General features: G+C 36.8%; 7 protein-coding genes and 2 long non-coding RNA genes across 9 annotated transcripts in view; 2 read left to right on the top strand and 7 right to left on the bottom strand.

Moving 5' to 3' along the window:
* The first annotated feature begins 141 nt into the window (after positions 1–141).
* LOC143616980 (phosphoinositide phospholipase C 4-like) lies at positions 142–652 on the top strand. The gene is made up of 2 exons (XM_077089663.1): positions 142–231; positions 304–652. Exons 1-2 carry the CDS (start codon positions 157–159, stop codon positions 598–600), a joined length of 372 nt encoding a protein of 123 aa, XP_076945778.1. The 5' UTR covers positions 142–156; the 3' UTR covers positions 601–652.
* Positions 653–27,278: 26,626 nt separating this feature from the next.
* LOC143616971 (uncharacterized) lies at positions 27,279–29,750 on the bottom strand. The gene is made up of 5 exons (XM_077089657.1): positions 29,687–29,750; positions 29,377–29,534; positions 28,992–29,275; positions 28,323–28,919; positions 27,279–27,423 (listed from the first exon to the last, which is right to left on the bottom strand). Exons 1-5 carry the CDS (start codon positions 29,748–29,750, stop codon positions 27,279–27,281), a joined length of 1,248 nt encoding a protein of 415 aa, XP_076945772.1.
* Positions 29,751–40,863: 11,113 nt separating this feature from the next.
* Positions 40,864–44,120, top strand: LOC143616976 (protein SMAX1-LIKE 7-like). The gene is made up of 2 exons (XM_077089660.1): positions 40,864–42,129; positions 42,281–44,120. The coding sequence occupies exons 1-2, from the start codon at positions 40,985–40,987 to the stop codon at positions 44,028–44,030; spliced, it is 2,895 nt and encodes a 964-aa protein (XP_076945775.1). The 5' UTR covers positions 40,864–40,984; the 3' UTR covers positions 44,031–44,120.
* A 2,131-nt stretch (positions 44,121–46,251) lies between these two features.
* Positions 46,252–47,157, bottom strand: LOC143616970 (F-box protein AUF2-like). Its single transcript, XM_077089656.1, has one exon. The coding sequence runs from the start codon at positions 47,155–47,157 to the stop codon at positions 46,252–46,254; it is 906 nt and encodes a 301-aa protein (XP_076945771.1).
* A 4,264-nt stretch (positions 47,158–51,421) lies between these two features.
* On the bottom strand, positions 51,422–52,163 carry LOC143616973 (uncharacterized). Its single transcript, XR_013150752.1, has 3 exons — positions 52,055–52,163; positions 51,654–51,791; positions 51,422–51,568 (listed from the first exon to the last, which is right to left on the bottom strand). It is a non-coding gene; the product is annotated as an uncharacterized LOC143616973 (long non-coding RNA).
* A 611-nt stretch (positions 52,164–52,774) lies between these two features.
* On the bottom strand, positions 52,775–53,583 carry LOC143616972 (omega-3 fatty acid desaturase, endoplasmic reticulum-like). Its single transcript, XM_077089658.1, has 4 exons — positions 53,499–53,583; positions 53,255–53,321; positions 53,063–53,155; positions 52,775–52,961 (listed from the first exon to the last, which is right to left on the bottom strand). The coding sequence occupies exons 1-4, from the start codon at positions 53,546–53,548 to the stop codon at positions 52,782–52,784; spliced, it is 390 nt and encodes a 129-aa protein (XP_076945773.1). The 5' UTR covers positions 53,549–53,583; the 3' UTR covers positions 52,775–52,781.
* An 11,090-nt stretch (positions 53,584–64,673) lies between these two features.
* LOC143616968 (uncharacterized) lies at positions 64,674–65,406 on the bottom strand. Its single transcript, XR_013150751.1, has 3 exons — positions 65,307–65,406; positions 64,906–65,043; positions 64,674–64,820 (listed from the first exon to the last, which is right to left on the bottom strand). It is a non-coding gene; the product is annotated as an uncharacterized LOC143616968 (long non-coding RNA).
* A 630-nt stretch (positions 65,407–66,036) lies between these two features.
* On the bottom strand, positions 66,037–67,661 carry LOC143616969 (omega-3 fatty acid desaturase, endoplasmic reticulum-like). Its single transcript, XM_077089655.1, has 5 exons — positions 67,291–67,661; positions 66,754–66,843; positions 66,510–66,576; positions 66,318–66,410; positions 66,037–66,216 (listed from the first exon to the last, which is right to left on the bottom strand). Exons 1-5 carry the CDS (start codon positions 67,587–67,589, stop codon positions 66,037–66,039), a joined length of 729 nt encoding a protein of 242 aa, XP_076945770.1. The 5' UTR covers positions 67,590–67,661.
* Positions 67,662–69,577: 1,916 nt separating this feature from the next.
* The window catches only part of LOC143616975 (internal alternative NAD(P)H-ubiquinone oxidoreductase A1, mitochondrial-like), a 4,470-nt gene continuing 1,958 nt past the window's right edge, over positions 69,578–72,089 (bottom strand). The window contains exons 2-8 of the mRNA XM_077089659.1: positions 72,032–72,089; positions 71,800–71,960; positions 71,630–71,695; positions 71,320–71,483; positions 70,620–70,734; positions 70,354–70,533; positions 69,578–69,812 (exon numbers count right to left, since the gene is read on the bottom strand). The exon at positions 72,032–72,089 is cut by the window's right edge and continues 156 nt beyond it. Of these exons, the coding sequence (XP_076945774.1) occupies positions 69,660–69,812; positions 70,354–70,533; positions 70,620–70,734; positions 71,320–71,483; positions 71,630–71,695; positions 71,800–71,960; positions 72,032–72,089 (897 nt within the window). The 3' untranslated portion in view covers positions 69,578–69,659. The remainder of the gene's footprint in view (positions 69,813–70,353; positions 70,534–70,619; positions 70,735–71,319; positions 71,484–71,629; positions 71,696–71,799; positions 71,961–72,031) is intronic.

Here is a 72,089-nt window from a genome sequence, read left to right as displayed (position 1 = left end):
CTATACGAGCCGTATAGGACAAAAAATGGTGTATGAAGATCCAGGGTGGTGTGGGAGGATCCATTGCCTAAATAAAACCTAGTCTAATATTTTACCGTTTGACCCGTTAAAAAATATAGCTGACCCGACTCTGTGACTTAACAGGTGAAAGTTTATATGGGGGATGGATGGCATCTAGATTTCAAACAAACTCACTTTGATGCATACTCTCCACCAGATTTCTACACAAGGGTAACTAACACGTTAAAAATCTTTAATCTCATTCTTTATTTAACAATAATAATAAAACATTGTAAAACACAGGTTGGTATAGCAGGAGCACCAGCTGATGAAATAATGAGAAAAACAAAACCGATAGAGGACACATGGACACCAGTTTGGAATGAAGAGTTCACATTTGAATTAACTGTTCCTGAAATTGCTTTACTTAGAATTGAAGTACATGAATATGACATGTCTGAGAAAGATGACTTTGCTGGTCAAACATGCCTTCCGGTTTCTGAGTTGAGGCCCGGAATCCGGGCAGTTCCTTTGTGTGACCGAAAAGGGTACCCGTACACTGCGGCAAGACTGCTCATGAAGTTCGAGTCTTTGTCTTAAATTATGAGTTTATTTGGATGTTGTCTTAATCTTTTGAATTTTTGTAATAAAATCGGTGTATATATATTATCGCTATTAATCACTAGTTATCAATATTTTATGTTCGTTTAGTTGGATGAATAAATATTGTTGGTTACTGAGTGTTTCATGACCTTTTATGTTTTTTTGATTTTTATTTCATGTATACTGTTAAATATTCTAGTGTAATTGATTTTATTGGTTGATCAATGTAATTATAATAAACATTAAGCAAGTTAAGAATGTTTGGAGGGTGCACTTGTTTTAGTTTGCTATGATGTTAGGAGCGAAACAGTGTCTAAGGGGTGCTAGCTCATGGCTGCCTCCAAGTTAATATTTCGTTAATAAGTGCTTCATTAGAAAATGAATTTCATGATTATGTTATACATAGTCATAAGTATTTACTTTAGAGGCAATATTAATAAAATCCAGTTTTCAAAATATAGTTGCATAAGGCAGCCTTTCAAACCCCAACTGCTCAATTAATGATAGGGCGTGGGTTTCTTTTGGGCGCACTTTTGGTTCATCTTTTCTCACAAAATCATACTAAGTTCTTAATCTCATTTAGAGTTTTATTTGATTACAGTATTTGTGGAACCGTCGGATAACTTTGAATCTAAAATTCAATACAATCAATCAATCATACCCAGTGAAGTCCCACTAACAGCAAAGCTATAAGTAGGGTTTGGGGAGGGTGAGATGTAGGCACACCGTATCTCTATCCAACGGGATAAAGAGGTGGCTTTTAGAGAGACCCTCAGCTCTGAAATACAAATGTATGAGGCAATATAAAAGAAAATAATAATAATAATAATAATAATAATAATAATTTGTAATAAAAACAATAATAATACTATATGGTGTGTGACCAAAATAAGGTAAAATGAAGCCTTAAAATACTTCTTTCTCTCTAAAAAGCTTTAACTTTAATTCAAGTCAAAATACCCGAAATTCTCAACATATATTCATTTGTATATACATACTCGGTTAGAATCTCATGTATTGTATAAGTTACATAAAGTGAATATAAAATAGTTAATAACAGAATTTTAGGATTTATAAAGTGTTATTATGAGATAAGTAGATATGATTGAAACTCATGCATTGGTAACTGACAGGTTAATATATTTGAAGTCAAATGTCGCAAATAAGCTATTATAAAAACAAATAAATGAAATAAGAGGATCGGGTAAAAAAAAGTTTAGGATCACAATATTGTGATATGTAACAATGGCACAGCTAGTTACTTATTTATTACATGTATATTGGCCTTAAAACAGTTATAAACATGACACGATCAACGACATTTATTCGTTGAAAACACATCTTTAAGCCCAATACAGGTCCTAGTTGTTGGGCCATCCTTCTGTGTAATCTAACCAAACCCAGTTATATCACATTGGCCTGTTCAGGTTCGGTTATCGGCACAAATCTAGCCTAGCCCAACAACATACTCTGATTTTATTGAAAAGGAAAAAAAAAACATTGCAATAATTTATTGCCACAAACTCACAAAGTTAATAAATAAGACACTTGTTAAGGAAGAGTTTTGTTTGTTTTTGTTTTTTTTCGTGTACTCAAGATAACTCATATTGCTGAAAGACAGGAGTTCTTCCACAAATCTTAAGGTTTTAATTAATTTTTTTCATAACAAGACCGCTTATAAACTGCCTGACTTACCAGTTCACTGGTTGGAAGTGCTGGATCGAACTCAACAAGTTACGGTGTAAATGATATAAAATATTTTGATTTCATTTAAAATTTATGTGTTAAAAAACTTTGATATAATTGTGTAATTATGTTTATATCAAAAGCAAAAAAGAATTGTGTCGTTTTCTGTAAAAAAGAAAAAGAAAAGAAAGAAACAAAAACAAAACAATTAAGATATTTTTTAAGGAAAAAGAGATTAAAGCATTTGAAAAGTATTTAGTTTATATATACAAATATCTTTCTAGTAGAAGTGGTAAGGGCTCCAAGGGGTTAGGTTTTCGTTAAACCGGGACCGAACCAGGCATAATGATATAGATCAATTCGTGATGATCAATCTCCTAAAAATATTAGAGAAGACCAAGAACAACTTGGATCAATTTTCTGTTTTATTTTCATACGAGTACATCAAACTTAAATTACAAAGAAAATAACGGGAATTCCTAACACAGCATGAGCATGGAATAACTTGATAAAAGGTGAGCGGATGGTGAACGTGTGCATGGGATCGGTGTTGGTACGTATCACCCAAACACCGTTTTAGCTGATTCAATTGATTTTTGGTGTATTGATGGATCTTGTAAATTTAACGATAAGGGTTTTCAATATAAAGATTAATCTAAATCGAAATAGAAGGCATAAGCTACACCACTAGCTCCATTTTGGTTTTGGCTATAAAGAAAACGTGCACTTGGTAAGAATATGAGATTTTACCAAAAAGACAAGAATAAAGATAGTGTTTGGTGGAATAAAATTTAAAGATGGGATAGATTTGACAAAACTTTACAAATAAAGGGTAGCTTTTTGAAAGAAAAGGTTACAAAGTGGAAGGCTGAATTAGATTCATTTACTAAAAAAGATATAAAGGAAAGGACAACTATGCACTCAAAATAAAGATGGAAAACAACCTTTACATGGTTCACACTAAAGGGCATAAATGCCATTTTATCATCATGTTTGCCAAAAGACAAAAATAGTAGATTTCCCTATCATGCCCTGCTTCTTTTGCAAGACAAGACTAAAAAGCTTTGATTAAAAGGTCAAAAGTCTTAAATGTTATTATTATGTATACCACGTTTAGTTTTTTAGTTATTTGGATCAAAATTCAAATAATAATGCAAATTATAAACATATGAAAACTTAAAATATTTTTATTTAGTATTAAGTTTATATGATTAGAAGCTAGTCATTCTTTTAGAACTTATAATAATGAAAATTATAAACATATGAAAACTAATTATAATAAACTATTTTAGATTATTTATTAGTTACAAATGAGTTTACTAAACTGAATTATCATGTTTTTAAAGTCACTTTCATGAGATGATAAGATGATCAATCCCTATAAGTTTAACATTTAGTCAGTAAAAAAAAGTAAAAAAAACTTAACAATATTATATGATCAATACTTTTGCTTTAAATCAATTAAATTCAACCATATAAAAGCATTCACAATGGCTTCTTATCTTCATCCAAATATCTTGTTAAAAACATCCTTATCTATAAACTTTATTCACCTTTTTAAAAAAAAAAATTTCACATCTCTTTTCATATTTATCTCTAATTAACTAAATAATATCATTTATTGTCATCTTTTATATTTATCTCTATTTAGTTAGATAGTACTTATTTGGTTTCTTTCATTTACTCTTATAATTACACATAGAAATTATTGTTCTGCTATGAAAACAATTATGACTTGTGCAAAAATGAAATAAACTAATGGAAAAGAGATTGAAGACAGGATATGATTTATGAGGGCAAAAATGTGTCTTGTCCCTGTAGAATGATGACACGTGGACAGTTGGGACAAAAGGAAGGAGGCGTCGAAAAGAAATAAAGACTGAGATGAGGATCCGAAGACCCTTTTCAATTAATATACGCATACAAATTATTAAATTAAATTAAATATAACTAATAATAATATTATACTCAACTTATGATGAGACAGGAATACTATAAATATGTTTGAAATTGAATAAACTAAAATTAAGGCGTATTTTTCTTTTCCTGCCTTTTTATTTCAGATATAGTTTTCCAAATTTAATAACAAATATAAAAATACACACATATACATCTAGGTTAAGACACAATAAAATAATGTTAATATCATATCATTTAAAATAAATCTTAAATATATTAAAATCTACATGTATTATAGTTACCTTGTATAATAAATAGTATACATATTTTTTCTTTATTTTTTTTTTCTTAACTTCTTTCATTATATAGAAACATAGATATTACATCAACATAGCAGGTAGGCGGGCAACAAGCTGCGCCGCCACCCCTTTCTGAATTGCAAACCCTAACCTGCTAAAGACATACCCCTGTCCCTTTGGAGTCGACACATTGCTATGCACAACCCGTTGGACCCTGGTTAGGAAACAGATAGCTTCCGGTGCCAAGGAGCCAAAGGTATCAAAAGCCAAAGGGACAAAAACATGTTGGTTCTCTTCGCAGGCTTTATCATGCTTCTCCACCTTCTTCGTTTCAGCCCTTTTCATTGCTTGCCCAGCTACAAACCCATTATCCCTCAAACCAGCTAATGGAGATACCCCTGTGAGGTCAACACAAGCGTGTTTTCTCCCGGCCCAACCAAAGACGAGCAAATCTGCCGGTCGTAGAGTGGATCTCCCTTCCGTGGGGTCTGTAAGGAAGTTTACGGGGGCTTCCTTTTTAGCTGATATCCCAGCTCGCCTTAAGATGTCCCAAAGAACGTCCCGCACCCAATCATGTCGGTATTTGAACCCAGGCATCTCCTTGCAATGAACCGCATGCTCTCCGAATTTATCCAGGCAAGCCTTACGGCAGATCGGACATGTTTCGTCTTCTGGGTACATTGGGACCATCAAACGGTACTTAATAATGGCCCTATACTCGACCGCAGACATGCTTTGGCCCAAGCCATCAATCGGGATAACGGTCAGAAAATCTTGGGCATGAGGACCTTGTAAGCATTCAATAACCGCCTTCTGTCGGGGGGACAATCCAAAAACTTCTCCCAGGCTTTGAGCGATTTTGCCAAAAATGGCATTCGCCAAAGTTTTTTGAGGCTTTGGTGGGGCGTTGTCCATATTAGAAAAACCGCCAATGTCAAAGTCTGGGAGAGTGCCATTTAGGCGTTCCAGGGCCTGCACGTAGTCTGAGTCCAGGTCGACAACTCCGCTATTCCTTAAGATGTGATTCTGTAGCTTCCAGGACTGAGCCCTCGATGCTACAAAAGCGTAAACCCCAACATCATGAGCCGAAAGAAGGCCTAAACCCCCTAAGCGCATCGGTAAAGATGCAAGTCGCCACTGAAGATCACCAAAGAACGGGCATCCACATACAACTATGTCTTCGATGGCTTCTCGAAGCCCCTTATCAAAACAGGATACCGCATCATCCATCATATGGGGGTGGCATGTTCGTAACCCAAAAAGCAACTTAGCAACCCCCATGCATGACCTAAGCAGGAGGAGTTCGCTCTGGGGATCCCTAAGGCAAGGTAAGAGTTTCATAAGATCAACCGCACGAGAATGGTGGTAATATTAACAGAGGTGACGATGAATTGTGGTAATATTAACAGAGGTGGTGAAGGTGGCACGAATGGAGTTCCTATGATTAAAAGAAGATGGAGTCCTTAGGCTATGTGTAGTGGAGGGGTTATAATTGGGGGCGAATTGTGACACGTAAGGCCCAGTCAGCATGAAGTGAAAATTTGTTTTTAGGGTGTAATGGTGTAGGGGCTACAAGTTGGGCCCACAGTGTCTTTTTTTATTATTTTCTTTTTATAATTAAACTAATTAAATAAAAACCAATTTATTTAAATAATTAAATAAAAATGTATTAAAATTAAAAAATAAATACAAAAAAAATACATAAACTAAAAAAAATACACGAATAATAAAAATAAATTATATTAAAAAACACACCAAAATAATAACACATAAAAATTTCTATAAAAAAACTAATATATTCGTCTTCATCTTCGTCTTCGTCCCCGTCCTCGTCCTCGTCCTCGTCATTGTGACATCTGCCCCGATCCGACCCGACCCAGGTACCCGTTTCTCTGACCCGATCTCTTTCTTTTATGATTTAGTATTTATTTTTACTTATATTTTACTTTTACTAATAATATAGTTCTTCTCGCGACGCGCTTAGAATTGAAGTTCTTTCCGCGGCGCGCTTAGAAATATAATTCTTCCCGCGACGCGTTAAGGTTGGTTCTGTCTGCCTTCGCGCTCGCGCACTTTTGCCTTCGCGCTCGATGCCTTCTCGCGTTTAACCCTTTGAGTTTTCTTCTGTTTAATCTAGCCGTTGCTTTTGAGTTGTCTTATCTTCTGTGCTGTTGACCTAATCTGCTTTATGTCTGAAAAGTTACTTTCGGCGCAGCATGCGCACCAACCCCATTGGTTGACAGATAAAGTGACTGACATAATCTTTTGAGATCTGCTTTTGCCATGCTTGACCTGTACCTTTATCTGATCCGCCCATGCTTTTTACTGTTCCCTGACAGCTTTATCTTGCCTCTGCAGCTGCCATATCTTTCCATATCTTTTGCTTTTGGATTCTTATGCTTTTTGATATCTTTTGCTTGATCCTGTTAAAGATCTTTTCCCCTTTTCTAGGGATTATGTCTCCTAGGGTTTTCCTATAAATAATAATAATATTTTCATAACACTACACACACAAAACACTTAATCTCTCCTGTTCTCTTGCTCCTTGCTCTCTCTGCCGCCTCCCTCTCTGCCTCCGTCTTCCTCCCTGTTCTGCCCTGCTTTTCCGGTAATATATATTATATATAATAATTTACTTATTAATTATGCTAACTTATAATCAAGACTTAAAACAAATCATTAAAACAATAATCTTAATTATAGGTTAACTTGTGCTTGTTTAAGTTGGTTCTTGCTTTATCTTACACCGCATCGTTTATCAAGTGAGTAATCTCGTACCTAATCCCTTTTTGCTTTTAATGTTTTGGGATGTTCATGTGTTCATACAAACTTAGAGTCTTAAACTGTTTATGAACTTTAGTCGCGCAGTATCCCATGTGTTGAGGACGTAGACTTGGCTGTTTATTTGTATGTGTGGATCATTAACCGTCTTGTCGGTCTATTCCGCAGTTTTCATGGTACCATTAGATGAACACGGGAGAACTATCGTTTATGATTTTCTCTTTTGTTTACACATGCACAGTTAGTCTTGTTTGTGAGCTCAATTGTGAGCACTGGCAGTCTTATGAATCTTAGAGTTGGTCCCGATCAGATTACACCCTTGTTGAAAACCAGACATACACATGTTGCGCGCAGATTTATTGTTATCTATGTATTGTATTAAACTTGATTCCTCACCAACACGCAAGTGTTTGACGTTTATTTTAACACATGTTCAGGTTTGCAGTAGCTGTTTTGGAGCTTGTGGACACATAGGACGTTTTTACTTTTGGACCTAGATTAAAATGTATCAAGACAAGTTATTGCTGTTCGAATATTATGATTTATAATATATTGATTTATGTTGGTTTATTTATATCTCTTGTTTACCCTGCGCGTGCGCGAATGAATGTATTTATTAAATATTGACACCCAATAGTGTCACGAGTAATGAAACAATATGTGGCGCCCCGATGTATAATCCGCCTTTGGTCGGGGTGTTACAGATTGGTATCAGAGCTCGTTGACTTTAGGTTAGGTGGTTAGACGTAACGGCCTAGAATACCTAAGAGTCCCTTCTCGCGCATGAGAGAAATCTCATGTTTGCGCGCTTATTGTTAATTACTCGTTATTTATGAATATGCTCGCGCTTGCGCAGTATATGATTTTATGTGTTATTTCGCGATATTTCGATTTTTGTTGAATTTCGATTTTTATTGATTTTTCTTACATATTCGTTTGTTGGGTTTGAAAATCCGAAAAGTCATGGTGATACATGAATAGTTGATTTTCAATTTCCATTTACGATTATGTTCTGAGGTTGGAGACTTGAAAAGTCATGGTGATACATGAATTGTCAACCTCCAATACTCATTTTCTTGTATATTTTATATTGAGGATTGAAAAGTCATGGTGATACATGAATCGTCAATCTCCAATACCCGTTTGCTCGTACATTTTAAATTGAGAATTTGGAAGGTCATGGTGATACATGAATTGTCGAGTCTCGATTCGGATTTGTTACCTTTATTAAGTCTGCATTAAAGTCATTTCTTTTACTTTAACTTTTGATAGTATCTAACTCCGTGAAACCAAGCTTTATAAGATTAAAACTTTGCGATAAAAACCAAGATATTAACTAAAATTAAAAACTTTTATAGAATGCCTCCGCTATCTCGCCGATTTCAGAGAAGAGAAGCCTCGCGCATGCGTAGACAGCAACGTTCCCAGGAAATGGCCGCCGCGATAGCCCAAGCCTTGAGCCAAAACAATACCTCCAGTTACAACATTAAATCCTTTAACGCGGGTAACCCTCCAAAGTTCACAGGTCTTGAAGGAGCCACCGTGATGCTCCAGTGGCTTGAGAAAATAGAAAACACTTTCCTCCACACCCAATGCCCCTCAGACAGACGAACCCTATATGCCTCCAGTGTCCTGGAATCCAGAGCGCTTACATGGTGGAATGGAGTAGCTCATGCGCGTGGCGCAGAGGCTGCTTCCAGCATGCTCTGGGAGGAATTTAAGGAAATTCTGACGCGAGAATTCTGCCATCCCAACGAAGTTAAGCGCCTGGAGGAAGAATTCTGGAACTTGAAGCAATACAGCGGTGAAGCGCGCGAGTACGCGACGCGCTTCCACGAGCTAAGCTTACTGGTCCCTCACCTTGTTACCCCTTCACGCCGAGCAATCGAGAAATTCCTTGGGGGTCTCCCCATGGAAATTCAAGATTCTGTATGGGCCAGAAACCCAGTTACCCTCTCTGACGCCATCGAGTTGGCCGCTGTGCTCAGCGACAACCATGTCAGAGCAGGAACCCTGTTCCTGCGGGGAACTGAGAAGACCAAACCCACCAAAACTGTCCATGAACCCGCAGAAACCAAACCTGAACCCTCAAACCATAACCAGAAACGTAGGCGCAGACAAGCCTATGCGCTTACCAACCCGCCCATTGTCCAGCAACCCATTTATCAACCTCCAGTTTACGCGCCTAACCCTCTGTCAGCTTACCCAACACCTCCTGTAGCCCACAACTATGCCTTAACCAATCCAGCACTCCCTGCCCCGCCAACTAAGAAACCTTACACAGGAAACCATCCCTTTTGCCCAACCTGTAGATTTCACCACCCAACCCAAACCCCGTGTCGACTTTGTAACCGATGTGGCCGTACTGGTCACACTGCTGAAAACTGTAGAGTCCTTCCCGCCAATCCAATTGCGCCAACACCACCAGTCTACCCGCAGAACCCACAATCAATCTACCAAAACCCACGACCCAGATCGTGCTTTAACTGCGGTGATCCCAGTCATTTCCGGAATGCGTGCCCAAGGCTACAAGTTCAGATTACGCAAGCGAATCCGGTGAACCAGATTTCAAACCAAGTAACGCGTGGACGAGCTTTTAATATAACCGCGCACCAAGCGCAAGCGAATAATGACGTAGTTAATGGTACATTTTTGCTTAACGGATTTTATGCTTCTATACTTTTTGATACTGGCGCCGATCGAAGTTTTATCTCTCGCGCCTTCGAGCAGAAGCTTGCGCGACCGCGCAACGATTTAAAAGAAGATTTTTCAGTTGAATTGGCTAATGGCGAAACTATTTTAATAAACTCAGTGATTAAAGATTGTACGCTTAACCTTAACGAAAACGATTTTCTAATCGACCTCATCCCCATGCCTCTTGGAAGCTTTGATGTTATTATTGGTATGGACTGGCTTACGCATAATCGCGCCGAAGTTATTTGCGCCAAGAAGATGATTCGCATACCTCGAGAAAATGGTGATCTTCATATTTACGGCGAGAAACCCTCCCGCGGTCTTAAGCTTATGTCTTGCGCCGAAGCCCGAAGGCTCATGCGGAAAAGGTGTATTGCATTTCTAGCCCATGTGGTTAAACCTGCTGAAGAAAGGAAGCTTCGCGATATCCCTGTTGTGCGTGATTTTCCTGAAGTTTTTCCTGATGATCTTCCTGGTATCCCTCCCGCTCGTGAAGTCGAGTTCCGTATTGATCTTGTCCCTGGTGCTTCCCCCGTAGCTAAATCTCCTTACCGTCTTGCACCCGCTGAGATGCAAGAATTGGCCAGCCAACTTCAAGAGTTGACTGCTAAAGGATTCATTCGCCCTAGCTCTTCGCCCTGGGGTGCTCCGGTGTTGTTCGTTAAAAAGAAAGATGGATCGTTTCGCATGTGTATTGATTACCGCGAGTTGAACAAACTCACCATTAAAAACCGGTATCCCTTACCGCGTATTGACGACCTCTTTGATCAACTCCAAGGTGCCTCTTGTTTTTCCAAGATCGATCTCCGCTCTGGCTATCACCAGTTGCGCATCCGCGATGAAGATGTTCCGAAGACTGCTTTTCGAACTCGTTATGGCCATTTTGAATTCTTGGTCATGTCCTTCGGTTTAACCAACGCACCCGCCGTTTTCATGGATCTAATGAATCGGGTGTGTAGGCCTTTCTTGGACCGTTTTGTGATCGTGTTTATCGATGATGTTCTGGTGTATTCTAAGACCAAGGCCGAGCATGAGCAACATCTCCGATTGGTATTGCAAAAGCTTAGAGCTGAGCAACTCTATGCTAAGCTTTCCAAGTGTGAATTTTGGTCGGATGAAGTACAGTTTCTTGGTCATGTTGTAAACAAGATGGGTATTCATGTCGACCCATCCAAGATTGAAGCAATCAAGAACTGGATTACGCCATCCTCTCCTACCGAAATCCGTTCCTTTCTGGGCTTAGCTGGTTATTACCGGCGCTTTATTTCGAACTTCTCAAAGATCGCTTTGCCTTTAACAGCTCTGACGCACAAAGGTAAACCGTATATTTGGGGCTCGAAGCAAGAAGAAGCCTTTCTAACGCTCAAGCGATTGTTGTGTGAAGCTCCTGTTCTTGCGTTACCTGAGGGTAATGATGATTTTGTCGTGTATTGCGATGCATCCAACCAAGGTCTCGGTTGTGTTCTTATGCAACGAGGCAAGGTTATCGCTTACGCATCAAGGCAACTTAAGGTTCATGAAAAGAATTATACAACTCACGATCTCGAACTTGGTGCAGTTGTTTTTGCCTTGAAGATCTGGAGACACTACCTTTATGGTACTAAGTGTATCCTCTACACTGACCATAAAAGCCTTCAGCATATCTTTGATCAAAAGGAACTCAACATGAGGCAACGCCGATGGAACGAACTCATCAGCGATTACGATTGTGAGATCCGGTATCATCCTGGTAAGGCTAATGTGGTAGCCGATGCGCTCAGCCGAAAACCCTGCCAACTTAACTGTATCTTGCCGCGCACCCAGCTTCACTTCGCGCCGATTCAAAGCAACCTTGAATCGCGCATTCGTGACGCGCAGCGCGCATCCATCAGTAATGGTAACCTTCTCGCCGAGTTAGCGTGTGGCGCGGAAGCGCATTTTGTGCCCAATCTGAGTGGAATTCTCTGTTATCTTAATCGCATCTGGATTCCCTTTGATGAGAATCTTCGCGCTGATATCCTGAGTGAAGCACATAAATCTCGGTATTCTATTCATCCTGGCGCTGATAAGATGTACAAGGATTTGCGCATTACTTATTGGTGGCCCGGTATGAAAAAGGATATTGCTGTGTTCGTAGCTAAATGTCTGACTTGTTCTAAAGTAAAAGCTGAACACCAACGCCCATCTGGTTTGCTCGAACAACCAGAAATTCCTACGTGGAAATGGGAATGTGTGGCGATGGACTTTATTACCAAGTTACCTTTGACAGCAAGCAAACATGATAGCATTTGGGTAATAGTGGATCGATTGACTAAGTCTGCTCACTTCCTACCCATTCGTGAAAACTACCGTGTTGAGCAACTCGCGCAGCTTTATGTCAAGGAAATTGTCTGCCGCCATGGTACTCCTTTGAGCATCATATCCGATCGCGATGGCCGTTTTATATCTCGCTTTTGGAAATCTCTCCAATCTGCGCTAGGAACTCGCTTGGACATGAGTACGGCATATCATCCTCAGACTGACGGTCAGTCTGAGCGAACTATTCAAACTCTTGAGGATATGCTCCGATCTTGTGTTCTTGATTTTGGAGGTAATTGGGATTCGCACCTGCCTTTGATCGAGTTCTCTTATAATAACAGCTATCATTCCAGTATTGGCATGGCCCCATTTGAAGCACTTTACGGTCGTAAGTGCCGCTCCCCGATTTGTTGGAGCGAAGTGGGAGAAGCTCAAATCACAGGACCCGAACTTGTTCAAGAGACAACCGATAAAATCGCCAAGATCCGTGATCATCTGCTGACTGCCAGAAGCAGACAGAAGAGTTACGCAGATCGCAGGCGAAAGCCTCTCGAATTTCAAGTTGGTGATCTTGTTCTCCTCAAAGTGTCGCCCTGGAAAGGTGTTGTCCGCTTTGGGAAGAAAGGTAAGCTTGCTCCTCGTTATGTTGGTCCATTCAAGATTCTCGCGCGTGTGGGAAAAGTTGCCTACAGACTTGACCTGCCGCCCGCGCTCAGTAATGTGCATCCAACGTTCCATGTATCCAATCTCAAGAAGTGTTTAGCGGACGAGAACCTTCACATTCCACTTGATGAAGTTCAAGTTGATGAAACTATGCATTTCGTTGAGAAGCCTGTTGAGATTATGGATCGCGAGGTTAAGCAAACCAAGCGCAGTCGTATCCCTATCGTGAAAGTTCGCTGGGAGTCCAAGCGCGGAGCCGAGTTTACATGGGAAAGGGAAGATCAAATGAAGATCAAGTACCCGCACCTGTTCTCTGCGCAACCTACTTTGAGATAAATTTCGGGACGATATTTCTTAAAGTAGGGGAGACTGTGACATCTGCCCCGATCCGACCCGACCCAGGTACCCGTTTCTCTGACCCGATCTCTTTCTTTTATGATTTAGTATTTATTTTTACTTATATTTTACTTTTACTAATAATAATGTTTTCCTTCCCGCCTCTTTCTCTCTTTTTCCTTCCGCCGTCCCTCCCTCTCCTTCTCTCTTTCCGCCTTCTTTTCCCTCTTGTCGCCGTCCCGCCCTTAAGCCTTGTTTCCCTCTTTTTCTTCTAACTCTTTGCTTGTCCTTTGTTCCTTCCCGCCTAAGGTTGTCTGCGCAGCTCCACGCGCCAGACCCCTTACAAGGAAGCCTGCGTGAAGACCACCTGTTACTGCGATACGCGAGACGAACTGTCCCCGCAGCGCGCTAAGGATTTTAGTTCTTCCCGCGGCGCGCTATGGATACTGTTCTTCCCGCGACGCGCTAAGGAATATAGTTCTTCTCGCGACGCGCTTAGAATTGAAGTTCTTCCCGCGGCGCGCTTAGAAATATAATTCTTCCCGCGACGCGTAAGGTTGGTTCTGTCTGCCTTCGCGCTCGCGCACTTTTGCCTTCGCGCTCGATGCCTTCTCGCGTTTAACCCTTTGAGTTTTCTTCTGTTTAATCTAGCCGTTGCTTTTGAGTTGTCTTATCTTCTGTGCTGTTGACCTAATCTGCTTTATGTCTGAAAAGTTACTTTCGGCGCAGCATGCGCACCAACCCCATTGGTTGACAGATAAAGTGACTGACATAATCTTTTGAGATCTGCTTTTGCCATGCTTGACCTGTACCTTTATCTGATCCGCCCATGCTTTTTACTGTTCCCTGACAGCTTTATCTTGCCTCTGCAGCTGCCATATCTTTCCATATCTTTTGTTTTTGGATTCTTATGCTTTTTAATATCTTTTGCTTGATCCTGTTAAAGATCTTTTCCCCTTTTCTAGGGATTATGTCTCCTAGGGTTTTCCTATAAATAATAATAATATTTTCATAACACTACACACACAAAACACTTAATCTCTCCTGTTCTCTTGCTCCTTGCTCTCTCTGCCGCCTCCCTCGCTGCCTCCGTCTTCCTCCCTGTTCTGCCCTGCTTTTCCGGTAATATATATTATATATAATAATTTACTTATTAATTATGCTAACTTATAATCAAGACTTAAAACAAATCATTAAAACAATAATCTTAATTATAGGTTAACTTGTGCTTGTTTAAGTTGGTTCTTGCTTTATCTTACACCGCATCGTTTATCAAGTGAGTAATCTCGTACCTAATCCTTTTTTGCTTTTAATGTTTTGGGATGTTCATGTGTTCATACAAACTTAGAGTCTTAAACTGTTTATGAACTTTAGTCGCGCAGTATCCCATGTGTTGAGGACGTAGACTTGGCTGTTTATTTGTATGTGTGGATCATTAACCGTCTTGTCGGTCTATTCCGCAGTTTTCATGGTACCATTAGATGAACACGGGAGAACTATCGTTTATGATTTTCTCTTTTGTTTACACATGCACAGTTAGTCTTGTTTGTGAGCTCAATTGTGAGCACTGGCAGTCTTATGAATCTTAGAGTTGGTCCCGATCAGATTACACCATTGTTGAAAACCAGACATACACATGTTGCGCGCAGATTTATTGTTATCTATGTATTGTATTAAACTTGATTCCTCACCAACACGCAAGTGTTTGACGTTTATTTTAACACATGTTCAGGTTTGCAGTAGCTGTTTTGGAGCTTGTGGACACATAGGACGTTTTTACTTTTGGACCTAGATTAAAATGTATCAAGACAAGTTATTGCTGTTCGAATATTATGATTTATAATATATTGATTTATGTTGGTTTATTTATATCTCTTGTTTACCCTGCGCGTGCGCGAATGAATGTATTTATTAAATATTGACACCCAATAGTGTCACGAGTAATGAAACAATATGTGGCGCCCTGATGTATAATCCGCCTTTGGTCGGGGTGTTACAGTCATCGTCCCCTTCTCGTATTCGTCCTCGTACTCGTCTTCGTCCTCCTCCTCAACGGGACGATTATCCCACACGTGTTGAACCAAATTCGCCTTCAATTGGTTATGTATATCACTTGATGTGAGCTGGTGAATGTTATACGTTCGTTGGTCTTGGGTTGGTTCAGGGAACTGTTCTGGAACGCTTCCTGGTATATAGTGTTGACATATTGCTTTTCCCTCGTCTTCTAAAATCATATTATGCAATATGATACACGTATACATGGCATCGCTCATTTTTGCCAAAGTCCATACACGACAAGGGTTTTTCACATAATGCCAATGTTTTTTTAGAACCCCGAAACACCTCTCGATATCCTTTCTCGCGGACTCTTGATTCTTCTTAAAATAATCTCTTTTTTCTTCGATAGGGTCTTGAAACGTCTTGACGATGATCGAGTACTCTGGATATATCCCATCTCCCAAATAGTATCCGTGACGATAGAAGGTATCGTTGGCATAAACCGGTAAGACCGGTATGCTACGGCTGGTGTAATACTCTAACACGGGTGACGCGTTGAGAACGTTTATGTCGTTGTTGGACCCGACTGAGCCGAAGAAGGCTGACCAAATCCAGAGGTCGTGTGAACAAATGGCTTGAAGACTAACCGTTGAAACTCCATGGTCACCACGAGTGTATTGACCTCGCCATGCGGTTGGACAATTGGCCCACTCCCAATGCATGCAATCTATACTCCCGATCATGCCTGGAAAAGAATGTTTGCTTTCGTGTATGTGAGTCAGGTCGTTTGAAGTAGGAATCCTCAAATAACGACGAGAGTATAATTGTATTATCCCTATACAAATAAATTATTAAACAGTATTTATATTAAAAACAATAGTTAATACAAACAATTTAAATATTAACGATGCAAAAATTCTCCAACGCATCTCTCGTTGTTTTCCCAGCCATCTTTAAATACTCGTCATTGATATCGGTCGTGTTGCCGTATGCGAGGATGCGTATAGCCGAAGTACATTTTTGGATGGCGGAGAATCCTAAATATCCTCTTGCATCGGGTTTCTGTTGAAAATACTCATACTCCCGCTCCATATCTCCAACGATGCGCAAAAATAAACGCTTGGACATCCGAAAACGACGTCGAAACATAGCGTCGTTAAATGTAGGTGTGTCGTCGAAGTAGTCCTTCATCAAATGAGCGTTCGCTTGCGTACGATCCCGAAGGATATATGACCGTCTACGTGGTGCCGTAGATGGAGCAGAGCCGGACACCATGTTATTGATGACGGCCCGAACCACGTTCGTGACCTCTAAATGCTCTTCCGCCACTTGTCGGTGAATCTGATGAATTCTTCGACTCTCGTTTATTAATTGATCCAAAATCTCGGCAGAGTTCGTGGAATCCGGGGAACTCATTGAGTTTGAAGAAGTATGAAAATAATAAAAATGATTGGTATTTTTATGTTTGTGTATGAGGTGAAAATGGTTAGATAAAGTTTGATATATATATTAAGTTTTTAAATTAATTTTTTTTATATATAGCCGTTACCCAACGTCATTATTATTATATTATTTTCTTTCCATCTTCGCAGGCGACAATAATTTGCCGCCCCCGCCCCTTTTCGCCCAATTATCGCCGGGGGAGGGGGGGGGCGGTGTTCCTTCAAAAAATCGCCCAATATCGCCCCATATTTCGTCCTGTACACACACCCTTATAGTCTAAGGCCTACAGTTTGCTTTTAACTAGGAGGGTTTCTAAATATTATCTTATCACATAAAATTGTGAAACATATTTATATGTATAAGCGTATATATATTTACCGATGCATATGCATGCGAAGGCCATTTGTGATACCAACAAATATTTTATTTTAAAATAACTCCATTTCAATAAAATTTATATAGAAAATTTTGACACAATATATTTAGAATTTTAGAAAGTTAACTAACAAAAAATATATATACTAAAAAACTGATAAATCATATTTTATTAAAAAGAAACGAGGAAATGGATTGAACAAAATATTGCAACATGCAGTATGTGTTATTTTTGGTAGCCCGTTATTGATTATATTAAGAGTCTACGTATGAATCGGTCAGATATAAAGTGTGTTTGGTTCATGAAAAATACACATTTTTTATATATGTAAAGTCTGGTAATAATTAAGTTCCAAAAATATGTTGAATGATTAAAAATTTACCTTTTAATTTATCAGACATATTAATGATTTTACATAATATTATCAAACGTAAAACCAGGGCGGGGCAAATTGATCGATTTGGCCTTTAGTTTTGGTTGTAGAAAACTCGCCGGAAAATTCATGTGCGCCGGAATATTGTAGGCCCGGCTGGAGATGACGAGGCACACGTGAAGTTAAAATTTGTTTCAAACCAAGTTAGGAGAAATGGCAAAATTGGTCCCTGGTTTATTTTTATATTAATATACCGTCATTGCTAATCTAGATATATAATAATTTTATATTATTGTTTTATTTTGAAATGCAGTAAATATTAGTCTCCAATTTCGACCTACAATAAATATTAAGTAAACAAAAAAAGTGTTAACCTTCAAGTTCTACAACTTATTTTACTAACCCTTCTAGTTGATCTCTAAAGAAACTATAGAATAGATTGTAACCAATATTTACTTATGAATCCACGCTAAAATGGATAACATTTGAAATCAATTAACGTGTAATTATTGTGTCTTTATAAATTAAGAGATGTTTTTGATTCATATATAGTTATTTTTACTAGCACTACTAGTTTGAAAACATTAAAACGTGATAGAGTGTCATATTCCACCATTTCAGATGGCGAAATACATAGTTATCATCATTAACGAATCCGTACACCTAGTATCCATAAGTTGTTTCTTAAACCAAAAAATCTAAAAAAGAAATTGAGGTAGGGATGACTTCAAAATCAAGTTTTAAGGAATGATAAAAATAGCCTATGCTCTTTATTCCATTATTATTAAATTTATTATTTACATATTCACCACTTTTTGTGTTGTTTCAATTATATTACACCTTCAATCCAATAACTTCTATTTTAACTACATACCATTTTTGTATTAATAACTTGTATAAGTATTAAATTTTAGGGTTTTGAAAATTGGAGCATTATAATACTACTATATTTTTAATATGTTTATTGTTATAACATTAACCGTCCTTTATAAAAAAATTAGCTTACGTATTTCGGTATTCGTTAGAGCTTATAGACCTTTTTATTTCGGTTCGGCCGAGGTATATAAATTCTCAGAGACGGCCCTGCGTAAAACGTAAGTCAATATGAAATAAGAAAAATGTAAACATAAAATGTAAATTGGAAAAAAGAATATAGTCATATAATGGTAAAGTGGGCCTAAAATATAATTTACATATCTTTTTTATATAGTCAAAGAATAAATGATATAATGGTGAAATGAAGATAAGAAATGGAAAACAGAATCGTGACCACCAAATATTGGAAGAGGAAGAAAAGTCCAAAAGGCTTGTCACACACATAGTGCTTTAAGCGGTAGGGCCCACCCAAGGGCAAAACTGGAATTTAGAAAGAACAGAAGCGCGTTATAAGCCAACCGAATCAAAAGATATCGTTACATAAAAGTGGGATTAAAAGGGGATGATGTGACATAGGTTTTGTTCCTTTTACCTTTCCGTTAATACATAAATAAATAAAATACTATATATACTTACAAAATAATTAAATACATAATGAGTTAAAGATATTTAAAAAGGCCTTTTACCTTTAAAAGTTAAAATCGTATAGATGACAAGAAGTTGTATGTTTGAAACCTGAATCATGAAAAACCTATTTAACTCACCTGACTCAGCTACATGGATAAGGTTGAGTAGAAAAGGCATACCATAACGAAATTGTTGAACTGAATAGCTTAATCATATAAAAAAACCGGTGGTCCGGTTATGGTTTTCTAACCGAACTTCATGGTTTGGATTGTTATATATGTATAGATAGCTGAAATAATCAAGCGTCATTTAAACAGACCTTTATATGTTTTTTTAATATCATAAAGTTTTCGTGTTAATTTTCTTTTTAATAAAAAACATATTATCAGTACAAAATGAGCTTGGATTGATTAACACCGAGAAGTGATGCTCATCTCTGTATCAATGATATGATACTACTTTTATTTTTTTAGCGACAATATTATTTTTAGTCCATGTCGTTTGGAGACTTGAACGAAATACCTTCTCTACCTCTATATATATGTGAGATATTAATAAAAGTATATAATTTCATATATATTATAAGAAGTGACACTAACTATAATCGTAGTATATGTTATTTATTTATTTATTTTTTAAGAACTTTATATAATCTAGCTTGAACTTCGAAGTAAATTACTTAAATCTGTTTAAATGTTTTAACTGAATTCAAGTCAGTTTTATGAATGATAAATTCGAACAATATAAAACCCATAAAGCAAGAAAACTGTATATAATTATTGATCATATAAACAGAATAAAAAAAGATATCAATGCGACATATTTGATGAGTTATATATAATAATGAACCATAAAGCAAGAATATTATTTTGATGCAATATATTAATAATAGAAGTATTGTGTGAATAAAATATTACGTTTGTAATATGGCTGTTTGTAACTATGCGAAAAGTAGGAAAATGATAGCTTGAGACTTATGTGACGAATCAACATCATGTTTGATTATAGCATAGAAGCATACGCATGATCGCATTTTCCTATTCATGGTTCACTCGTGAGACACATGGATGCCTATATAATGTAGATGGATTTATTGCTTGTATTTATACACATTTTATTTTTATTATTTATGTATATAAATAAATACTAGTCAAGTGAAGAAACACTAATCGACACCGGGCAGATTACGGATAATCTGGGGGTTAAGTAATGTTTCCCACGAGGGTTAGGTCCGGCAAAGAAGGATGTTCTTCGGATGACCTGCAAAACAAACACCGTTAGCTCGTCACTGAGAAGGGGGGGGGGGTTCCTCCTTGTGACCACCCTCCGGCGTGAGAATCAGACTAGATTACTCTGAATATAAGTGTATATTGAGAGAAATAGCTAGTGAAGGTAAAATACCAGATGATCCTACCGTTCCAAGGTGTTAGAGTATTTATAGCCGAAGGTAGGTTTCCAAGAAGGTACAGCCGGCTGAATAGTATTCCTGTTCTACCAACAGTGGGTTACGCACAAGCCATGCTGGTTGGTGGATAGGCTGCGGCTGATAGTGACAAGGCCGGCTGTATACTGTTCCTTTACTGCCGGCTATGCACTGTTCCACCAACTGTAGGCTACGCACGTCCCACAGTGAGGGTTGGTGAGTAGGCAGCGGCTAATAGTGACAGTACTAGAGGGTGCTCCTCGTACTGTTGTCGGTGAGCTGTCACCCTGTGATTGGTTCAAGGGCTGTTTTGGTCAGATCTTGTCTATTTTGCCCATACCTTGGCAGGTATAGTACAAAAGATCTTCCAGAAGCATACGGACTGGCTCATTTGGGCGGGAGTATTCCCGCCTTGCTCATTCCTTCAGGTGACTACTGAATTATTGAGAGCTAAGTGCCTTGTGCGTGTAGCCTTACTCAACTCAATGTAAAGTTGAGTAATATTTGGATATACATGAGGGTTTAAAGTTGTATATTAAATAATAAAATACATTGATAAATGAATTTTTTTAATTGTAACCAGTTTATTTATGTTTTATATCAAATCTAAAGGGTCAGATATATAATTAATGAGATGAAATTGTAAACATTTATATTTAAAAAACTTGTACATTCATGCAATAATAACTTGTACATTTCAAACCGTTAATCTGATTTGAAAAAAAAAATATACTGGAACGTCGACAAAATATGCCTGTTTAAATGAGTATGCTCGGATTTTTTACTCATATTTTTGTAAAACATATAAGATTAAAATAAAAAAAGATGAAGTTGAGTTAAAAGTGGGTAAACACGAGGGGTCAAAGTTGTGAGTATTTCTTAAAATTCAAAATATGAGTAAAGTTGAAATACCATAATTGTAATTATATTTGTTGAAATCATATGAACGTTAGTGAATCATATTTGAAAGACCAATTTACCCCTTGTAAACATGTACATTATGCATTAGAAATTGTAAAACCCTTAAAATAAGCGTCTTGATTTGCGTTTTACTTATGCATTATTTATTGTGTGTGTGTATATATATATATAGATTTAGAACAATGGAATATTTTTAACAGCCAACCGTACAACCCAAACCCAATATAGGACAACTGAATTATAAATTATTTAACGGGTCAATACATTTATGTTTGCCAATGTGAATCATTTTAAATATAGGATAGAGATATGGCTTACCTACGTCTAACAAATTTCATTTTCTTATACACCATACCTTAGAATCACTGTCAGGATTAGACCCTGTATTACAAGATATCATTAAGACCATGTAAAATGGTGGTGTGTGTGCGGGGGAGCCCGTGACTTTCTTCTCCATTGGCCCTTCAAAGTTTTGGTCTTACAACCATTTTCATCAACCGTGGTGTATACAATGGTGTGGGAGGTTTTGAAGCACAAAACCAGTCAGGGGTGATGTGTATGACTTTTTGGGCCCTTTTCCACATCCACAACGAGCCACCACGGGTAGCCTAAGAACGAGCCTATCATTACAAAGTTACACACGATCTAAACAAGTGATTACCCTTAAATGTTTGCATAATTATGTTACCTTCTCTTAACAATAATAAATAGGAAATGAGATAACAATTCACCTTGCCTAACCTCATGCCTAATGCCAATTTTTTTTTGGTAGGAGATAAGTTGAAAAGAACCAAACTTCAAAAGACAAACACCCATATATCAACCCATATTTATTTTCACCATTTTTTTCCTTCATAACTCTATCTAATCTAATAATATATACTCCATATTTCATGCCATTTGCCGCCTCCTTATTCCTTTTTACCATTTTCCCCGTCTTTCTTGCTTACGAGATACACATTTCTCTTTTTAACAATGATATATTTTATAATTAAAGTATTAATTATACTAATAAAACATTTATTATAAATTATCCCTCATTTTAATAAACTTTGAAATCTAATTACGTAATTTTTTTTCAATCAAATAGCAAATGAAAGTCAAATTACAATAATAGTGATCAAAGTATTTTCGAAACCCAACTATATCCTAATTTTTACATATTTTAGAAATTTTCTTGAAATCATTAGTATATCAGTATATTTAATACATTTGTTCTCCTATAACATTTGTATAAAGAATTTTATGTATTAATATCTCACGATATCTAAGTTAGTAATAGATAAACTAAAACTAGATGGTTTTTACTTATTAAACATCTTCATTAATTAATTCATGCTACCAACTATTCAAAACATGTCATTCTCTTTTGCTCAATGTCATATTCCTTTATCAATTATTTAATGCCTTTATTGGATGCATCCTAATCCACTGATTCCAATGTGCCATTGACAAGAAACACCAAGTCCCACTTAAAACATTCATCATATCATTTGACATTTTCTCATACTGGTGGCGTGTAAACATCACAATAACATAGTTATCAAACTTTACAACAAATCTTGTAAATATAGAATGTAACTATAAACCATGGATTAACAACGGTGTTTAAATTGTGTTTTGGCTCAACCCATGGTGTCAACTATGACCAATCTAATATAAATTTTTTGATCCAAAATTATTATCCATATACATTGATTTCACATAAGTTAAACTTAAAAATATATTGATGTGTATAGTTCGATGATTTTAAAAGATTTTGCATTTATCATAGTAGGGAGCAATAAATAAGTGGCACGTTTTACGACATTACATGGTTCTGCCTTTAGACCACCCGCAGTGGCAACGTTGCCACCAACGTTGTAGACGAAAACGCGGGGGGTACACCGCCCCCCTGCGTTATGGGTATTTTGATTTTGGCTGCGTTGTATACAAAACGAGGTGAAATGGCACAAAAATCAAAGATTGTTCCCCAAAAATCAAAGATTGTTCTATCACCGGTGGATTTCATGGTGGCCGGAACTCCGACGGTGGATTTCAAGGTCTCCGTCGGCCATGGTGGCCGGAATAATGAACATGGATCCGACACCATGTTCAATCTCCTCAGCCGGAATTCTTCTTCGTCGGTCGTTTGTGTATGTGAATCTCCGTCGGAGAATCCCTTCAGCCGGAATAAGAGACTGTTTGTGTTTGTGTTTGTGTGTGTGAAGATTGAGGCGTGTGGGTGTGGGACACTAGCTTGATGTGAAGGGTTTTATGCTTTTTTTAATTTCTATTTTTTTAATTAAACTATGTGTTTTATGGTGGCCGGAATAATTGGATCCGGTGGGTTTCATGGTGGCCGGAAAAAGTGACCGTGCGTCACGTGGCGCATAACGCCTGGGGGTGGAGAGTTATGACTACACCCTGTTTTTGTAAAAAACCATAACTCTAACTGGACGCCACATGGCGTATAATGCCTGGATGTGGAGAGTTATGACTACACATGGTCTTAGAATCATTTGAATAGACATAATTAAACTTTCCACGGGATTCAAGTCTCCCGATTAATTAGACCCTACATAGCATGATCTTATAACTTACAAAACTTAGAAATTTAGTTGTCCAAATGACAAATCATGTCATATGTGCAAATTGCGTAAACCTTAGTGTCAAAAAGGGAAAATTGAGAGATTTAAAGCTGTAAAAGTCTAAAATTACGCAATAAGGATAGATTGTGACACATATCACTTAATTAAAGATCTCTAAATAAAACCATGTACCAATTGCAAAATTGTCAACCTAATTATATAGATATTTATTAAAAAAAACACAGTCAAATGTTATAAATATAATTTTAGGATCATAAGTCTATTTAACTTTACTTGGTCAAAATGTCAATAATGTGATTTTTTCTCTATTCTAATTATTTATAAATTAACTAGCAATTAGACACAATAACATCAGATGAAATATTATAGTAAAAACTAGATCATAAATCCAACAGTATTATATGTTCTTTGGTTCAAGTCAGATAAGTTTCAAATCTAATGAATTAATGATAATACACAACATTCATATGGCAAGATCGGTTAGCATGAGCACTACACGCATAAGTGAAGTGTATCAAGTTCAAGTCGATTACACATGTTATCTTTAGCCCTCTACTTTGAATGGAAATGTTTTCCACAATCCACATCAACTAAAGAACTCTTGCCACCTTTCATTTTCCAGATAAAAAATTATTCATTATTTTTTTAAAACATACTCATAACTATAAACCAGCTCAGTTGTTTGATAAAGCACAGGTTTATAAGAGTTAGTCTAGCCGGTAAAATAAAACGAATAGAATTATCAAGTTCCCATTTCACATATATTGAGTGTAGAGTGTTGACTAAATCAACCTGATTAAGTCTATAAAATAACAACACAATTTTAATTTTATTTTTAAGTTTACACATGTACCACGTAAAACCATAAAATTAGAGTGTGTTATTAGAAAAATAAATTACTTCGATTTTTCTATTAGAAGAAACGACGATCAAACTTGTGATTTATAAAAAACATATGACAACAGTTTTTGATCTGCTAGTTTTTCCTTCAGTTACTTAAATACCTCTTTGTTTCATCCAATCAATGTATTGACGATGACCTAGGCCAAACGAATAGACCGCATGCTAATGGAGCAAATGAGCAATAACTTTATACCTTAGAATTGACGATTCATCCAGATGAAGATCCCGTTGTGAAATTGAGATCCACGTAACTGGTCACCATTTATACCATATAATGAAATAGTTACCATAATTACACATAATTTAAGTTTGTGTGTCATATAATGTGTCACCATATATTCCATTTGTAAGTATGCCACATAGGTACATGCATCAACTTGAGAAAAAAAAATTAATCGAACCTTTTGTTATTTAATAGTCTAAATCCAATAAACTAAAGAAGGTATGTCAACTTTATATATTTATAACAACGTGACAAAAAGCGCTGTCATGTGTTTTTTTTTATAATGGATTCAACTAACTGATTGCTATAAATATGAAGTGAAAGTATGCTTCGATCTATTTCATTCTTTTGTTATACAAAGATCTTAGCACTAATAAGGTAATTTATTTTATTCCATGTTAATTTTAATCTTTCAAGTATGTAATAATAATCTATCGACAAAATTACAAATTTTGTCATTTAAACATATACAATTTATGGATCATGTCTTTTAAAAAGTTTATTTACAATCGGTGTTTTATACATGACATGTTTGTTTGATTTTCGTTCCTTTAACTAAATGAGATTCAAAAACCTCGTTAATTCTTGGCATGTGAGAGCATTTAAGTATTTTTACGCGTACCATTTAAGTATTTATAATTAAAAAACAAATTAAATATATTATTAGAAAAATAAACTAAATAAAATATGTGAAACAAAAACCCCGTTAAGTCTTGGCATGTTTTGATTTAACTGAGTTTTTGGATGCCAGTTAATGTAAATGACGAAAAACGAATGTATTTTGTCAAATAAAGGACACCGCCCGTAAATAAACTTTTTAAACAATCCGATCCATAAATCGCATATATTTAAATGACACAATTTGTAATACGTCTAATCTCTATAGTGGAGAGTTGGAGTCAATATGGGGCACCTATAGCCTATGGGTGCCACACTATTAAGCCTTGAACATTGGTGGAAAAGAGAGGCGTCGAACTGCAAAGAACCAATCTATAAAGCTTTAACGTATAGAAGATTGTGAGGGTGTGGTAGGGATGACAATGGGTCGAGTTTAGGTAATCTAAACCCATACCTGATTATTAAAGGTCCGTCTATAACTCGTCTGGTTTTGTCGGTTATTACCCGCCAGGTTTTGGGATACCCATCAGGTTTTATATCGGGTTTTGGCACAATACCCGTCGGGTATACCCGGCTCAAACTCGTCGGGTTTCTATCGGGTCGAACTGATTAGGGAGAAGACGGGATGTGATTTGTGGAGATGTCCAAATGTGAACTTGAGAAACCAAAGGTCCTTGGGTTATAGAAACAGAAAATAGACAAGACGCGATTTGTAAACTCACTAAAGTGTAACTCATTAATTTGTTATTATGAGACGAAAAGGCTATGTTATAAGAATTTGAAACAGATGCTCCACTTTCAAATTTTATATGATAATATAGAATAATTATAGATGAATATATTTATAAATTATAATTAGGTTATTGACCTGTGGGCGCTACGGGTGGAAAAATATAAATAATGTAACATCCACACTTTTCTAGCATCAAGTGAAATATAAATAATGTAAAAACATAACATTCAATTAAAATAACATTCATTTACAATTACAAATTAGTAAATAGTTTCTTATAAACCACATTTGTAGTTTTATATGTAACTTATCTTCCTTGTCTAATATAAGCATTTTAACACCGTCTCTACTCTTCACTCGTGATAAAACCACATATAGTTGACCATGTGTAAAAACCGGTTCTCGCAGGTATATGCCAACTCTTGCTAGTGATTGGCCTTGACTTTTATTAATGGTCATTGCAAAACAAACCGCAACAGGAAACTATCTTCGTTTCAATTTGAATGGCAGTTTATTATCTGAAGGAGTTAGACCACTACGAGTTATATAAGTGCGAAACCCAATGCTAGTACCTGAAATAACCTTTACTTAGATAATACGCCTCCCCAAGTTAATTACTTGTAATCTGGTTTCGTTACATAAACCGTTCTTCTTATCTATATTCCTTAGTAATATGATTGGCACACCAACTTTTAAAACCAATATATGATTAGGCATACCAGACATATTTAAACCATTTAGAAAATTCGGTTAGTGTAATGCTGGATCGAAACCAGGACCAACACCATCAGACTTTTCTATACTATCAGAACTGAGATGTTCAACTTCTTCTCCAGGAAACAAAGACAAAAATCTGTCATTAATGTCTTGGACAACCTCATTTAAAGGTGCAAGTATGACACTTTCTTGAAAATATGAAATATCATTAAAATTTTTCAATAATAATCGGATGAATCACTAATCAAAAGATCATTTGGTATATCTATAATGGCGTTATCGTCATTGTCACCGCCAAGTTTTCCTTCACCAAGCTCCAACAACCATTCGGCAAAATCTACTGGTCTCTTCCAAATCTGATGCCTAACATCCGACCATTAACCTCATGTTTTTGTTAACTTAAGAACCTTGCATTTGGACCAAATGTGGGATGAACTAAATGAAGCGTTAACAATGTCACTACGTGATCCGTTTTGTACTATTGGTAGAATTTGTCTAAAATCAAATCCAAAAACAATAACTTTCCCCATAAATGGATGTTCTTAAGTGTTACGGTTACCACTTTTTAAAACATCTTTTAAAGTCCTATCCAAGGCTTCAAAAACATGTTTATGTATCATAGGGGCCTCGTCCAAAATAATCAGATCCGTTTACTCATTATGTTGCGAATATCTGGATTCCTTGTTATTGAACAGGTAGAATCCTCAGTTAGATTTATAGGAATTAAAAATCTAGAGTGAGCGGTTCTACCTCCCTCAAGTAACAAAGATATACCGCTAGAGGCAGCGTTTAAAACTATTTTAGCTTTAGATCTTATGGAAACCGATAATGTCTTACAAATAAAAAGTTTTCCCCGTCCCTTCATAACCGTACACAAAGAAAATACCCCTTTCTTTGGATCATTTGCTTTCATCATTTCATTATACACATCTCGTTGCTCAGCCGTTAATGAAATAAAAAGTCGTTGAAACTCATCAGTCATGACTTGTGTATCATAAGCTAGCTCCTCGTTCATAAAATGATTTGTTGATGCATCGATAGAATCCTCATCAGGGAAAGGCATTGTAGGAAAATAACGCAAAGTATAATTATTTCAGAGTAGGAAGTTTTGAATTTTAAGTAACGCGAGGTTCTTTAGTTGTGCCTTTGAAAGCACCAAATCTATAACGAATCACAACAGAATAAAACTGAGTTTTTAACTAAACATATTTGGTAATGTCTTAAAGTATTTAAAAAGATAAGAAATTCTAATTATTTGATACCTGGAATTTTTTTGCTCATTTTGTTGTTTATAAAGAATGACATCAATTAAATACGGCCAAGTTTTTTCCCATACATCATCCGGTCTAGATAAATTATATGTGATTAACATTGTAGCAAATAAACTTCGTAAATAATAACCACTTGCAGTATGACTTGTTTCTTCAATAGCTTCTATATACTCGTTGTCATCGTCTAAAAGGTCTCTTTTATAACAAGCATCTCTATAAGTAGCACACACTTCACCATCAACAGTACGAATATCTTCAAAGCACGTAGGGTCTCTAACATTGTTTAATAAAATTCTTAGATAGTATGCTTCATTGAAAGCTGGAGGAACATGATGAACACGACCAATAGAGAAACCTCGTTTATGGTCCCAATGTCGTTCATCCTGTTTCCATACAAATTTTTTTGGAAACTCAATGTAAGTTAGCGTTCGAGCAAGACCATATTTCTCATTACACTCCATCCAAGCAGTAAATCTTGACGAACTAACAGTCGGCTTGTTTAAAATATCTTCCACATCATCATCATCTACGAACACAACTGTTTGTTGTCCAGGTAAATGAAACGGAAGCCGGGTAACAGAAGGAACTCTATAATGAACATCAAAAGAAAAAATTCTTCATGCAGCCTCACATCCAGATATATATCTGCAATTATAAAACGTCTTAGCTTCATCTACCACTTCATCTTGATTGTCAGTCTTTTCTTGTACAAGTGACATAGTAGCACGATCCGGGCCTTTATTAATGTACTTAAAAAAATACTTTATCGAACCCTCTTGATTGCACCATTCAACATTGATTTGGGCCTGATATTTTTTTAACAATTTCTTGTTATATGGAAGAACATGTCTGTTGTATAAATTAACCGCAGACTTCACAACAACATTACCCAAATCTCTTCTTCGATAAACAGGAAACCCATTATAATCAATTAACGTCTCATTCTGAAAGTTTTTGGGAATTTTTTAGAACATGAGTTATCGACCATGCAAGAGCATTTAGGGTTAGCAACACCACAAGGACCATGCATCATGTGGTCGCTTACAAGCGAATAAAACTCCAGGTCTTCATTCTTATCTGGAATTTTGGCTGAGATAAATTTTTCTATATTGTCTGAATTATAAATTTTATGATCGGAATGCAAAAACAGGCATATATGTGCATGGGGCAATCCGCGTTTCTGAAATTCAGTTGTGTAAACAACTGCACATGACAAGTAGTAGTAGATTATATAAGTTATTGAATACCAATATAATATATGTTAAGGATATTTGGTATACTAACATAATTTTGACAATGGTAATGAATATTAACATTTTAAAAATTATGATAACGAACTAAAACCACACAATTACCTGTTTGAAGCTTTCCAAACAAAGTTCTATCCTTCAAGTCTTTCATTAACGAATCAAGCTTCATCTTGAACAACCTACACAATATATCTGGCCTGTCTTTGGACTTGCGATTTTTCTTTTGTAAAAATCGTTTGATTTCGGGCCAGTTTGGGTGTAGACCCGTGTTACACACAGGTGGAAAAACATGTCAACAAACATAATAAATTTAAAAAACAAATTAAGCAACACAAAATTTCTTCAACTTTCAGACCAAAACGTTAACCATTTACAATGTCTAGATATTAAAAGTTTAAAGTTACAATAAGTTGGTGTGCACCAAACCACCCAAAAAAGTCAACCAAAGACCTAAACATGTTCTTTCATATTAAACCACCATCAACTTCTTTAAATATTCTAACAAAAGAAACTCATTTTGCTTTACCACCTGAAACTTTAAAAAACCAATATCATCCAAATTATATATGCCATTAATATAATAACATGTTTAATAATGAAATCTCGTGTTACACACGGATGAAAGTTATAATAAAAGTAAAAAATATTACATGTAATATGTAAATTGAGTTATATTATATAATTTGTTTTATTTATGACTTTTATAATAAGTTTTTGATATATTTATATACTATTAATTATAAATTATAATTTGCAAACCAAACCTTGGTGTTTGATTTATTTTAAAACAAAACATTCATGTCACACCCCGGATTAGGGCCTAGGCGTATGACCAATAGTTGGTACCTGTTTTGTAAATACATCAGAGTTGCGTGTTATTTTAGCGGAAGACTTTGGTTGAATAGAATATTAATTTATTTGAAAACTTCTCGGATAATAAATACCCGGTGTTTAATTTATAAAGCTTGTTGAAATACCGTTTGTAATATATTAAAAACTGAGCCATAATTACCTTGCGAGCATCTAACTCCATGAATATCTTGCTACCTGTACTAATCTGTATTCCCTGAAATGTGGGGAAAAATACGTCAGCTATATGCTGGTGAACACGTATGACTCTATAAAACATTTGAATGACAATTATAATACAAATATAGTTTTCTCTACAAGCTCAGCAGAAGCATTTCTACTTCTGGTCTATGTACCACTGCCCTACACACACAATTGTTCCCGAGCCACGTAGCCCTTACTGGGACACTAGTTATGACCATTAGCCCGCGGCCACGTAGCCTTAGAATGATTAGGCTGAACGGTTATGTTTGGATCCAGACACATGTGTATTCGGTCTGAGTTGACTTTATTTTCTACTTTGTATTATAAAGTTTTAGAGATTGCATGATCTCATGTAGACATTGATTGACTCGCTAAGACAAACACTCGTTCGTCTCATTGAGTATAATATGTTTTGACTGATTGAAAAGGTTGACGTATTCACGTTTTAAAAGGTTTGAGCGTATTCACCTGTGATTGTCTGTTCTGAATGATATGGTGATTTCCTTTGAAACCTTGACTGTGAATGAATTATTGATTGACTGATTGATTGATTGGTTGACCTATAATAAAATAGGTATATAAATATCCGGATCGTCTCTTGATCCGGCTATAGACCTTTAGTCTGGTTTAAATAGCTTTAAACTTTGATTGATCATTCGTTTGAATAAAATATTGAGACCTGTAGTCTTTCTGTTTATTTACCAAATCATATGATGAGTTTCTTCTTCATGAAGAAACATCTACAATCTGTTTCTTCTTCAAGAAGAAACATTCATTGACTGCTATGTATGTAAAATCTTATGTTTCTTACACATGAAGAAACAATGTTTTAACTATATTCTTTGTATACAAATGCTATGTTTCTTAATCGTGAAGAAACTATATTTCCTTAAGAATGTAAAACTGATGTTTCTTAATTGTAAAGAAACACTATTATAATCCTTTGTATGTTTAAAGCTTATTTAAACATATTTATGATCAAGGTTTGGGCTATACCCCTGACTATGGTCTAAGCCATATAATAATATTACCATAATGACTTAGGTCAGAACCCTTACCTTACACGGGTATTCGGAGTTTGATTACTAAGATTGTTTGAGCAGAACTTCTACTTTCTAATGCATACTAGAGCTTAGACTGTCGGAACCTTAGAGATTGACACGAACTTCAAGGTTGGCACGCAAAACGAGGCGACATATGTTGTTCGTCGTGTCGTGCATGTACTTCGAGATAGATTGTCGTGTAGCACGCACTTCGAGGTTCCGTCAGTGTATGGCACGGATTACGAGGTGACGTTTGTTAGGATATTGGTCGGCACGGAAACCGAGGTAGTGAGAGAGTATAATTCTAGAGAGAGAGAATGTGGGTGTGAGGGAATGAGCTCGTGGCTTCCCGTTTTATAGCTGATTTTGGGTCCCATCGCGGTACGCGATGGGTCCCCTTTTCAACACCGTCGCGTATCGCGACGGGTAGATTTCTGCCACGTGTCACCAAAGTGTGACACGTGTCCCTGAGTCATCACGGCCCATCGCGGTACGCGATGGCCGTCTCCTTGGACTCATCGCGTAGCGCGATGGGTCCCTGTATATTATTTTTCATTTTCAGTCCTTCATCTTTTGTAGCTTGTCACTTCTAGTCTAATTCTCGTTGTCCAAAAATACTAAGGCGGCTCTTAAAGCGGCTTGCAAAGTGCGCCATCAAAGCGCAAATTGCGCCCATCGCCCAAAGCCCTTCTCCCGAGCCCGTGCGCGTCGAGTGCTTCGCACCCTCCGCTAGGACCACTGGTTGCATGCTAGGCATATAAGAATATTATTATGGAAAATCTCTTCCTTATAAAGAGCTTCCATTTCTTTACCACTTTCCATGTGGGATGGGTTTTAATTTCCTTATTTATACCCATGTGGAATGCTTCCACTTTCTTACATCTTTCAATGTGGGATGGAATTTCCTTATTCCATATCCTTAACATAAGATAACTTTATTTATGGAATATTTTTATTTTCTTATAGAATGGTTTTATTTTCTTTATTTGAACTTTCTCATTACTTATTAGAGAATAATTTGATTCTTCAACTTTACTAAGTTGTCAAATTTGGACCAAAATTTTGGGGATGTTACATCCTCCCCACCTTGGAATGAATATCGTCCTCGAGATTCGTTGTGAGTGATTTCTCACATCTCATTTTATGATCAGATCTTTATCAAATTTGTTTCTTGTGTTTAACTTAGAGATGTTTGAATGATTTGAATTCTTGATTTGTTGTTAACTCACATCTTTGGATGATGTATTCAGTTAATAGTTCAGAATGTCATAAGTAATTGTAAATTGCTAAGCACAGTGGCCAGTTGTGTTTAACTATTTACCTTACCTTGTGTATTCTAAACATTTACTGATGTTAATTAGATTGTATCTTGAATTCAGTCTATCGAATCCTTTATTCATCTCGATAACTTTCGAGATATTCATTCTTGAATAGCGATATCCTTTACTTATGATCTTGACGGTTTCCTTCCGTTTATTTCTATTGATTATACCCTTGAACTTTTCAAAGGTTTGCTAACTGATTTCCTTTGAGAAGACATACTTTTATGTCTAGTTAAATTCATCATTCTTTTTTATTTCATCTTTCTATAGATGATGATTAAATAACAAAGATTCTTATATTTCGAAAACTTTCTAAATTTAACTATCTCTTTTCTTATAAGTATTCTTTATCACGATCTTTTAACTTACCATTTTATTGTTACAAAACTTCTTGTTTAAACACGGGTTAACTAGTAGTTTATAAGAGTTAACTAACTATTTCTTATGCCTTTGAGTGTCGGACTACTCTTGTTTGTTTCTATTCTTGATTGCCAGATGCTCCTTGTTTTTCCTTCCTTCCTATTGTTGTTAATCCTTTAATTGTATCTTTGAACATTCTCCTGAAAATGTCCTTTTTCTCCACAACTGAAGCATGCAACTACTTTCTTTCCATAGTCATTTTCAGAGTGTCCGATTTTGTTATAGAATGCACACGTGACTGATGTATTGTTCTTGTTATGTTTTCGACACTTTCCATCATGTCGTTTATCACAGTTCTGACAGATTGATCTTTTGAATTTAAATGGTTTCTCCTTGTTGATGTTTTTCTCTTGTTTGTTTGTTGCCTTTTCCTTCTTTCTCATACTATTTTTCTCTTTAACTTCCGTATTTCTTACCATACAATTGATCCAATATCTGGTCAATTCTATGGCTGAGGAGGTAGTTTGTGGCATACGGGTTCTTACTATATCTCTTATCTTTTTGGGTAACCTATATATATATTGAATAACTTTGTTGTATTCTAAGTCGTCTAAACACAAAGTTGATTAGCAATATTCAAGAAACTTAGTATTGTACTCCATGAGTTTTATCCATATTAGTTTGAGTATGATTGACTTCTGGTATATGGCAATACTTGTTGTAATATGTTTTCTTTAAATGCTTCCCATTTCATTTGATACAAGGTTTCTCTGCCCTTTCTCGCGATTAGAGTGGTCCACCGTTGTAAAGCTTCACCTTTGAATTTCAGAGATATGTACTGGATCTTTAGAATCTAGGTACATCGACTAATGATAATGATGGACTCGGTCTCTTCAAGTCATCGTAAAGTTGGTATAACACTTTGATTGCCATAGAATTCTTTTGGTGCGTAAGTTTTGAAGTTCTTAAAACTACAACTTTGAATTACTAAATAATTCTTGAAGCTCTTGCTATTCATACTGAAACTATAATGGGTTTTCCATGATGATAAGGATTTCGGCGTGGGTGAGTTCTAGTAATCTTATTTGAATGCTCAATTTTGTATATCTCCCATTTCATTATATCGGTAAGAGAGATCGTTGTGCCATGAATTCTCTCTTACGTTTTGACTAAATATCGTTTAGGAGTCTCATGGTCAGGTTGTGTCATATTCTTGTTGTTTCTTTGGTTGGAAACTTCATTTGTTTGACTGTTTAAGTTCAACATTCTATGGAATTGCATCAGTATGAAAGAAATTTATATACTGATGATATACCGCGTGACATGTGAACTTAATGCTACAAGAAATCGTTTCATGGATTTGTCATACTCTTAGAGGAATTTCCTTTCCACCTTTTCTCGAACCCTGACTAACCTTTCTTAAGGTTTATTTGTTTTGCGTTGGGCACAATCCATATGTTTTACTCTTTTGACTGAGAATGATATCAAAGAACTTTTATAAGATGATATATCCATATATCTCTTAATTACCATAACTCTTTCAGAATATCTTAATGATTGTTGATAAGGTTCTACTTAGATATTACTAGTTTGTCCTTTATTGTATGCTCTTGAAATGACTAGTACATACCTTGTGTACAGACAACCCATGAGAATTTCTAATTCTCTTTCTAGGTTTGTTTATATCTCTTTTGCTAAATACTTCTCTAACATTGATGGTTCGATCCTTCCCAGTAAAACGCGGCGTGTTTGAATTCTGATCGCTTTTACGCGAGAAAGGGGGTTTGGAGTTATTTATTTTCTGAATTTTGTCCACATGGACTTTTCCTTTAAGCGAATATTTTCTTCCAGACTCGCTGGGAGAATTACTCTAAGAGTTTATGTTTTCTATTTCTTGACATAACTTAAAGATAGGTTTAGTATTCCGAAGAAAGTAAAACATATCTTTTATTTATGTAGTAGTAAGAATGCACAAAACTACTATTGCTATACTTATTACAACTTATTGTCTACTTCTTCCAGCAGATGATTGATTTCTTGATCTTGTTTTTCCTTTTTGGTGTTACAATTCATACCGATATTATTATACATTTTATGTGTATAAAAATGATTTTTAGAAAAAAATGTTGTCACTTATTAAAAAATATCTTTCTAACGTTGGAAGAATTGGAGACGAAGACTCAAACAATAATAAACAATTTCAATATCTTTCAATGGCTAGTAACATGTGTATCATACGCGTGAAAATTGTATATAAATATATATAGCGACATTGATGATGATGATGATGATGATAATAATAATAATAAATTGTTAGTGTAATATTTATAAGAACAAATAATTTTACATTCATTAGAAGGTATTACAATGTTGTTTTTAGTAAAACAAAATAACATACAAAGTAAATTGCCAACTTAAAACATCTTTCTAACTTAAACCATGAGGCCAAAAAGATATATCAAAAAAAACTACATCATGATATATGAAGTCGTAAAGTCTTGTTTATTAAACAATCATCGAAATAGAAAGAAATGTGTTGTAATTTTTATACTTGCAAAGAAGAAAACTAAAATCACCACAAAATCAAATTCAGTGTATTGTTAATAAGAGAAATAAAGGTACAAATACAATTCACAAGCTTATAAACAAATCATAAATCTTTATATACATCATTGGAATGAAAGAATGAATTTTATGATAATAATTACATAGAGATAGTCTTCATATTATCATACGCTTTAATAGAAGTTGTTTGACAAAATTATTACAGGGTTTTATTTATGGATGATTTAGATAAACTTTGTAAGGATGTGATAGAATTAATTATGATGTCAGTTTTTGTCTAAATCTGAATATTAAATTTGAATATTAACGTGTGTGAGTTTCGATTTAATTTGAATATTCATATTTGTCAAATTTGGTTACAAAATGATTTATATATGAAAAATGAATATGTCTTTTTAGTTAAAAAAATAGTATAACTTAAAAATAACTTGTGATAACACGAATTCATACCTAACAAATTTGATATTCTTTTAAAATTAAAACAACCTGTTTCAAAATAATTACAAAATATAAAAAAATGGTTAATTAGTCAAATTCAAAAAATTATAGAAAGGTTTTTAATTTTTGAAGCATTATAATCGGGGGTTTATTTTAGGCATTATTTTTTACATTTAGGCATAATAAAAATGGTCAAGTATAAAAGAATGGAAAGTTTGTTGAGATAGAAGACTATGGAAAACTTTAAAAGCTTGTATTTAATTTGTAAAATTCCGTATTTAATCGGGTTTAAATATGTTATGACTATTAACCATAAATTAAGCAATTATATTGACTATTTAAAATTTGAAATTTAAATTCGAAATGATTTATCTCAAATTCCGTATTTAAGCAACGCTTACTATATTTTCAGTAACATTAAAACTAAAAGTAAGTTATAATAATGATTCTAATTTGAATTTCGAATAGAAAATTGAAATTATTAATTTGGGGGTTTATTTTTAGACATTAATTTTAACATTTATGCGTAACTGAAAATGGTCAAATATAAACAAATGGAAAGTTTGTTGACATTGGAGAATTTGGAAAGCTGTATAAGTTTGTTAGTAATTAGTAAAATTCCGTATTTGATTGGAAATAAATATGTTATGAATATTAATTATTTATTAGTTAAGAATAAATTAAACAACAAAGATAATACTTATATTTTGGTCAAGCTATGTATTTAAAATTATTAATGCTGGAATTTAGTAATAATGCTGGAACATATTTTAGGCATCAAAAATGCTTTAATTTTATACGTATTTAATATTGATTAATTATGTCATGAATATTAAGCAAAATTTAAGAAACAAAGACTTGTATTTTAAGTAAGATTTTAAATAAAAGTCAAATGACTATCTTCATTTGAAATTTAAATATCAATTGTGGTCATTAATTTGTATTTTAAAAGGTAATTCGGTAATAAAACTGGAAAAAGTTTTATGTAAAAAGCATAATATAAAAATAATGACAAACATGTTTAAAATTGATAGAAATTTTCTATAACATCCACGCATATTAACGATCAAAACATGTTTACAATTAGTAGAAATTTTCAATAATATCCACACTTATTTGAGACAATTTGCTGATTCACAATCTTGGACCACCAGAAGCTGAAATGAATAAAATTAAATTAATGTTACATAATAATTTTATAATTTATATATACTAAATTAAAAATTAAAAACACATATTTTGGTGTAGAAAGAACTAAGAGTGGATTTAATCGGAATATGTAAGACAATAATTCTAATGACCACCTAAATCAACCATATCTAAGAGAATAATTGTAAATAGCACATAAATCAGTTTAGCAATGTAAGACTTCCTTACATAGGATTGCATTCTTTTGCCCTGCAAATTATTATTAAGATTAGCAAAAAGTTGTATGAATAATATAGTAAATTAATGAATGTGTTAACAATACAATTTCGTATTGAACAATCATTTCGATGGACCAATCTTGCCCGGGCTTTGAGTTGTCTTTCAGCCGCCAATGTTTCAAAATACGCACCTTTAGAATACACACTGTTAAGAACATCCAACTGGTTCAACATGGTGATATTTTTTTGCTCCATCATGCTAGCGGTGAAAAATTTTAAAAAACACAAAAAACTAAAAATTAAATAACAATAACACTTTTAAGACTCAAAAATGAAATACGAAAATGGAAGATATATAAACAAAAAAACCACAAACCTTGGCACAATGCTAATCGTTTTACTAAAGAGTCTTTGATGGTGTAAGAATATGCCTATCAAATGTACGTATATATACCAAATGAATTAGGGTAGACTAAATTATAGAAGGAAGGTATAAATGTAATTGATTAGAAACATAAATTTAGGAATTTTCAAAAATTTTCAAAAAAATTTATAGTAAGAAATAATAGAATTAAAATCTTGATTAATAGATTTTAAGATAATATGAAATGTTACATAATTAGATTAGAATATAAATATAAATTAATTCCTAAATTTATAATTAATCAATTATTTTTCCGTTCAATAATATATTATAATTTATTTTCAAATATATGTAATGGTTATTGTTTAAAATGTAAGTTACTAACTATATTATTATTTAAAATACTATAATATAACTCAAATAATTAGTAAATTATAAGTTATAAGTCAATGTTTACAATAATAAGTGAATGGGTGAATGGATCAACAATGGATTTGTAACTCAATTGTTAGTGTTAAACAATAATAAGTCAATGGATTTGTATTTGAATTGTTAAAACTTATTGACTGTAACTAAGTCAGTGGGTCAATGGGTGAATCGGTCAACTAAGATAATTATAGTAAAGCTTAATGACTGTTAATTAATTAAAATTTACATTAATGAATTCAAATTTAAACCATAATTGATACAATAATGAATTCAAATAGGAAGGGGGGGGGGATATCAAATTTACCAATTGTTTCCTAAATATTCTTTGAAAATTTAGACCAAATTTACCAATTTTATCATTTGGCCGTAATTAAATTTGATATCAATTTACAAATTTAGACCGTAATTAATAAAATTTATTATTAATTTAAGAAAATTAAACATGAATGGTACAAATGGGTCATCATTTCCTAAATGTAAAAAATATATAATGTAACTGATAAAATACAATTCAACACAGGTTATAACATAAAAATAATGTATTATAGCTGATAAAATACCATTATCATAATTTTTTTATCATTTGTATCTTTAGCTTATGATAATATATAATTAAATTATATATTATCTAAAAAATTAACATAGGTGGTGAATGAAATCAACCAAAAAATAACAAAGGTGGTGAATGAAATCAACCAAAAATAATAAAATATTAAAAAAAAAAATTTAGGTCAACTATACAACTTTATCACCACTTTGTAATCTCTTCTATTGATGAAATAACAAATAATTAATTAAGTTATATATTATATATTATCTAAAAAATTAGCACATGTGGTGAATGAAATCAACCAAAAAATAACAAAGGTGGTGAATGAAATCAACAAAAAAAAAAAAAAAAATATATGATTTTTTTTTAATATTTCGTATTGAAACTATAGGTACGATTTTAAAATAATACATTAATTAGAATAATCAAAATGAAAAATTAAGGAATAAAGGAAAGAGGAAAGATAATACTTTAATAGCATTGATGAATCTTAATTTAATATATTATTGATTTATTTTATTAACTTGAAAATTAGAAAAAACATTGATATACATGAAAAGTATGAGAATCAACCAATAGGAAGGGAATATATGGACTTAAAGCTTATTGCTTTAATAGTATAGTTAGATATATATATATATATACTTTATTAAAATAAATATAATAAAAAAAAGTTATGTCGGGTAAATTGAGTATATAATCGGATAAATGAGTCAATTTTATCAGATAATTGAGTCGGTTAATCAGATATATTACGAATTCCAAACCCGTCTCAAATCCATAAAAATTTCAAAACTAATCACAAACTCGTCTCATATCCTAATAGGTTAGATATTACCCGTCCTAGTTGTTCTGAGTTTCAGGTTTTTCTAACGGGTTCGGAAAACAGCCGTTAATAATAATAATAATAATAATAATAATAATAATAATTAAAAATAAATAATAATAATAATAATATAGGAAGGTTGCGGCGGTTTTGAGAGCGGAATCTAGGAAGTTTGCTAAGCATGAGACAACATGTTTGGAGAATCAGCACGTGTTCATTCCATTTGCCTTCGACACTTTTGGATCCCTAGCTCCCGAGGCGGTTCGCTTCTTGGAGCGGGTACAGAAGGTGGTCCACAGTGACTCGCAGAGCCCGAGGAACAAAGGATTTATATTTAATAGAATAGGCTTTGCGATTCAAAAGGGGATAGCGGCGCAGCTTGTTGTTCGCTTATCCATTATTAAATGTAACTCGACTTGTGTTTTATATAAAAGTATAACATAACTAGTGAGATTTGTTTTTGAAAAAAAAAAAAAATCCAGATGTCCAGAAACAGGCGTTGTGGTTGTGGGTGGTGTGACTAGATAAGTCTGTTGTTGAATCGGAAAACAACTTTTTTTTTCTTTTCTTTTCTTTCTCACTCTGTAAAAAGCATGACAGTGACGTTGACCTCCACTGATACTGCTATCTATCTATCTATCTATCTTTGGTTTGGCCCCCATTTCTCATCAAGTGGACGGACACGGCATCTTTCTCTATCACACAAACACCACTCTCTTCATAATAATCATAATAATAACAATTAACTCCTATACAATATATACTATTATCCCATATAACACAAAAATCTTTCATTCATGTCCTTGGAGAATCTATACTCACCATGTGTTTCATTTTAACTGGCCCCACCAACCCCTCTATTTATTTCTTCTCAATTAATTATATCAAAAGTTCCTGATATTAACCCCTTCTCTATTGTTTTTATATTTATATTCACCTTTCATCTTTCAGGTGCTTGCTTTGCTTTGCTTTGCTTTGCTTACCACCAATATTATTATTATTTTTATACATACACTTTTAGTTGTTTAGTGTTGGATCCGTGTTATATTATTATTATTATTATTATTATTTATATGCTACCCGGCTATGCCAACGCCGGTGAGCTCAGCTAGGCAATGTTTAACCGACGAGGCGGCGCGTGCTTTAGACGACGCCGTCTCCGTGGCACGTCGACGGAGCCACAGCCAGACGACGTCGCTCCACGCCGTCTCGGCTCTGCTGGCTCTGCCGGCGTCCACGTTACGCGACGCGTGCGCACACGCGCGGAGCTCAGCGTACTCGCCGCGGCTGCAGTTCCGCGCGCTTGAGCTCTGCGTCAGCGTGTCGCTGGACCGGCTCCCGTCTTCTAAGGCGAAATCCTTAGAAGACGAGCCGCCGGTCTCGAACTCGTTGATGGCGGCGATCAAACGGTCGCAGGCGAACCAACGCCGCCATCCCGAGACCTTTCATTTTTACCAGATGCATCAACAGATACACGGGTCGCAGTCGTCGTTGTCGTGTATTAAAGTAGAGCTTAAACACTTTATATTGTCGATACTCGATGACCCGATTGTTAGTCGAGTGTTCGGGGATGCTGGATTTCACAGCACCGATATTAAAATAGCCGTTTTGCACCCGCAAACGGTTTCCGGGTTCCAGAAAAGGTTTCCCCCTATATTTTTATGTAATTTGCCCGATTCGAATGTTGGTCGAAGCGGGATTAACTTCCCGTTCGCAGTCGATCAAGGGGACGGGGATTTTAAACGAATTGGGCTCGTGTTAGTTAAGAAAGAGTCAAGAAACCCGTTACTAATTGGGGCTTCTGCTGACACTGTTGTTACCGGGTTCACGGATTCGTTAAAGATGGGTAAAGGTGGCTTCTTGCCTTCTGAAGTTGAGGGTTTGGGTGTTGTCGATATTAAGAGCGAGATTCGAGAGTTCGGGTGTGGGAACTTGAGTGAAGATTTGATGGATTTGAAGATGAAGGAGGTTAAGGATAAAGTGGAGAGTTGTAAAAACTGTGGTTTGATTGTGAATTTTGGTGACTTGAATGTGTTTCTTGATGATGCATCAATGAAACATGTTGTCTTACAGTTAAGTAATCTGGTTAAAGCTCTTGGTGAGAAGTTATGGCTGATCGGTTCGGTCGGGAGTTACGACGCTTACATGAAGATCTCGGCGAAATTCCCGGATTTAGAGAAAGATTGGGATTTAAATCTTGTTCCAATCACTTCATCCAAATTGAAATCCAGGTGAATATTATTATTATTATTTTTATTTTTATTATGCTGCAAGTATTTGTGTAGTATGTTTTATATTGTATATAAACAGTTGAATGATGATTCAGTAATATCTGATATTGATGTTCATCATCTGACAGTACGATGCTCATGATAATTACAGTTTGATGGGGTCATTTGTGCCATTTGGCGGATTCTTCGCTGCGCAAACCGAGCTGGAACACTCGTCATCAAGCAAGCCCGAGCCATCTGCAACCCGTTGCAACGTTTGCAACGAGAAATATGAGCAAGACGTTTCGGTTATGTTGAAAGGAGGCAAAGCAGTATCGGTTTCTGATCAGGATCCGACCCGTTTAGCTTCTTGGTTGCAAGTTCCTGAATCGGACTCAACCGAGGCTGATAAAGATCAAGGTGGTTTACTCACGGCTCGAATCACGGGCCTCCAGAGGAAGTGGTCGGATATCTGCCACCGTCTCCACCACAACTTGCCACCACAACCAGACGGGTTTAATATCCGGGCCAGAATCCCGTTTCGGCCCGAACCCAATAAGGGAGAAGCTATTCAAATCAGTAGTCAAGATTCAAATCTGTCCCCACCTGTTGACTTTTTTGCCAGGACTTCATCATCTCCAACAATTTCCATAACTACAGATTTGGGCCTGGGCCCGATACCACCGTCCCATGAAGCCCGTCTTCAAATATTTAACGGGCCAGGTTCAAATGAGAAAGATTATAAGCAGCTTTACAGAGCGCTTGCAGATAAAGTTGGATATCAACATGATTCAATTCGGGCTGTTAGTCAAACGATCACACGGGTCCGAAACGGGCCCGCGAGGCGGTGTGTTTGGTTTACGTTTTCCGGGCCGGACCCGGTGGGCAAGAAGAAGATTTGCAGTGCACTTGCAGAGGTCGTTTTTGGCAGCTCGAAAAGTTTAATTTCTATAGACTTAAACTTTGAAAGTCAAACGGGTCAACCAGGTCAACTGGGTTCGGTTTTTAACAGCCAAAGTGTAAACTTTTCCGATCCGTTATTTAGAGGGAAAACAGTCATGGAGTTCATTGCTGAGGAGTTGACCAAGAAACCGCAGTTGGTTATTCTTCTTGAAAACATAGATAAAGCCGATTTTGTGACTAAAGATAATCTTTCTCGGGCCGTTAAAACAGGAAAATTATCGGATTCGTGTGGTAGAGAAACGCGTATCACGGATGCAATCTTTGTGCTCACCCTAAGTAATAATAATAAAGAGGAAAATGGGAAAGAATTCTTGAGCTATTCAGAAGAAAGAATCTTGAATGCAAAAGCCTTACAAATGAGAATTGCAGTTGAAAAAACCGAGCCCGGAAACTCGAGTTTACTAATTCTCCCTAAAGATTCTGTTTTAAGAAACCCCGAGTTGTCGAAAAAACGAAAGATTGCCGAAATAAGCAGTTTTGATATTATGGGACCAAAAGTCAAGAAACTGAAGTCTTGTTTCGACTTGAATCTTCCATTAGATGAAACCGAAGAAAGTGATAACGATTCAGGTTCCGAAACTAAAGAGTCATGGTTAGACGAGGTTTTAGATCAAGTCGACGAAAAGGTGGTTTTTGAGCCGTTTGACTTTGACTCGCGGGCCGAGAAGATCTTGAAAGATATCAGCAAATATTTTGAAAAATCACTTGGAAGAAATGTTGTGTTGGAGATTGATAATGAAGTGATGGTGCAAATACTTGCATCAAGTTGGGTATCAAATGAAGTTGGTGGTGTTGAGAATTGGATTGAAAGTGTACTCTATAGAGGTTTTATGGATGTTAAGGTAAAAGAGAATGTGGATAATGAATGTGTGGTGAAATTAGTGGTTATTGAAGGGGTTAAGATTGAAGATGATGATGCATTGTGTGTATGTCTTCCTTCAAGGATTATGGTGAAATGATGATATGTTTTGTTGTAATTATTATAGTATAAAGTTTCAATGTGGTGTCTATCACATAGTATATCATAGTATTTATAGTATTTGTACTTATGTTATATTCTTTACTGTCTTATGTCAAGACATATCTTAGGTCTTTATTGTGAATTCACGGGCAAAGTTACATAGTGTGTGTGGAATGTGGATGTTCATGTGGTGGTTTAGTTAGTTTCTTGGACCTCTTAACCTAACCATGATTCATAGTTTTGATTAATATGCAAGTCTAAGTAGCTGACACTAGTTTATATATAAACCAAACTAGCAGAACCATGTTCCAACTTATTACTTGCATCAATAAGTTATTAGCACTATTCAAGCAAAAAATATCGTATTTATTAGTTTTCAGGCTTTCTCAAAATGGCTTAAACAACCACTTGGTCAATTTCAAGCAAGTATATACGTTCGATTTATGTATAACTAGTTTTTATCCCCCGTATTACGGGGTTGCTTTATATTGTTTGTTCTAAAATTTATTTATTTTTTAATTTATATTTTTTTATTGTATGAAAGTTAATAATAATATACTTTTGGTTTGATGATAAATTGTTTCACAAATAAATGAGATATTATAACCCGGTTTAAAAGCCAAATGGTTTTGATGAGACCCAAGACCCGTTTATTTTTTTACTATGAAATTGGTTTTTTAATTATAAATAATATTTATAAAAGTTAATAATATACTTATGGTTTAATGAGACCCAAGACCCGTTTATTTTTTTACTATCAAATTGGTTTTTTAATTTAAATAATATATATATCTTTTTGAAAATAAATAAGATATTGTTTTTTATTATATCCTATTTTATATGATTTTTACATAAATAATTTAGTGAAAATAATTTTTAATTTAATGAGATGTTATAACCCATTTAAGAATATCTGGGTTTGGTAAGACCCATACCCATGAATTCGGGTCAAATGCATGAGAAGCTTCCATTTAAAAATCAAGCAAATCTGGTGACTCCAAAAAAAGGAAGAGCGACCACAACGCGACACGTAGAATTTTTATGTTTTCGTTTATATATATTATAGATAGATATAAATGGGTCAGTTTGCTAGAGAGATTGATATCACTTCTCCAAAAACTCTTATGCACCATCACAATAGGTATTGTCACCACAACGATAACAAGGCAATAACACCACTCCTTCAAAAATTATGCCACGACCTCATATAAACCCATGGCTACAAAGACCCAAAAAACCCACCAGTAATCGTATTCGCTGCAATCGGAAAATCAAACGACATGCCGTCAAGAAGACACAAAATAATGCCATGATGGAGATAACACATGCTACATGACCAATTCATCCGGCAAAAAGTCAGCGCAAAAGGCCACAACAAGAACAATCAGGTGATACATGATATTATGTGCAAAAGGGTACCACACAATTCAAGCTCTGCGCCAGGCAGAATGGCATAACACAAACACTACATGTAAACTAGTCGGCCCGTAGCAACGCGCTGGTACAAATCCTAGTTCTTTTTAAACTTTTGTTTTGTTTTTATGCAGAATATAATATGAATTAACCCCATATTTGTGTTATATAATACAAGCTATATAATGTTCCAAAGGATACAGAAAAATCAATTTAAACTTTCATAACCTAAAACAACAGTCAAACCTCTTAAATTAATCGGTTGTCCGCGCCCCTACTCAACTAGGCCTTCTTGGTTTTGTTGTTTTACAGAAGAGTTAGTTGTTCGACCCAAAATTTTGGTAAAAGAAAATGACTGCTGACACATGAATTTTTCATCTAGGATTGTCCTAAAAACAATGTAAGATTACTTAAGGGCCGAATCATTAAAAGACCTGACCGATTAAGAGGCAGTCCATGAATTATTTAGCATGTTTCTAAAGCTTACCCATTAACAAGCTCAATTACCTCTGACCGATTTAGAGGTAGCCTCTTAATGGAATTATTAAGAGGCTACCACATGAACATTTTTTATCACACCTGTACTACGAACTAGTTCTAGTGCTAAACCACAAACTAACACTTAGCTCATGCTGAATAAGCTGCAAACTCACCAAGCATCCATCTAAGCAAAATTTATTAACAAACTCTTCTTACACACATAAACAACAATCTTTCAAACATAGTAGAAACAGATTAAAACTAAAACCATAGAAAATGATGATTATCGTTTTGCATGATCATGATCATATTAAAAGTAGACTAAATTAAATGACACCCTCTGTGCTCGTTATCTCGTCCCGGTGCTTCTTAAAAATTTCCATAACAGCTTCCTTAACATATGCAGCCTCATCTTCATCATCAAATTCAACACCCTCATCATAATTCAATAAACTATGATACGTATCAATAGGATGATTAACACCTATCTCAAACACAACCAAAGTTACCTCCTTCATCACGCACCCAGAAACCGGCAGTTCCAACACGGGAATGCAACACCGCCTCATTACATAATTAACACCTTTCCAAGGCGAACCTAGAGGTAACAAATTGTTAAGCTTTCCAGTTCCACCAACACTAACAGACACCATCCCTCGTTTACTCCAATCCCTGATGTAAACCTTTTCCAATGATGGAATATCCTTAACGCACTCGACCAACATGTTATACCGCCCCATCGCATCACCCAAACACTCACATGCAAGCCACATTTTCTTCCATTTAAACTCATTATCATGATGTAATAATATTCCCTTACTATTAAAAACTGAGTTTGGTGACAGGAATACATATGATTCAAATTTGTTACTGATCTTAATCTTCCACTTGAACATTACACGATTAATATTATTATCACCTCTGTAGATGGAAGGAGAAAGCTCCATGCTTACTGACTTTAACGAGCTAAACTTCTTCATTGACCTAATAGCAGACCGAAAGTATTTGGATTTAACAGAACCATCTTTATAATATGGGTTGATGGGCAGCTTGAAGTCGGATGGAGCAGTGAAGGAAACGGTGTGCACTTCATGGACCAGTGTTGAGAAACGTCGACAAGCGGCTTTGCAAAGGCATAAAGATTTCAAATCGTTTACTTTGTTTAGAATGTGGACAACGAGGTCGTCTGGTAAAAGATTGAATGGAGAAGGTTTGTTTGCTGGTTTCGTCATGTTCTTCATCTTCGGGACAATGGTTTGGTTCATCGGAAAATAAGACCCTAACGGCGCAATCAGTTTATATAATACTAGCTTTAAAACCCCTGTAATAAAAAATACAGTATATAATGTACGTGGAAAAATATATCACTTCTATACTTCTATAATTCTATCTATGTCATGTGTACAAACAAGTTTTATTATCAGCTATTAACTCAACCCGTTTTGATGTTTAAAATAATTCACAAAATAGTGTTTATAGGTCCAACCCAAACCGACCCAGTTTGTTTTGACCAGTAACATAAAAAGGCTTTTTTCAACTCAAATACGTTTTGACTTTTTATAATTACGAATAACTGACTAAAATAGCCTTTATAAAGTCAACACAAACTGACCCAAATTGTGTTGACCAATAACATAAAAAGCCACGTTTCATCTCAACCCCGTCTTTTTATAAAAACGAATAATTGTCAAAATAGTGTTTACAGGTCAGGCTAAACCGACCCAGATCGTATTGATAAGTAATACAAAAGAACATGTTTCAACTCAAACCTGTTTTGGCTTTTTTAGTTTGAGGTTTTTTGTTAAACAATAGCTAGAAACATACATCACTGTTGATTTGTTCTATCATTAAACATGAACTGAAAGTAGTAGTCAAGTACCATATATGTTATCTTTCATTAAGTTAAATCCACTTATATGTATAACATCTTTCATTCAAATGCAACAGGTGTGCCAGTTCTGGCATATGTTCAATACCATTAATAGATAGATGAATACTAAAATTTTATATTATAAATAGAATGAGTAACAAGTTAACAGATATGGTAAAATAAAGACTTACAAACCAGAATACAAAGTTAGTATTACAGTCTTACATAAAATATACCTGGTTAATTAATAGCTGATTTATTCTAGATGCACGGGATTAGGGTTTCGATGTTCATGAGCGGAAGATCGATTACCAACATACATGGGTTCAGCTTGATAAACTATTACAATTTCTTTTTATTATAGTCATGATACGGGCCCTAACGGCCTAACCTTTTATTTATTTTTTATTTTATCAAACAAACACGTACAAATGAACCCCAACAATGTTTTATTTGATTTGGCTGACCGAAAATGATTGGTATCAACGGTTCAGGCCGATTACCAAGTTTGTGTTGGTGTTTTCTAAATGTTCATATACATATGTTAAGCTTACATATATATTAATCACATACTCGTATATGTTCTTGTTTTATGGTTAATAATTTGGCACCCGAGGATGAGAACTGTATAATACACCCGAATATCTGATGGGAACATTCTAATACACCCAAATAGGATGAGAATCTTATAATATACTCGTACGGCTATGCGTCACATATTAAAGTTGGGTAACTCATGAACACGAATAAGGCTACACGCCACATATAAAAATTAGGCGCCTCATAATCAGTGTTGTAAAAGTCGGATTCCAAGGTTCTCGGACATCAACCTTGTTGTCTTTTTCCAACTCGGCCACCAATTTTTTTAATACCTTTTTTGGTAAAATTTAAAAATAACAAAAAAATATGTTTTTTTCATATGAATTATGTTTATTTTGACGTAAATTAGGTTTGTCTTAATACACATATAATATCCAATAATTATTTTATGTTATATTCATCATGTCTGACTACAAGCCGAGTACCCCCCGAGTACTTCTAGTGCTCCCTACAAGGGGGTCACCTAGGGACTGCATAACGAGTTTTACAACACTACTCATAATGCACCCATACGGCTATGCGACACATATTAAGGTTGGGCATCTCATAATACACCCATACGACTACGTGACGCATAATAAGGTTGTGAGCCTCATAATAAATTCATACCACTACACACGACATATTAAAGTTAGATGCCTCATAATACACTCACACGGCCGCACACCACTTTAAAAGGGTCAAATCAACAATCAGAACCATGTGTGCACCATACATAAAGCGCATGTTAAAACACTCAAGTATGCCATCCGGACTTCGCGTTCCTTATATATAAACGAGCAGCACTTGCTAACATTAGCGATGGAAAATAACATGAGCCCGACGGGTATACCCGAAATAAATGGGATGGGTATACCCAAAACCCAACGGCTATGGGCTGGGTATGAGATTAAAATTTTAAATTTTTGGCAAGTAAGGGCCGGGTATGGGATTAGTTGATAACCGACCCAATTACCCGAAACCGCATACCAACAGAAGTTTTTCAACAAACTATGGTGTATACCTGATACCCGCTAGTATGCCCGATACACGTGATTGTGCCCGATACCCTACAAGTAATTACTTGACAAATACCCGACATGTAATGGGTTGGTATGGGACACGATTTTACAAATGTGCATGAGTCTAGGATTACCAATACCCGGCTCAAACCCGACCCATTGTTATCCTTAGCTAACATGATCAAGTGTCCATTCAGACCACTCCTCAGTAGTCAAAATACTTATGATAAGACAAACCCAATCTTAAATGGCTGCAAGTCGACAAAGATCATCATACCAATAAAAATAAAGGGGTAATGCAGCTTGGGTTACATCACATTGGAATATAGGAAAACTTTGTGAGGATAATTAACCTCCCAAATAGCCTAACACAACATAACACAATATAATGAGCCCAATCCAAAAAAACCAATCTTGGTAAGCCCATCAGGGTTACCAAAATTCACCTATAAAAAAAGGCTCTTCCATAATATGGACCGGATTGTATACATACTATCATATTCTTATGTATACATGGACCGGTAAATGTTGTTGCTGATGTAAGTATTGTTTAATGAATCATTGTGTTTTGTGAGTAGTAATTGTCGGCTTAACGAATATCATAAACATGTGAATTTCTTCACCAAACATAAATTACTAGTACTACTTATATATAGCTAGTGTTTTACCCGGCAACGTGCCAAGACAACTTGTAAAACCCCTGCGGTGTTGGTAAAACCCGACTGTTGTCGGTTCCATGGGTCTACATGAATTTGTTTAGGTTTCTTTCACGTTTGTTATGGTGCCGGAATTAAAACAAACAAAAAAACAAAATTGATGTTCCCTTATGTTAGTTATCGGCACTAAATAAAATGCTTATCTAAAAAGTAAAAATTGGTGTTTCATAAGCATTATCCGATATGAGTTTAGCGACAAAAAAAAACTTGGCATTTATACTTATTAGATAATGCTTTTGGTCCCATTAAAATTTATAAACCATGAGCTTGAAGATGTCTCAAATTCATGCCGCCCGCCCCTAAACACATCAAGAAGCCGAATCCTTACCCGAACCCACATGACCTGTATAGGAGGTCAATGGCCGGGCCTCCAGATGAAATAGCCGGATATCTGCCATCGTCCCCAACATAACAAGACGGGTCTTATATTTTGGCCCGAAAGGGCCCAATAGAGAAGAATTTATATAAATCTACTCACGATTAAATTCAAGAAAGCAAACTTAGAAATCTTTACTTAATTAATACTTCAAATAATAAAGTCTTCTAGTTCAATAAGCCCCTTTGATAACCAGATTTTCTGGCATGTCTTTAGTCTTTACAGCCCGTTACCTTTTTATTGTTAAACTGGATATTTGTATTATTGTTATAGAATGTTGTATAACATCATATTTAGTATTTATAATTTTACAGAACTTATGGTTTTTTAGTCAAATATAAACTTGAATTTTATATTTAAAGGAAAAGTGATTAACTTACTTATTTTCTAAATGGGATATAAATGAATATATTATTATAAGGTTTTCAGAACTTGTAGAATTTGATAGTTAATAAATTGGAATATCTGAGTAGTAGAATTTAAATAACATTAATACCAATTTTGGTGATTGACAATTGTCTAGACTAAAAAATAAATTTTAATATATAACTTTAAAATTCCCGTACGTCACCCGAAGTTTATTTCATAAAATGAATCAAACATACAATGTAATACGTAATTTAATGTCATGTAGAACACGACTTTATCATGATCACTTAGATAAGAAAGAAAAGGCACATACTCTACAATTTCTAGCATTAAGAATGTCTATGACCAGGATTAATTTATGCAAGTTAAATGACAACATGTGATCATTACAATAACTACAATCATATATTCATATATTCCGTTATCTGTTACACAATAACATCTAATATCTTAGTGTAACAAATAAATTTGTTTTGTTATCTATTAATAAAGACTTTTCTCTGATAAGAAGATCATGAAATTATGGTTTAATCACTTGACTTTCTTCAGAGTCTTTTGATCAGTTTGGTAGTAAACTACATCACCAACGTCACTAACGTAGTGGTCTTGTTTGATGCTTGTAACCAAGTTATGTATCAAGTGAATCGGTATCAGACCAGAACTTTTTGGCTCTCGATAATAATTTCCGAGCACCTTCTTTGCTGCCATTGTCTACATAACATTTATAATCATGAATAAATTTGTGTAAGTGATCAACGGTTATTATATTTATATAAAACTTTGACAACATATCTACCGCTTCAACCAAGTGATAGTGTGGGATTTGTGGGAAAAGATGATGGATGACATGAGTGCCTATATCATGATGTATGTTGTTAAACATCCCATAGTCCCTGTCAACGGTAGTCAATCCACCCCTCAAATAACTACATTCCTATTCACCATGAAAAGCAAGCATTCGCTTGTTACTTGCACCATATAACCAATTAACAATATAGTTCGTCGTGTGTAAAACTCGACACATCTTTAACAAATTAACAGGTTGGTTCAGGACATGTTTATGCTAAAGATGTTACAAACTTATGCGTGTGCCTTTAGCGCGTAATTTTTTGTATATATAAAAACTATATAATTAAACAAATATCACATGTATATCATATTTGAAACAACATAGATGTGGGACTAATTAACCTTTACCTTGCCGCGATACCAAGGAAGCTTTTCCTCGTGTCCATGGTGATGCAAATAAGTAACAAAATCCAACCACATGACAAATATCTGTTAAACAAACTAGTTCAGAGTTTAAGGACTTGAGGCGTGTTCGTTTCACGGAATGGAATGGAACTGGAATTGGAATTTGCATAGGATTTGGAATTTGAAGAAATTGGATTTGGAATTTGAACATCCCAATAGGAATTTGAATTGGGATAGTGGGGGGGGGGATTGAAATCCAAATACATTCTTAATGTGTTCGTTTGACAAATGAATAAGGAATGAAGGAGTTTATTTTGTTTTTTTTTCAATTTTTTTAACAATGATAACGGCGAAAACATTTTTGGTTTTTTTAGATTTTTTGTTTTTTATTTATATTTTGCGTTATGATTTTTTTATTATTTTTATTGAATTTTTTTGGGTTTTTTATTAAGATAAAAAATCCATCAAAAAATATTTAAAGATAATAATAAAAAATTTATAACTCAAAATATAAATTAAAAAAAATAAATAAAAAAACTAAAATGTTTTATTCGTTGTCCTCGTTTAAAAAAAAAAACTCGTGATAAGATTCCAATGTATTTTGAAATTCCTCCACATCTTGAAAGGAATTTGAAGGAATTGAATTCCAATTCCAATTCTTTGAATCAAACACACCAAAATGGAATTAGTGTTTTGGTATTACATTACATTAAAAATAACATATAGGTACTCACATAGTATGGAACGCCAACAACATGGTTGGGCCAACGATAGTCGATAAATATATTAAATTGGCCACCATGAGAGCCCAACACAAAGTCGATATCACAATATATGGCCTTTCATTCGGACTGAACATGTCACTATACGGGTGAAAATGTGACCTTGATTTCCTTGGGTGCCTTGTCCACTGTTTATACATGACATCAACTTAATGTTAGATAAACGTGGCTTGTGTGCGTTGTTAGGTTGTACCATACAACTCATGGATGCATCGGGACATATGAATACCAAATATAAAGGGTATAAGAATAAAGGAAAGGGGATCTTGAATCTGAGTATCTTTATCACTGTGTTCAATGTCTTGTAAGTCTTTTCCGTCAACTGAGAATAGAATAGAATTACAATATTGATATAATTTGTTAATGCATATATTTTATAATATTAATATAATTTGTCTTAACGATTATAAAAAAATGTTACCGGAACCCATGATTCATCATTTTCCACATGACCATGGTTTTGATGATGTGTTCGATGGCTAATTCTCCTATAATCAAAACAAGAAAAGAAATTATAATATAATTAAGTCACGCAACAAGTTTTGTCAGCATGACTATATGATCGACGGGTCAAAACAAGTTTCTTTTATTTGAGTTACTTTTGCACGTCTATTTTACTCATAATTAAATGATGAGTCCCTAAATTATTAATTTCACAAACTTACCAACCATGATAGGGGACAAGGATTGAAGAATGCAAGATATGGCCCACCATGCTATTCAGGTTAATGTTGTCTGAGAAGCTTCCATGACCACTGAAAAACCAAACAAAAAAACCATGATTTCATTCTTCTATGCATAAAGACATTGTTAATGTAACATTAAGTACTTAAATCCTCTTGAGTATTTTGTTTTTAGTGGTATCATTGACGCAACCAAAACTTCTTTATTTAGGGGTAATCATAAGGCTTTCTTTTTACAGGAACTAAAACATTTTTTTCTAAAAAAAATGTGATTTTTTAAATAAAAGTTCAACAAATTCTTATGGCCGGGGATCAACGGACCATCTTGACCCCTTTCTGGTCATATGTCCTGCTTGCATAATCTCTTGAAGACCATATGTCTTGCTTAAGTTGTTATAAATCTAATCCTATTGATTAACAGGGTATTCACGAATCACGGACCCGTAGATTTTCACCTATAAAAAAAGGCTCTTCCATAATATGGACCGGATTGTATACATACTATCATATTCTTATGTATACATGGACCGGTAAATGTTGTTGCTGATGTAAGTATTGTTTAATGAATCATTGTGTTTTGTGAGTAGTAATTGTCGGCTTAACGAATATCATAAACATGTGAATTTCTTCACCAAACATAAATTACTAGTACTACTTATATATAGCTAGTGTTTTACCCGGCAACATGCCAAGACAACTTGTAAAACCCCTGCGGTGTTGGTAAAACCCGACTGTTGTCGGTTCCATGGGTCTACATGAATTTGTTTAGGTTTCTTTCACGTTTGTTATGGTGCCGGAATTAAAACAAACAAAAAAACAAAATTGATGTTCCCTTATGTTAGTTATTGGCACTAAATAAAATGCTTATCTAAAAAGTAAAAATTGGTGTTTCATAAGCATTATCCGATAGGAGTTTAGCGACAAAAAAAAACTTGGCATTTATACTTATTAGATAATGCTTTTGGTCCCATTAAAATTTATAAACCATGAGCTTGAAGATGTCTCAAATTCATGCCGCCCGCCCCTAAACACATCAAGAAGCCGAATCCTTACTGAAGAGGTAGGTCCCAGCAGAGCCCAGTTGGACCCGCAACACTCACCTTAAACAGGGACGTCTGCGCAGAGACCAACTGGATTCGCAGGACCAACCATGCTCAGAGACGTGACGTCCTTACGCGCAGTACGCAAGCTGGTCCCGCAGGAAATGCCTCCCAATGGTGAAGGACTCCGCCTGTCCCCGCAGCCTCGGATACAAGCCATTAGGGAAGGCCACCCGCGCAGCATGGCTACACGCACAAGGCACTTAGCTCTCGATCATTCAGTGTCACCTGAAGGAATGAGTAAAGCCGGGAGCAATCCTGCACAGAGGCGGGAGGGGGAATACTCCCGCCCAAATAAGCCAGTCTGTATACTGAAGGATCTTTTACTGTACCTGACGAGGTATGGGCGAAAGATCTGATCAGGGATACGACAGCTCACTGATACAGTATGGCGAGCAGCATGCTCCTATACTGTGTCACTATTAGCCGCTGCCTACTCACCAACTACTGTCATACCACGTACGTAGCCGGCAGTTGGTGGAAAGGGAATAGTATACAGCAGGCCTGGTCACTATCAGCCGCTGCCTACCCACCAACTACCAGCAGGGCACGTGCGTAGGCTACTGTTGATGAACAGGAACACTGTTGCAGCCGGCCATACCTCCTTGGAAACCTACCTTCGGCTATAAATACCCCAAATGGTATGATCATCGGGACACATTACATTATCTTATATCATCATAATATACCTGATATCTGCTCTAGCAATCTCTTAATATATTTTTATATTTAAAGAGCAATCTAGTCTGATTCTCACGCCGGAGGGTGGTCACAAGGAGGAACCCCCCCCTTCTCAGTGACGAGCTCACGGTGTCTGTTTTGCAGGTTATCAGAAGAACCATCTTCCAAGGGTCTAACCCCTCGTGGGAAACAGCTATCCAACCCCCAGGTTACCAGTAATCTGTCCGGGGTCCGGTTAGTGTTTCTTCATTGGCGCCATCCGTGCATAAAGCTAGAACTACAATTTTCTCCAGTTTTTTCAAACTTCTACAAAGATGGTTAGAGAAATTCCGGTAACCACAACCCCAGCTACTGGGGGAAATACCGGCAACACAGTTTTTACGAACACTACCCCGGCTACCGAAGCCGGGGCAAGTGAAGTAAATTTTACGAACACTACCCCACTTACCAAAGCTGTGGCAGGTGCAGTAAATGATCGACTACTGGGATCCACCGATACCCAGTTTGAGAAACGAAGACTCCCCCGCCAGACTCTCGATGAAGTTAAGGCATGGGCGGAGGCACGACAAAAGGAATTCCAGGCTGAGTTGGACGAACGCTTGCGTTCCGTGCAACAGGCCGACGAATTCGAATACTGGGAGGATGACTCGGAGGAATCCGACTCCGACGCGAACCCTCGCCATAGGGCAAAAGGGAAGCGTAAGGAAACAGAATCCCAACCGAAAAGGCATTTTGGACAAGCCTTCAAACCAAAAAGCACAGGTGGAAGTCCACGAGACTTCTCCAAAACGTTCAGACCAAACGTTGCAAATGCAGGAACGTCCAAGTTTGCAAGGGACATTGCGGAAGCAATCGCCCCAAAGAGTGCCAAACAAATGCCTAACATAGGCACATATGACGGTTTATCTGATCCAGACGATCATTTGAACAGGTTCATAGCGGGGGCAACCGTCAGCAATTGGACGGAACCCACGTGGTGCTACATGTTCCAAATGACGCTTGTTGGGGCTGCTAGAGCTTGGTTTGATCGTCTACCGGTCAACCACATCTACGACTGGGCAGACTTCCAACAGAAGTTTAGCCAACACTTCAGCCAGCAACGGAAGTATACCGAGGAGCAATGGACAATCCTCAAATGCATACGAGAGGAAGATGAATCTCTGCCAAACTTCATCACTCGCTTCAACTCAAAGAAGCTAAGTTTGGGCAATATCAGCGAAGATCTTGTTCGCGCTGCCTTCATCCAGGGCGCACATGACCCAGAGCTCATCCGCACCCTAACGGGTAAAGATGGCATGCCATCCACATGGGATGGCATCATGACAGCAGCAAAACGCTATGCGGAAACGGAGAAGCAACTGGGTAAAGATCTCCCACAGAGCACAAACCTCTACACCCAGAGGACGAGAGAGGACAACGTCCTCACCGCCCGACTAAATAAAAAACGAAAGCTAGGCATTTGGCAGTCAAGGGTAAACTTTGACACCTCATCCGGCTTGCAACATCGGTTGGGCGGAAGGGATAATGTACAGTCGCACCGAAACTCCAGATGGACGCCACTCACCAAAAGCGTCACTGAGATATTCGCCACTGAAGAGCTCCCATGGCCAAAGCCTCCAATAATCCGACATCGTCACGATGCTGATCGGAGCAAATACTGTGACTTCCACAAGACAAAAGGCCACAACACTGAAGAATGCATAGACGTAAAGGACATGGTCGAAGCATTTGTCAGGGATGGGACGCTTGCGCACCTCGTGGCTCAATAAAGGCTGAGCAGGCGGGTGCGTGTAGAACCCCAGCTGGGGAAAACACGAATAAAAATTCCAGCTTCAATGTCGAAACTACATGCTGCGTAAAGAACGAGATCCCGAACCAGGTGCGTATCGGCTCGATGGCACTCCCATCCCAACAACATGGGAGTTCATTTACACAGTTTGCATGTAATCAATTCCAATTTGTAAAGAAAAGGCCAAGAGCCACTTCTAATGGAAATGATTCTCTTTAGAACATCGAAGCTGATGATTTTACGTTTATACTTTTATGAACACCAATATGCCGGTTTTCACCGCATAATTACGTGAAAAGTCGTTGCGTGGGGAAGGCGGCAAAATCCGCATAAACCCAAAAAACGACAAAACCTTCACGCAGGTCAGTTGAAGGGGAAAAGTTCAGCCATCCCAATAATGAAAGTGCCGGTCTATCCGCACGAATCATAATGAGGAAACTGAACAATAACCTATCAACAACCGCGCGTCGAACGGTTAAACTATGAAACACTGGTGACGGCATTCACATTACATGAAGTCGTTGCGTGGGAAGGCGGTCCTACCCGCACGAACCCAAAAACGTGACAAACCTTCACGCAGGTCAGTCATTGGTAAACATTGGCTATCCCACTAAATGAAAGTGCCGGTCTTAACCGCACAAATCATGAAAGGAAACCAAACCTATTGACAACCGTGCGTGGAACGGTTAATCTAAACTTAAAAAAGGATGAGAAAAACCTACACGCAGGTCAGATATGGGTAAAGTTTTGCCATCCTGCTAAGTGCAAGTGACGGTTCTACCCGCACAATCACGAAAGAGGAAGCAAGACTTCCTGTTATCAACCACGTTCAAAGGTTAACTTATCCTCAAAAGATGAGGAAAACCTACACGCAGGTCAGATATAGGTTTAAAGTTAAGCCATCCTACTAAGTGCAAGTGACGGTCCTATCCGCACAATCACGAAAGAGGAAGCGAAACTTTAATCCATTATCAACCACGTTCAAAGGTTAACTTATCCTAATGCCTTAGAAATTTCGAAGAAAGATAAGGAAAACCTACACGCAGGTCAGATGAAGGTTAAAGTTTAGCCATCCTACCAAGTGCAAGTGACGGTTCTACCCGCACAATCACGAAGGAGGAAGCGAAACTTTAACCCATTATCAACCACGTTCAAAGGTTAACTTATTCTAAACACTTGGAAAATTGCTAATTTAAACTAAGTATGCAAGTCATAAGTTTATAAAGCAAGGAACCCAGAGAAGGAAATAACAATCTTAGCAAAAAGATTAATATTTCAATAATATATTACAAGAATGGCCGGGTAACTACCCGCCTAAAAGAATAAAACTATACAAGTCTATCTTAGCAATGGGAAGGGATCTTCAGGATCAAGCTTCAGGGCCGCTTCCACTTGGACCCGCTCCGTCAGAAGAACGGGGTGGTTCGAGGAACGCTTTGAGGACAGCTAACCCATCATCAGCAGCAGCTACTTCGTCCACCTTCTCCATCACTGGATGCGGGAAGGCGGCGTATTGGTTCACTGCTTGGTCATAAATGGCTTCGGTATCCACATCGAACAAAGGGAAGTTGGAAGGCGGGACGCCTTTCTCAACAAACCCTAGACCAAGCAGGAAGCCGGCCTTTTCCCCATCCTCATGAGAAGCGTTGAGGGCTGCGCTCATAGCATCATCGTAAGAGGTCTCTGAAAAGACCCGACGCACAACCTACAAAGAAAATACAAGTATTAGAACCTTTTCTTACAAAAGAAAAGCGTGAAGATAAAGCTAAACATACCTGAGGCAACGCTTCTCGAAGAAGCCATTGGAGGGCAGCTTGAGCTTCGTTATGGGCGCGTTCGGCTTCGCTCTTGTTAAGGTTGGCAAGTAAAACTTCCTTTGCGGCAGCCTCTTCGACGCCCTTAAGCTTCCGCTCGGTGTGGTCAAGCACCCCCCTCTGGTCCAAGATTTCCTGGAGTTTCTTGGCATCTTCCATTGCCAAGGCATCATGAGCGCGTTGGAGAGCCTCTAATTTGGCCTTGAGCTCCTCATTCTCCACACGCAAAGGCTCAGCAACGGCTTCAGCCTTGGCAGCCCTCTCGGTTGCGTTTCGCGCAGTCTCCCTGGCCAGCCGAAGCTGTTCATTCACAGCTTGGGCAGCCTTGGAGCGGGCCTCGAGTCGCGCCTGAACTTCAACCTCGAGGGCCTTGAAGGCCTTCTCCTTGTCGGCGGCAGCGGCCGCCAGCTGTTGGTTCTCCTCCCGAAGAGCCCGCGTTTCAGATACTTCCTTTGCGCGAGCTGCTTTTAACTTGTCATTTTCACGACAAAGCAGCTCGACGCGTGGCTGTATCCGGGCCAGGAGAACCCGAAGCTCATTGGTTAGCCTACCCTCCTGGTAGCTAACCATGGCTTCCCCCAACGCACCATGAGGAGCAGCGTGGCGAGCCCAGTCCACGCACTCCACAGGTGTGCGAAGGGTTGTTCCTCGGCGGATGTTCCATCGTGGAACATACACTTCATTGGAATCCGACACTGCAAAAGAAACAAAGGCAGTAAGGAAAAGATGATAAAAAACATAAGGGAAAAAGAAAGGAACCCTACGCACCTGTAGGGTCAATGACAGGCCGATAGCCGCCAAACCCATCACCTGAACCTAAAGGAAATCCATCCAACAGGTCAGGCAGACGGGAAGGTGGCAAAGATCGGCGGGAAGCCCTGCGCATACCTGATGGTCCGGCCGTCGGTGCCGGTGGCGCGGGCATGGTGGCAGCCGTTGTGGTCGCCGCCGTGGTCGCCGCCTCGTAGTCAGCAGCAGCAGTAACCGCCGGCTCTGTGAAGAATGCTGTAAAAATCGCACTCACGGCCGGCGGTGACGTCATCCCGGCTGGAACAGTCTGCTCAGAGGGAGCAACTGAACCAGCGGAAGCAGGCGCAGGCACCTGGGTCGACGCCTCAGGTAGGCTGACCAAGCCTACCGTCATTGGCGGATGGGTACTCCTCTGCGCTTCACCTCGGAATGCGTCAACATCCACGCCTGCACAAAGAAGTGTTAGATAAATTTATAGTGATAAATCTACAAAGACAGAAATTATGATTGTACTTACGGGTTTTCTTGCGCCTGAACGTACGGACGGGCGGGGAGGAACCCGATGGAGCCGGCCTCTTGGTACCGGTCACCGTCGTCTTCGTTGGTTCTCCGGAGGTAACGGTCGTAGCCTCCGGAGCAGTGGTCTTCTCACCACCGGGGTTCCCCGCCACCTCTTCACTATCTGACTCCGAGTCAGATAGAACCACCGGATCAGCTGTGGAGGCCTTCTCCTTCCCTTTCCCGCCTGCAGCAGCCTTCTTCTTCCGCACCAACGGAGGAGCATCTGAGGATTCCTCAGAAGACAGGTCAGGAATTCCAGCAGCGGGTACAGCATTGAGAGATTGAGGAAAGAATATCGCCTTACCTGGCCGCCGGTGGCTCAGGATCTCGTGGCCCAGCGGATAGACCTCCACAAACCAATCCGCCGTTTGCTCCAGGATGGGCAACTCGCCCTCGTCCAGAGCACGAGTACCCATCCGCGCGGGACCGTCGGTTTCCCGCGGGTACAGAAGCGACTCCAAATCATTTCCCTCTGAAAGAAAAGAAACAGTTAGAAGACAAACTCGTATCAAAAAGAAAGACAAGACATACCATAGGGAATAGAGTTCAAACCGTATTCGAGAAGGATGGGAACCTGAGACGCATCCTTCCACACCCGGCTCATCCCTAACATGACCATCCCGGACTCCGCAAACCGGTAAACCGGAGATTGGACCCGGGATATCTTCGAAAACCATTCCGCCTCCTGGTAATTGGGGGCGTGAAGGCTCGGTATCGCTTGGCCATTTTTAAACTTCATGGCAAGAGGGATGGCGCGGGCAGAAATGTAGAAGAATTCCTGCTTCCACGCGCGAAGACTGCGCTCGGTGTCGCAAATCTTCAGACCCTTAATACGGGTCGTCAGGGTGTACCACCCCTGGATGCACCTCCAGGTATAGAAGGTCATCAGGCGGTCCACATGGGGCTCGATGCCCAAAATCCGGCACACCCACTCAAAATGGCGAATCTTGGCGATCGCCATGGGGTGCAGCTCGGTCAAATGAACACCGTGCCTCTCAAGGACACGGTAAACAAATTTTGTCAATGGGAATCTAAGATTCCCATAGACAAAAAATGCAGCATAAACCCCGATCTTGTCTCTGGGGGCATCGTACACGGTCTGGTGGGATTCAGGAAACTCAGGCTCGAGATGATCGAGCATGAACTTCCTGACAACATACCGATACTGATCGGCGGGCAGAGCACACTGGCACTCGCCAGCAGTACCCCTGTCGTCAGCTATAGCTTCAGCATCACGAGAAGACATCTTGCAGAGGAAGAAGAGAACGATTTCGAGAGAATGCTCGATTGAATAAAGGAGTATTCGCCGGAAATCGCCTTAAAGATGAAGAGAAGAGTGAAAAGTGTGGATTACAAAGAACCCTCTCCCCCTTTATATAGTAATCGCAATTAATGCGGTGAATTTAATGCGGAGGAGAGAGAAATCGAATGTGCAATGAAACTATGACACGTGGCAAAAAGCAAGCTGGCAACAGCTGTTGACAGGACGCGTGCCAGTAATTTCGCGGCCACGCGCCCGAAAAATCGCGCCCACGCGCCTGAAAAAGCGACTGGAATGACCATGTACTGTCACGTCACCATAACTTCCTGCACGTCCTGACACAGTCAGAAGAAACCGTCGCACGACGTTTCAGAGGTTTGGACTGTTCTTATCTTTTCACCAACTCTTCGAATTTCAAAATTCAAAATTCGAAAATATTAAAAAGTAAGCGGGAAAATACCCCTTACCCATTGGCAAACAAGTAACCGTAAGACGGATGCGGGTACAGTGTAAAGGCAAAACCCTTCACATACCTAGCACCCGCAGGGAATTGAAGCCAAGTAAACCTTGGCGAACAAGTAACCATAAGACGGATGCGGGTACAGTGTAAAGGCAAAACCCTTCACATACCTAGCACCCGCAGGGAATTGAAGCCAAATATTCCTCGGCAACCAAGTAACTATAAGACAGGTGCGGGTACAGTGTAAAGGCAAAACCCTTCACATACCTAGCACCCGCAGGGAATTGACGCCAGGAATACCTTGGAAGTAAAGTAACCGTAAGACGAGCGCTGGTATAGTGTTAAGGCAAAACCCTTCACATACCTAGCGCTCCGCTGGGAATTGAAACCAGGAAGGATCTTCTGGGCAATGCTTGCGGAAACGGAAATAACATCCCCGCATAGCAGGAACGTCGAGAACTACGTTGTTTGAAGCTCCAGAATGGAATTGGTGGTTTTAACATAATTGATCACTATGTTCAAAACTACCAAAACCTCATGGAAAATCCATACAACTGGGACTCAATGCTCCTGACTTGCGAGGAGGTTACAGACCTACCCGCATCATACCCAAAGACCAAGCAGGAAACTCGGGAATTTCTGCAAAGTGACAAGGACTTCCGCGGGAGGAATCCCCATGGAAAACCTTAAAAAACCCTTTTCAAAACCCTTTGCTTAAGTCCAAAAGTTCACCTCACTTTATTAAACACGCATGAGAAGAACATTGGACTGGGGGGACTTGAAGAGGTAGGTCCCAGCAGAGCCCAGTTGGACCCGCAACACTCACCTTAAACAGGGACGTCTGCGCAGAGACCAACTGGATCCGCAGGACCAACCATGCTCAGAGACGTGACGTCCTTACGCGCAGTACGCAAGCTGGTCCCGCAGGAAATGCCTCCCAATGGTGAAGGACTCCGCCTGTCCCCGCAGCCTCGGATACAAGCCATTAGGGAAGGCCACCCGCGCAGCATGGCTACACGCACAAGGCACTTAGCTCTCGATCATTCAGTGTCACCTGAAGGAATGAGTAAAGCCGGGAGCAATCCCGCACAGAGGCGGGAGGGGGAATACTCCCGCCCAAATAAGCCAGTCTGTATACTGAAGGATCTTTTACTGTACCTGACGAGGTATGGGCGAAAGATCTGATCAGGGATACGACAGCTCACTGATACAGTATGGCGAGCAGCATGCTCCTATACTGTGTCACTATTAGCCGCTGCCTACTCACCAACTACTGTCATACCACGTACGTAGCCGGCAGTTGGTGGAAAGGGAATAGTATACAGCAGGCCTGGTCACTATCAGCCGCTGCCTACCCACCAACTACCAGCAGGGCACGTGCGTAGGCTACTGTTGATGAACAGGAACACTGTTGCAGCCGGCCATACCTCCTTGGAAACCTACCTTCGGCTATAAATACCCCAAATGGTATGATCATCGGGACACATTACATTATCTTATATCATCATAATATACCTGATATCTGCTCTAGCAATCTCTTAATATATTTTTATATTTAAAGAGCAATCTAGTCTGATTCTCACGCCGGAGGGTGGTCACAAGGAGGAACCCCCCCTTCTCAGTGACGAGCTCACGGTGTCTGTTTTGCAGGTTATCAGAAGAACCATCTTCCAAGGGTCTAACCCCTCGTGGGAAACAGCTATCCAACCCCCAGGTTACCAGTAATCTGTCCGGGGTCCGGTTAGTGTTTCTTCACTTACCCGAACCCACATGACCTGTATAGGAGGTCAATGGCCGGGCCTCCAGATGAAATAGCCGGATATCTGCCATCGTCCCCAACATAACAAGACGGGTCTTATATTTTGGCCCGAAAGGGCCCAATAGAGAAGAATTTATATAAATCTACTCACGATTAAATTCAAGAAAGCAAACTTAGAAATCTTTACTTAATTAAAACTTCAAATAATAAAGTCTTCTAGTTCAATAAGCCCCTTTGATAACCAGATTTTCTGGCATGTCTTTAGTCTTTACAGCCCGTTACCTTTTTATTGTTAAACTGGATATTTGTATTATTGTTATAGAATGTTGTATAACATCATATTTAGTATTTATAATTTTACAGAACTTATGGTTTTTTAGTCAAATATAAACTTGAATTTTATATTTAAAGGAAAAGTGATTAACTTTCTTATTTTCTAAATGGGATATAAATGAATATATTATTATAAGGTTTTCAGAACTTGTAGAATTTGATAGTTAATAAATTGGAATATCTGAGTAGTAGAATTTAAATAACATTAATACCAATTTTGGTGATTGACAATTGTCTAGACTAAAAAATAAATTTTAATATATAACTTTAAAATTCCCGTACGTCACCCGAAGTTTATTTCATAAAATGAATCAAACATACAATGTAATACGTAATTTAATGTCATGTAGAACACGACTTTGTCATGATCACTTAGATAAGAAAGAAAAGGCACATACTCTACAATTTCTAGCATTAAGAATGTCTATGACCAGGATTAATTTATGCAAGTTAAATGACAACATGTGATCATTACAATAACTACAATCATATATTCATATATTCCGTTATCTGTTACACAATAACATCTAATATCTTAGTGTAACAAATAAATTTGTTTTGTTATCTATTAATAAAGACTTTTCTCTGATAAGAAGATCATGAAATTATGGTTTAATCACTTGACTTTCTTCAGAGTCTTTTGATCAGTTTGGTAGTAAACTACATCACCAACGTCACTAACGTAGTGGTCTTGTTTGATGCTTGTAACCAAGTTATGTATCAAGTGAATCGGTATCAGACCAGAACTTTTTGGCTCTCGATAATAATTTCCGAGCACCTTCTTTGCTGCCATTGTCTACATAACATTTATAATCATGAATAAATTTGTGTAAGTGATCAACGGTTATTATATTTATATAAAACTTTGACAACATATCTACCGCTTCAACCAAGTGATAGTGTGGGATTTGTGGGAAAAGATGATGGATGACATGAGTGCCTATATCATGATGTATGTTGTTAAACATCCCATAGTCCCTGTCAACGGTAGTCAATCCACCCCTCAAATAACTACATTCCTATTCACCATGAAAAGCAAGCATTCGTTTGTTACTTGCACCATATAACCAATTAACAATATAGTTCGTCGTGTGTAAAACTCGACACATCTTTAACAAATTAACAGGTTGGTTCAGGACATGTTTATGCTAAAGATGTTACAAACTTATGCGTGTGCCTTTAGCGCGTAATTTTTTGTATATATAAAAACTATATAATTAAACAAATATCACATGTATATCATATTTGAAACAACATAGATGTGGGACTAATTAACCTTTACCTTGCCGCGATACCAAGGAAGCTTTTCCTCGTGTCCATGGTGATGCAAATAAGTAACAAAATCCAACCACATGACAAATATCTGTTAAACAAACTAGTTCAGAGTTTAAGGACTTGAGGCGTGTTCGTTTCACGGAATGGAATGGAACTGGAATTGGAATTTGCATAGGATTTGGAATTTGAAGAAATTGGATTTGTAATTTGAACATCCCAATAGGAATTTGAATTGGGATAGTGGGGGGGGGGGATTGAAATCCAAATACATTCTTAATGTGTTCGTTTGACAAATGAATAAGGAATGAAGGAGTTTATTTTGTTTTTTTTTTCAATTTTTTTAACAATGATAACGGCGAAAACATTTTTGGTTTTTTTAGATTTTTTTGTTTTTTATTTATATTTTGCGTTATGATTTTTTTATTATTTTTATTGAATTTTTTTGGGTTTTTTATTAAGATAAAAAATCCATCAAAAAATATTTAAAGATAATAATAAAAAATTTATAACTCAAAATATAAATTAAAAACAATAAATAAAAAAACTAAAATGTTTTATTCGTTGTCCTCGTTTAAAAAAAAAAACTCGTGATAAGATTCCAATGTATTTTGAAATTCCTCCACATCTTGAAAGGAATTTGAAGGAATTGAATTCCAATTCCAATTCTTTGAATCAAACACACCAAAATGGAATTAGTGTTTTGGTATTACATTACATTAAAAATAACATATAGGTACTCACATAGTATGGAACGCCAACAACATGGTTGGGCCAACGATAGTCGATAAATATATTAAATTGGCCACCATGAGAGCCCAACACAAAGCCGATATCACAATATATGGCCTTTCATTCGGACTGAACATGTCACTATACGGGTGAAAATGTGACCTTGATTTCCTTGGGTGCCTTGTCCACTGTTTATACATGACATCAACTTAATGTTAGATAAACGTGGCTTGTGTGCGTTGTTAGGTTGTACCATACAACTCATGGATGCATCGGGACATATGAATACCAAATATAAAGGGTATAAGAATAAAGGAAAGGGGATCTTGAATCTGAGTATCTTTATCACTGTGTTCAATGTCTTGTAAGTCTTTTCCGTCAACTGAGAATAGAATAGAATTACAATATTGATATAATTTGTTAATGCATATATTTTATAATATTAATATAATTTGTCTTAACGATTATAAAAAAATGTTACCGGAACCCATGATTCATCATTTTCCACATGACCATGGTTTTGATGATGTGTTCGATGGCTAATTCTCCTATAATCAAAACAAGAAAAGAAATTATAATATAATTAAGTCACGCAACAAGTTTTGTCAGCATGACTATATGATCGACGGGTCAAAACAAGTTTCTTTTATTTGAGTTACTTTTGCACGTCTATTTTACTCATAATTAAATGATGAGTCCCTAAATTATTAATTTCACAAACTTACCAACCATGATAGGGGACAAGGATTGAAGAATGCAAGATATGGCCCACCATGCTATTCAGGTTAATGTTGTCTGAGAAGCTTCCATGACCACTGAAAAACCAAACAAAAAAACCATGATTTCATTCTTCTATGCATAAAGACACTGTTAATGTAACATTAAGTACTTAAATCCTCTTGAGTATTTTGTTTTTAGTGGTATCATTGACGCAACCAAAACTTCTTTATTTAGGGGTAATCATAAGGCTTTCTTTTTACAGGAACTAAAACATTTTTTTCTAAAAAAAATGTGATTTTTTAAATAAAAGTTCAACAAATTCTTATGGCCGGGGATCAACGGACCATCTTGACCCCCTTCTGGTCATATGTCCTGCTTGCATAATCTCTTGAAGACCATATGTCTTGCTTAAGTTGTTATAAATCTAATCCTATTGATTAACAGGGTATTCACGAATCACGGACCCGTAGATTTTCTTTGTTTTTGTAGTTAAAAAAATTGAAAAACAATGATTTGAATGGAAGGATGCATATATAGTATACCAATCATGGCCTAGAACAAAGATAGCCCAAAACATTGTGCCTTGTGCAACCCAATAAACAGGCCAAACCCATGTAATATTTTTGAAGAAAACAGCAAATGTGACCAATGATGAAATGACCAAAATGTCCCTGAGGACATAACTCAATGACCTCCATGGGTTCTTGACCCAACAATGGTCAGGAATGGCAGCTCTGATGTCAGCCACCTTGAATGGAGGAGGGGCACTTGGGTCAAATTGTTCAATTTCTTCATTAGGTGATGAAGCTTGTTGCAAGTTTTTCGCAGGGGGAACCGCCATCGATACAGAGGTTGAAGGTCTACAAAAGATGCTAATGTTATTGGTTTTGTTTGCTTAAAGAAGAAAGAGTAATATAGAGATGCATGAAGGTTTATGTTCATTCACGTAACGTAACTCTTCATTATTTTGTTCTTTTTATTATAGCTATGTTTTTACATTTTGTCTTGTAATCTATGTTTTTACACTTTATGTTAAAGTATTTGATACATTTGTTCTCCGAATTGTTTTAATTTATGTAACACAAGATTCCAAATACGTTTGATGCAACGCAAAGTTTCATCCAAAAAGTTATATCTCACTTATTTTAAAATTAGTTCTAAATAACCGAAATGTCCATTTGACTAGTCATCATGTTTGTCAAATTGAATGCAGTTTTCCCAATATTTATCCAAAATCAAATCGACATGTCTACTTAATAATCATCACTTGATAGGAATTTTCAACCAATGAGGTCATGACATATGATAATATCCCATGGAGACGAGGGAATTTCTAGGGGTTCCTACGACATTCTCTTTGTATTCCAACCAGATTTTTTGGCTTCCGATAGGATTTATCTTGTCTTTGGCCGATATTTTATTTATTGATGCATACGTCAGAGCGTTGTTGGTTGTAAATATCGTCGGGTGATGATTATTCAGTAGGCGGGTCTACTGGATTTGAGGTGGACATGAAAAAGATTTTGGTTAAATAGACATTTTGTTTGCTTGGATTGATATAATAGACATTTTGATCATTTTCCCATTTGCTTATCTTTCCCTGTTGATCATCTCCCTCTTGAATTTTAAAGCAAAAGGACGTTAAAAAACTCTCTCCTCGTGATGTAAGTTGTTTGCTTTGTTTTTGGCTTCTTGCCGAAATCAACGTTTTTAAATATAACCTCTTCCGTTAAAAAGAGAATTGCTCGAAGAAAGATGGTGTATCTAACTCAAGAGTCATGGCACACTACCAAGTGAACGCAAAACTTGAAAGAAATGTCTTATCAAGAAAGACAGTGGACTATCTAATGGTGTTCTCTAAGTTAGCCTCTCGACCACAATGAATTGTTAGACAACTTCATCTAGGTATTAGGTACACCGGTTATCCCCCACATGTGGCCTAGTGGTAGGAGGCTTGGGTTATCCAGTGGAGACCCAAGTTTGAATCCCACTTGTATCACTTTTGGGTGGATTTTGCAATTTGAGCTAGGCCTTGTGCAAATATTGTCAGTTCAAACCCGGAGTCCACACGGGTTTTCGTCTCACCGGGTGTTACGTCCAAGAGTTATGCTCTTGGAACGACTACATATTCGCACAAGTACTTCATGGAACGAATTTGGACACCCGCTTCAAACACATTATTTGAGTGAGTTGACTCGTAGAATACATGAGAGGTTGTATACGAGATGATGAATTCAGTTATATTTCAAGAATGTGCTCTCAAATTCCTACTCAAATGTTGGCAATCACGTAACACCACACCACTTTGCTAAACACATCTAATATGTTTGGATCGCCGTTATAGATAAGACTAATATGAAACAACTGATGCAACACAAAGATTCCTCTCTTTGTTATTTGTTTAAACATGTCATAAAATTATAATGGCGATAAACACACAAAAACTAAACTTGCGTTGCAAAATGCGTGAGCCTTGTTGACTATACACGAAAGAGAGATGACACGCAAGAGGTATATTGCATAAGAAATAAATTATGTCAACATTTGATTCAATAAACTAGGATGCGCGAGTTAAAGTGGAAGCACGGCGATCAAAATTTAAAAAATCAAACCCGTGCGTGCCCGCAACATGTTGACACAAATGTTACATCAAAATTCTTGGACTCACAAAGTTGTAACAACTCAAACTAAAAGTTATAATTAATGATTCCCCAAACACCAACTCACTACAAAATTGCAGACAATCAACTAACTAAATACATGTGATTTGCAAATTGCAAATACAATTAATAATCTCAAACCTCAAATATACTTTAACTTTACAGTTTAGTATTTGACGCTTATATCTTTACATAATAAACAGTGGAATATAACAAATGCATATAGTAAACGTACAATTTTGCGACAATGCTTATATACGGCTTATATCGCGACCAAACACAACCGTAGTTAGCCAGTTTATCGCCACATAAAATCGATTCCTCCAGCTTACCACGCGAGTCAAATAAGCAGAACGCCAAATGAACCAACTAGTGAATCCCGCAAGTGCCAAACCTTTTGATTCCTAAAACATAATAATTTAACATAAGTGGTGAAATCATGTTGCCTTTTGGTACAGGTCAAAAACTGGACCAGAACCGAAAATTCGGTTTCTAAGTTTTTGAAAATTGTTTTGTTTTTTTGGTTTTTGCCATTTGGGCTTGAAATTTTTGGGTCGGAAAAAAAGGCCTATATTGAACTTGGTCTTATATTTGTATGTTAATTATTGATTAATAGATTATAATACATTTGGGCTAATATATTTGGTTTACACTATTTTTTGAATTCTTATAAAAAATAATTTCTTTTTTTCTTTCTGAATTCTTATAAATGATAACATGCAAAATAAAAAAATGAAAATCCATACATGTGGTCTGGATTTTTCGGTTTTGATTACTCGTAAAACCGAAATTTGTTTTTTTACGACAAAATATAACAAAATAGTAGTTTTTATTGGGTTCGGTTAATTCTGTACTTATCGAAACAGGTTGGGTTGACCCGTTTGACTGGTTTGACCAGTTGACTAGTTTGACCCATTCTTTGTAAAAAAAAGGAGTTTTTTTTACCTTGCTTTGCCTGAGATCTACAAGAGCCTTATAACTACCAACTGTTGCCATACTTCCTAAATGCTTATAAACAAACGGGTCCCCGAGTTCCACATCACAGCTACTGTTGGCGTATCCACCACCAGCTTTACCGATCTTGTTTAGAAGTTCGGCTAGGTACTTCCCCTCTCTCTCCGCCACCTGAAACATATATGCAACCCGCGTGACTTCAGATAAAAAAAGAATAGCATGTAACATGTCACACGGGTTGGTCCAGGCCCACTTACTTGGGCCAAAGCCGGAAGGGTTGATTTCCCTGTGCTCTCAAGGTACCCGCTGCAATCCCCGATTGCGAAAACGTCGGGTGCGGATGGTACCCTTAACCATTCATCAATCCCAATCCTACACAAAATATTCACGTTTTGATAAATAATCAATGTATCATCAAAAAGGTCACAATATGAGTAACATGAAACATGTGTTGTCCATTTTCTATTAATAAAAATTTTCAATAAGTACCTAATGTATTTAAATATTAAATATATAATATAACTAGAAAAATGGTGATGATATACATACACCCCTGTCACATAAGTTCGGTAAAGTTACACGGGTCGCAAAAGGTTATACGGATTGTATAACTTTTACAGACCACCTTGAAACGAGCTCGTATAATACCTTTTTTTTATTTTCAGAAGGGTGCATACAACATTTTCCACATATCATACGGGTCATATGATATGTGGTAACGGTTATACGTTCCGCATGATATGCCAGTGGTGTTCGTATAGCCTGTCTCTTAGAGAAACACTATTACTATGATAATAATCTAAATTCTAAAGTTCTAAACCTTTAAATAAAACAATTTAAAATGATGTATACAAGTTGCATGCATTGAAACCTACATTTTGGATCACTTGACTGGTTCCTTTTTAACCATATAAGTCATTCGACTCATTTGACATGTTTGAGATAACCGCTTATTACCTTCCACCTGGAGCCTTTGGGAGATCTATATTTCTAACGAAAGTCGAGGGACCCACACCAGTAGACCAGACCAATAAACCGTATGGAACCTCAGTCCCGTCACTTAGAATTATCTTTTGAGGTTGAACATCCTTCACGGTTCCACGAACTAAACGAACTCCAGACTACAAAAATACATTAAATGTAAGACAAAGATTCAAACTTTTAATAAACAAAATTACAATAACTAGTTATCTTTGTATTGCATCCATCATAAAGACTGTAGCTTTTTAAGTAACTATTATTAGTTCTTTTAAAGATAAATATTTACCTTGGTCAACTGATTAGTAGCATATACGCGTAAGCGGTCATCAAACGAAGATAAGATATCATTAGCCTGCAAAAATCCATAATTATGTTCAGAAAATTATTTTCTAAAAAACCATTTTCATTTTGACCCGTAAAAGAATAATCTCCAAAGTCCAAACACACAAACCTCACCTCAATCAAAGTAACATGAATGTAATCTTTTACATGAGAATATCTTTGACGAACATCTTTCATGATAAAATCACTAAGTTCACCACTGAACTCAACTCCAGTAGGCCCGCCTCCAACAACAACACAATGCAAAAGTCTACGTTTTTCTTCATCAGTAACGCCTGTGACGACACCATAAATATGTAAAATTAAACCAAAAGAAAATATTATTTAATTTATGAAACTAACATACCGGGCACATCAGAGAGCATCAAGTTGAGAAGCAGTTTTCTTCGGATTTCTTGAGCATG

Source organism: Bidens hawaiensis, unplaced genomic scaffold, assembly GCF_021521415.1.
Source record: "Bidens hawaiensis isolate Kalapana, Puna unplaced genomic scaffold, B.hawaiensis_p1.1 tig00050730_1, whole genome shotgun sequence".
NCBI lineage: Eukaryota > Viridiplantae > Streptophyta > Magnoliopsida > Asterales > Asteraceae > Bidens > Bidens hawaiensis.
This window is presented reverse-complemented; position numbering and strand designations above follow the sequence as displayed.

Coding starts and splice junctions, on each gene's coding strand:
- LOC143616969 (XM_077089655.1), bottom strand. CDS start 67,589: ATGGCGGTTCCCCCTGCGAAAAACTTGCAACAAGCTTCATCACCTAAT. Junction 66,577..66,753: donor CTTGTCCCCTATCATGGTTG/GTAAGTTTGTGA, acceptor TTTTGATTATAG/GAGAATTAGCCATCGAACAC. Junction 66,411..66,509: donor ATGATGAATCATGGGTTCCG/GTAACATTTTTT, acceptor TTCTATTCTCAG/TTGACGGAAAAGACTTACAA.
- LOC143616970 (XM_077089656.1), bottom strand. CDS start 47,157: ATGACGAAACCAGCAAACAAACCTTCTCCATTCAATCTTTTACCAGAC.
- LOC143616972 (XM_077089658.1), bottom strand. CDS start 53,548: ATGGTGGGCCATATCTTGCATTCTTCAATCCTTGTCCCCTATCATGGT. Junction 53,156..53,254: donor ATGATGAATCATGGGTTCCG/GTAACATTTTTT, acceptor TTCTATTCTCAG/TTGACGGAAAAGACTTACAA. Junction 52,962..53,062: donor TCTTATACCCTTTATATTTG/GTATTCATATGT, acceptor ATGTATAAACAG/TGGACAAGGCACCCAAGGAA.
- LOC143616971 (XM_077089657.1), bottom strand. CDS start 29,750: ATGAAGCTTGATTCGTTAATGAAAGACTTGAAGGATAGAACTTTGTTT. Junction 28,920..28,991: donor GTGGTAGATGAAGCTAAGAC/GTTTTATAATTG, acceptor TGTTCATTATAG/AGTTCCTTCTGTTACCCGGC. Junction 27,424..28,322: donor AATGAGCAAAAAAATTCCAG/GTATCAAATAAT, acceptor GTCGGATGTTAG/GCATCAGATTTGGAAGAGAC.
- LOC143616980 (XM_077089663.1), top strand. CDS start 157: ATGGGGGATGGATGGCATCTAGATTTCAAACAAACTCACTTTGATGCA. Junction 232..303: donor CACCAGATTTCTACACAAGG/GTAACTAACACG, acceptor TGTAAAACACAG/GTTGGTATAGCAGGAGCACC.
- LOC143616976 (XM_077089660.1), top strand. CDS start 40,985: ATGCCAACGCCGGTGAGCTCAGCTAGGCAATGTTTAACCGACGAGGCG. Junction 42,130..42,280: donor TCATCCAAATTGAAATCCAG/GTGAATATTATT, acceptor TGATAATTACAG/TTTGATGGGGTCATTTGTGC.